We start from the raw sequence: 72,089 nt of genomic DNA on the forward strand, positions 1-72,089 counted from the left end.
ATGTAATCAAGAATGTTTTGTCTTGCCCTAGAGATAGAATATGTAACCAAGAAGAAGCTGAGTGAGAAGAGAAGAGAAGAGAAGAGAAGAGAAGATATGCTTCTCTCAGGCTCTAGGGAGCAAGCTTCCCAGACTGGATAGACAGATTTGCACTAGCAGGGCTCAAGCTTTTATGTTACAGATAATAGCACATTTCAGGCTGTGGCTTGGGCTCTCGAGCCTAGGTGGGCAGGTGGGGTTGAGAGTCCAAGGTAAGGCATGAGCCACAACATTCACACTACTAGTTTGAGCCCGCTAGCCTGAGTCCGTCTATCTTTGCTAGGAGGCCTGCTAGCGAGAGTCTGTTCACCAGCTGAAGTGTAGACTTACCCTAGCAGACCAGTCTAACCAAAGGCTTTGCTATGTAGGCTTTAAGTTTGGAAGCTGAACCAGGGTTCTGAGGCGAAGACCCTATGAACTGTTCATTGTAATTACTCCTTCCCTGAAGCCTTCTTAAAAGAGGATGCACTATTTTGTTATGTGACTTAGCTTTTCCTTTCCTTGGGGCGTTTAAGTGAATCTATTGTCACCCCAAGCAGAGGAAATTAAGGTGTCTGCAGGGTTTGGCTGCACCTTTACAAGGTTCCATCATGTATTTATGCATAAAGCTTATATGTGTGAACTCAACTCAAACAAGGCTTATAAGTTTTCAAAATTGGCATCACAGCAAACTGCTTCTGGTTTGTCTATCTCCATATTAAGACTTTCAAAAAAGGGGTTTTAAGTTTTAAAAATGTGTTTGGGATTGTGTGACACATTCTGTTACCCCAGTGCAAACTTCTATGGGGTTGCATTGATGTAACTGAGAAACATTATTTTAAGAAAGAAGAGATCTGATTCAGAGCCCCTGAATACAATGAGAGCCTTCAGTGGGCTTTGCATCAGGGCTATAAGAATAATAACTTTCCCCACATTCAATAGGGAGCATAGCAAGCATACCCAACCTTTGCATGTTCTAGGAAACTCCTGCAGCAATCCAGGATGCCCGTGGCTGGGGCGACTCTGCCAGTTATACATAAGAGGTTGGAAAGTTTCATCAGCTAAAGCACGATGGAGCATTCTCTAGTCCCTTCTTGCTTCCCTGCATCCCTTCCCTAAAAAGCATTTGCCACTTTTGAAATTAACAACTCACACCATTGTGTAGCAATGTATTGGTTGGGTTGGCTGAGAGAGCACCCTGACACTTAAAGTACATGTCCTTTAATTTAAATCAGAATCATTTTTATTTCTATTCAGTAGCTATATATTTGTCATGAAAGTAATGACTATTTAAAAATATAATTCTAGGACAAAACACTAATTTGTAAGATGGCTAGGATTTTTCTATAAAACAGTTTTCTTAAAAATAAAATCACATAGGCTCATGTCTTGGGCTTTTATTTGTAATCATATTTGTCTATAAAAAGGTTCCACTGTAATAAATTATTACAAATGATGTCATCTCCCCTAATGATGTATATTTCTTGGTTTGTGGAGCACTCATCTCTTCTACAGAGAACTAGGGTTGGAAATCATAAAGAGCCCTCCTCCCTCCCACCCCATAAAGAGTGGAATGTACTAGTGAAATTGTGGCAGGTGTGCTTGAGTGAAAGCTGTTCCTGATTACTTCAATCAGATGTTTAAGGGAATATGTACAAAAGTCAGTGATATTAAGTAACTGTCAGGCAGGTACAGTAAAACTGTTTTTCCTAGTAATTGCATGTGAAAGAATTAGAACCATAAAACCCATGGAGATTGGTATTTTTGTGCTCCACAATGCAGTAATTCAGTAAACTAAAAATTGAAACCTGACATTTGTTGACTTTTAAGATTACTAGTAGTCAGCTACAGGGGCAAAAACAACATATAATGTTTTCCTATCTGATTTATGTTCCTAATCCCTATAAAATATCAAATTGAAAGTGGCAAAGAGCAAATCTCCTGTGCCTGAATGTAACAAGGGAAGCTTTGCCATGTGACCTGCAAACCCTTGCAGAACATCATTTTTGCTGACAGAGTAGTGATGCTGTTTAGATGCTGGTAAATCTGAACACACCAAATGAATTTTGGTGACATTTACTACCCAGATCCCTGCTTTTCCTATTGCTATCACAAGCATATTTGTGCACATACCAATTCCTCATTCTAAATTAAACACATCAATTTATACTTCTTGCAGGTGTGGTGTTGGAGAATGACATCTGTGCAGCCACCCTGAGACTGAGTCCCTCAAAGATGTCTGCAATATAGTTTGTGATTTGACACTTGCTCATAAAATATTGTATATGGTGTGCTTGGCTAGCATAAGAAGGAATAATATAAATCACACACCGCTAGCCTATGAATTTCTTCTTTTTTTCTTTTGTTTTTAATTGTCCAAGGCAAACAGATTCATTGTTTCAGCTCTGACAAGTTAGTTCACCTCTGAAATGTGAACCTGGATTGCCAGCAATGTTAAGTGACATCAGTCAGAGAACTAATTCAGGTTCTTTAGTTTTTACAACCTGTTAGATGTTACTGCATTATGGGGGGAGGAAAAGATGAGTTCACCCAACAAAGCTGTCTCTCTTAGTCTTGCCTTCTGTGACAAAATGCCAGGAGTCTAGTGCTGACCCGGCATGCTGGTCACTAAGGTACTTGCTATTTGTACCTCTGGAGTGGACTTAATTGGGAGAAGGGGGCTCAAACACTTAATTAGGTAGGAGGCTGACAAGCTAATGAGACCAATCGACCCATCATCTGGGAACAGTTAAAAGACAGGAAGGAAGTGCAAGGGAAAAAGGCTGGTAGACATCAGGAGATGTAGGATGCGGAAATCTTTCCCTGTCCCTTCCCAGAGAGTGGGCTAAGGGGGGGAAGTTGATACCACTTGTTATTTGCTGTACTGATGAACTGGTGGGGAGGATCTACTAAACAACACCCTGGCACTTATAAACCTGCAAAGCATCTAGCCTATTTGTGGTGATCCACGGAGCACAGTATGTATCCCTGTCACATCTTCCTGCTTTGTCTCTGTCTGTCCGTCTTCACCTCTACACAAAATATCAAGTTTTCTGTTGAACTTTTCTGTACTGTTAGCACTGACCTATTTTATTTTATTTTATTTTGGATGGGGAATGTCTTTTCAAACCAAAGTGTGTGCTAAAAAGTGTCAAACTATAAAATACTGTCCAAAAATGGGGTGTGGGAGGGGAAGAAAATGATGGTTTCTGGTTTTCTAATGAAAAATCTCTATACATTTTGTTTTTTTAAGTAAAGCAGCTAAAAATATAATTAATTCAATCAAAAAACCCATTTATCCTTTAAAAAAATTAGATTGACATTTTTCCTATCAGCCCCACTACTTGCCTTTTATTTTAAGTCTGCTGTGATGGCTATTTCAAACACAAAATCTCCAACTCTGAATATTTTCCAGTCAGGTGCTCAAAGGAGAGAATTCTATCATTTCCTTAAGAGCTACACACCCCCATTCTTTGAAACCTCCATTTCTGTACTTGCAGTTGCTGTTATGCATACTTTACAGTTCTGCTTTCAGCTAAGAAATGTACGATATCAATAAAGTTGTCTGGCTAATTCTATCACATTTCCTGTGAATGGGTGACTCAGTGGGACTGTGCCTCTCTGGCGGCTCCCCCTTAGACAAATGTTACCTTTGGTTTGCTACCTTTGCATCCATCATGATGGATGCAATCTGAATAAAGCACTTAATGCTCAATGCATTTGCTCTGTGGTCTGGGTACTTATTTTAGTGCCATCACTGCTTGTGGGTGGGTAGGTCAGTGTGAGGGAGTCCCTCCATCCCTTCCTTAAACAAAATGAATATAATCTTTTGACACTTTTTTTTTTGTTGGACCCAGTTGCTGCCCTGCATTGTTAACAGATCTGCTGCCAATAGATATGCTTGCTCTGTACATCTTAAGGATGCCTTATCTTTGTGTTGCATTGCCTCTGGAGGTGTCTCTGCTATGATCTATTGAGATAGTTCTTGCCAAGTATGGTGCTTGGTGGTGGTGGTTCATTGTTGTGTGCTAACTATAGCAATCATGTGTTCCAAACTGTTGACATTATTCCTAGTAGGGATGGGGTTAGCAAGTTATGGCGTTGGTTGGAATGGTAACCCCCATGTGAAAGCCTATGGGCTCAGCAGGCCAGCAAAAATCAGAACAGAGGGATGTGGTTGACAGAGAAGAAATAAGCAGCACAGGACTTGTTAAGAAGGTTCTGGTACTACATAGAGCAGGGTTACCAAAAAGTCACTCATACAATTATTGGAAAAAGAGAAACAGAAAATGCTGAATGTGACTGCATCTGTGACTGCATGTAGAGCTTGTAGGGGAGAAACTGTCTAATATAGTGCCTGGGGAGAGGGTCCTACTGCCATTGACAATGAGATCAATAGCATTAATGCAGAATCTAGTTTGTGATACCAGGAATCAGTCTTGTCCTGGAAAAAAACAAGTGGGAGACATAATATTTTCTGTCACTTAGGCCAAAGAGATACATCTGGGCAGATGTTCTTATAAAATAAACTAGTCTTACTACTGTGATCTTTATGCTAAACACATGAAGTTTTCTTCACTTTAAAATGTTCATAGTTGTTGAGCAGTGGTGGCTCCCACTGCAGACACTGGGAGCTGTGTGTGCTCGGCACGTCTGACAATCAATTCTATAGAAATCAGCATTCACCATAACCTTCCAGCCTTCAGAACAAGCATTGCAATAGACTGAGGACAGTGTAAATGCATGATGCCTGTAATACAACCTGCTACGATGATTATATTGCCTGTTGGAACATGACTAATCCACATGCAATCATAGAAATGTAGGGCAGGAAGGGACTTCAAGAAGTCGTGTAGTCCATTCCCTGCTGAGGCAGAATCAGGTATAGGTGGGTCATACCTGACAGATGTTTGTCTAACCTGTTCTTAGAAACCTCCAGTGACAGTGATTCTACACCTTCCCTTGGAAGCCTATTCCAGTACTTAACTATCCTTATGATTAAAGTTTTATTTTCTAATATCTAACTTAAATCTCCCTTGCTGCAGATTAAGTCCATTACTTCTTGGCCTATGTTTAGTGGACCTAGAGAATAACTGATCACTGTCCTTCTTATAACAGCATTCTACATATTTGTAGACTGTTACCAGGTCCCCCTGCAGCTCTCTTTTTCTTAGGACTAAACAGGGTGACCAGATGTCCCCATTTTATAGGGACAGTCCCAATATTTAGGGCTTTTTCTTATATAGGCGCCTATTTCCTCCCCCACTCCCTGTCCTGACTTTTCACCCTTTTTATCGGTTTACCCTAGGACTAAACATGCTTGGTTTTCTTAGCCTTTCCTCATAGGTCAGGTTTTTAAAACTTTTTATCATTTTTGATGCTCTCCTTTGGACTATCTCCAATTTGTTCACATCTCTAAGTGTGGCGCTGAAAACTGGACACAGTACTCCACAGACCTCACCAGTGCTGAGTAGACGAAACAATTACCTCCTGTATCTTCTATGTAGCACTTCTGTTGATACAACCCAGAATATTAGCCTTTTTCACAATTGCATCATGTAGGCTCAAATTCAATGTATGATTCACTATAAGCCCCAGATCTTTGTCTGCAGTATTACTGCCTAGCCAGTGTTCTTGAACCTGGGACCAATATGGCTACTAGAAAGACAAGGTGGGTGAGGCACTGTCTTTTATTGGATCAACTTCTGTTGGTGAGAGAGACAAGTTTTCCAGTTTACACAGAGCTTCTTCAGGTATAAGCACATATTTTCTTAACTGTGACTAGTCACTGTCACTCTTCTTCCTGGGATAGCCGTTGCACAAATGAACTAATTGCCTCCAACTTCTTTTTACAGAAACCAATGACCGAGATAAGGAGCTAAAAATGTCACATGAAAAGCCATGCCCCTGAGTTCCCCTCAGGAGACTCTAATGTGCACCAGGGATTCAGATCCGCGCCAGAATCCAGTGTTTCCACATGACATTTTCATAAGCAAATTAGGGAAATGGGGTCTAGCTTAAATTACTGTTAAGAGAGTGCAAAACTGGTTGAAGAAACAAACTACTTGTTGAGTCATCAAAAGTTAATTGGGAAAGTAAGAGGACATATGTAATGAGGTCCCACAAGGGTCTGTAGTTAGTCAAAACTTAGATTAATGACACCATGGTGTGGTGTGGTGTGGATGATAGCATGCTAGGAGGGATTGCAAGCACTTTGGAGGCCAGGATTAGCATTCAAAATTATTTTGATAATTTTGAGAATTGGTCTGAAATCAACTGTTAAGAAAATCTGTGCTTTTAGCTTCCTCTTGTGCCTACAGCAGAGAACTGTGTGAGCACATGGACCTTCCTGTAGTACAGTTGGGCTCTTACACACTAATATAAGTGTGTGGAGGGGGAAATCTGTCCAAGCTTGATGGTTTAACTTTTGAATTGTTAAGTTACCTGTCTACAAGTGTATTTTCTGAACTGATGTCCACAGCAGGAAGCATTTTCCTGAGCGATCCTGAATGGTATCAGAATATACACAGCATCTGGCTTTTGAAAGATTTAATTACACACATACTCATGTCCAAGGAATTGTTGATCAGATTCTCGACTTGCATCCCTCTTACACAGAGGTAACGTGACTGAGTTCAGTGGGGTTGCAATTGATATTTCTACTAATGTAAGTCAGCATAAACAGACCCACAATCATCTGATTCATTGAACAGGGATAACTAAAATATACATGATGTAAAGGATTAAACCGCTTTTCTCCTACCCTCTACCTCTGCCCTTTGTGGTACTCAGCCTAACTCTCCATTCTGCCTCAATAATTTGTACCAGTCTGTGCATCTCTGATTGTGTCCCCTCCATGGAAAGTCAGGTTGTATGAAAGCCTGCATATGGAATCTTGACAGATTAATTCACACTATCTGCCTTGAGACCTGAAGAAGAGCTCTGGAAAGCTCAAAAGCTTGTTCTTTCAACCAACAGAAGTTGGCCTGATAAAAGATACTACCTCACCTATCTTGTGTCTCTTGAGATAATAGCATTTCTATTTTTCATATAGTTTTGTCTTGATTTTAGAACAAAGATACATAATTTGTTGTATGTTAAGGACAAGAAGCAGGCCCCTGACTTGTGGTGGTGGTGTGGGGGAGGAATGGGGAATTACTTTGTTTAAAAAATTAATTTGTGTCAAGCTGTCATAACTATAAAGGGAAGGGTAACAGCTGTCCTGTGTACAGTACTATAAAATCCCTCCGGGCCAGAGACTCCAAAATCCTTTTCCCTGTAAAGGGTTAAGAAGCTCAGGTAACCTGGCTGGCATCTGACCTAAAGGACCAATAAGGGGACAAGATACTTTCAAATCTTGGGGGGGAGGGAGGGAGGGAAGGCTTTTGTTTGTGCTCTTTGTTTTGGGTTTTGTCTGGTCCCTCTCAGTCCCGAGAGCGAACGACATCAATCCAGGTTCTCCACGTCTTTCTAAATACGTCTCTCCTATTTCAAACTTGTAAGTAAATAGCCAGGCAAGGCGTGTTAGTTTTCCTTTGTTTTCTCAACTTGTAAATGTAACTTTTACTAGAGTGTTTATCTTTGCTGTACTTTGAACCTAAGACTAGAGGGGAGTCCTCTGAGCTCTTTAAGTTTGATTAACCTTACAGGGTAATCAAACTTAATTTCCATACTGATTTTACAGAGATGATTTTTACCTTTTTCTTTAATTAAAAGCCTTCTTTTTAAGAACCTGATTGATTTCTCCTTGTTTTAGATCCAAGGGGTTTGGATCTGTATTCACCAGGAAATTGGTGAAGGGGTCTCAAGGCTACCCAGGGAAGGGAATTCGCTTTGGGAGTGGTGGCAGCGGACCAGACCGAAGCTGGTAGTTAAGCTTAGAAGTTTTCATGCAGGCCCCCCATATTTGTACCCTAAAGTTCAAAGTGGGGATACAGCCCTCACACAAGCATTTTAGAAATCTTTCCCAAAAATATAAGAGCTGTTAAGAGATTTCACTGTATTTACAATTCAAATGAACATCAGTAAAATTGTCAGCTAAATTCTGATTTCAGGATCTTTATCCTTAGTGCTGTTGCATGAAACAGAAAGCACACAGCATGACTTTTCAGAAACCAAGTTGACTCTGGGGTGCCTACAGTTTACAGAAATATTGTCTTGATTTTATAAGCTGAGCCTATTTTATATGGTACTCACTGGGGGGGAGAATAAATATGGAATAATAAATGTCATTTTACCAGTCTACTTTCAGAACCATCATTGTACCCTCTGGGATCTGAATGTAGGTTTTTGGCTCAATATGGGTATATACTTTATTTTAAAAAACAAAGGTTCCTGAAAATACCCTTTTTGAATTATCAGATTAATTTATTTTGACTATGTTCCCTTTATGTTACTTTTTCATGAACATTCTAGCACATTCTTTAATCAGCAGGAATGTCCTCAGAAATGTTAAGTGAATTGTAAGTCCAATATTGGAGTATTACTGGAAAGCATACATGTGTGGTTTTTTGTTTTTGTTTTTTTTGTTTTGTTTTTTTTTTTTTTACACCAAAAAAAACCCAAAAACAGGTTCTGAGAGAGGCTTGGTGAACAGACGTGATGTTTCTAGGACCGATGTATCCTAACTAATCACAAACCTGCCCATATACAATCAAAGAACCAAAAATTATTTGTAGAATTTCTTTATAAATAATTACTAATAATGAATAAATAGGGGGGGAAACTATTGTCAAAGGAGAATTCATGAATGGAAAGTGAAAATCGCTGAATAACTTATTGCAGATTGCACTGCTCTACAGCCAAAATGCTTCTGAAATAAATGTAGTCAAACTTTACTAATTCTGGGTCAGTGAGAATGAAAATGATGCTTTGGCTCTAGTTTTCAAGATATGCTATTGGGTCAGTATATACAACCCTTGACTTGAGAATGGCGGAGGATAAGTGAGTTATAGAGGGAAGGGATCTCAATTTAAACCAGAAATGACTAAAATACATCTTTGATTGGATCTATGAATAAATCTGACTGGGTTTGGACAGTACTTGCTTTTTAGGCAAAACAATGAATGATGCAATCTGAAGCTGGTATTGCATCATACATGATATGAATTGCATCATGTTCATCCTAGAAGTCATGGATGATGCAATCATAACGAAGCTTACATCACTCTGCTGAACAAATTGCCCTATATCCGCTCTAGAATTCATACAGTGTTATGCTCTCTTATTTGTCAGTGTTTGATTTTGCAAAGGGACACATTTCTGTTTAGCCAAAATGAGCAGAGATGCCTCGTACTTGTGAGAACAGTGCAGATAACTTCTGCTGTGTTTGTGGTGAGGTGACTTTTTTGCATCACAAAAGCGCAGTATAACCACTATGGTTAAGAAAGCCTATCACCTTTATTTTGGCTGCAAAATTGGAGATCAGGACAAGAGGTGGGCCCCACACATATTCTGCAACACTTGTGCAACGAATCTTCGCCCGCCAGTGGCTGAACAGGAAAAGGAAATCTATGCCTTTTGCAGTGCCAATGGTTTGGAGAGAGCCAACAGATCATACCAGCAATTGTTACTTCTGCATGGTGCCTCCAGTTGGGAAAGGTGTGTCAAAGAAGAAAAAGTGGACTGTGCATTATCCAAACATTCCATCAGCTATACGCCCAGTACCCCACGGAGAAGGACTGCCGGTTCCTGATGCACCAGAATCATTCTCACTTGAGTCAGACGAGGAAGAGGATGAAACTTCTGGTCCTGAACCATCAATGTCACAGGACCCACATTTTCTCCCATCCTCCTCCTCTGAACCACACCTCATAACACAAGGTGAACTGAATGACCTTGTCAGGGATTTGGAACTACCAAAGAGTAAGGCAGAGCTGTTGGGCTCCAGACTACAGCAGTGGAATCTCCTGGCAGGTGATGTTAAGGTTTCCATGTTCCATGACCGTCAAAAGGATCTTGTCCCATTCTTCTTCATGGAAGGTGATCTTGTAGCCTGCAACAACATCGATGGTGTGATGGCAGCCCTCACCATCGTTCACGATCCAGATGAGTGGAGACTGTTCAGTGATTCATTGAAGAAGAGTCTGAAAGCTGTTTTACTGCATAATTTCAATGTTTTGCCATCAATTCCAGTTGGTCATGCAGTCCATACGAAGGAAACCTATGACAACATGAAACAACTTTTGAGGTGCATAAACTATGACCAACATCAGTGGCAGCATTGTGGCGATTTGAAGATTGTTGCTCTCTTGCTTGGTCTGCAGACTGGATTCACAAAGTACTGCTGTTTTTCTGTGAATGGGATAGTCGTGCAAGAGATTCTCACTACATCAAGAAAGATTGGCCACTCTGACAGTCATTGGAGCCTGGGAGGGAAAAGTGTTCACCACTTGTTGAATCAAGGAAGATTTTTGTTACCACCCTTACACATCAAGCTGGGTGTGATGAAGAACTTTGTCAAGGCCATGGACAAAACACAAGCAGCTTTCAAGTACCTCCGTGGAAAATTTCCAAGGTTAAGTGAAGCTAAGATAAAGGAAGGTGTCTTTGTTGGTCCTCAGATTCGTGAACTTCTTTGAGATGATGCATTTGACCATGCACTGCGTGGCAAGGGAAAGACGGCATGGAAAGCCTTCCAGTTAGTGGCAATAAATTTTCTCCGAACCAACAAGGCAGACAACTACAGGTTGTTGGTGGAAAACCTCCTCAAGTCATACAAAAGCCTTGGTTGCAACATGTCACTAAAGATACCTTTTTTGCACTCTCATCTAGATTTTTTTTTTTCCCCACCTAACTGCAGAGCAGTGAGCGACGAGCACGGCGAGCGATTTCACCAGGACATTGCAACAATGGAGAAACACTATCCGGACAAATGGAGCCCATCAATGCTTGCAGACTATTGCTGGACAGTGACAAGAGATGCTCCATTTAATGAATACAAGAGACAAGCCAAGAAGCGCCGAGTAGACACTGAATAGGACTAAACTATGTACATAATAGTTTTTTGCCTTTTGTTTCATAATAAATTTTATTTATATAACCCTTTTGCTAATTTTTAAAGTGTTACATAAACAGGACAGGTGAAATATTATCATGGAAAGCAACCATAAACACGTGAAAAGACCTAGGTTTACAATTTATGATTAAAACTCTATCTACACAATATACATAGACATAAAATGTAAAAACATAAATATCTTAAACAGTAGCCAATCAGTTGTTTTAGTTGTCATATTTGAATTCAGCACATCAAAATACATAATAAATAGCACATTTTATCTCTGAAGCAGACAACTTCTCAAATTGTAGACTAGTGTCATTAAACAGCTCTGCCTATGACTTTCTGACTGTAAGAAATACAGTATAAAGTCAGGTCAAACTGCTCAGAACTATATATTTTTGTGTATATGTAAAGTGACCCCTAAACCTGAATACCCCAACTATTTTAGGCATATTACATAACACTCCAAACCATCATTCTATGATGGTGGTTACTAATATGGGCTGTGACTTTACAGATTGTCAAGACATTTTGGATAGTTGTTTTACATACTTTGAAAGAAAACAAATAATTTTATCTTACTATTTCACCATGCCATTATTATTCTTGATATTGCTCGGAAACAATGTCCATGCTTCAGGTGCAAATGTTCAGGTTATGAATTTATGGGATTGGCAAACCTTCACCTTTGTATTGGATCTCCTTTTTGTTTGTTTGTTTTGTTTTTTTCTCTTAAAAATAATTTGGCCTCAGTTACCTGGATGTCAGTAGGAGTTACACCCAAGAAATAGAATGTAGAACTACACCCACTACTGTTTAGTATATGGATCAATAGTTGTCATGTCTAAAATGTGTGAAATCCTGATAATGAATACTGTAACTGCTTTCAACTTTTTGTTGGAAATATTTTGTATGAGCATAGCAGCATTTATAGATTTGGGCAGGCCCTCATCTGATGTTAGATGGTGCAGTTCCAATGAAGGCAAGATCATCTGGGATCCTGTAGCTGCCCAAAAATCTGCTAAGAATTTGGGGAAATCCGTGGATTCTGAAGGCCACTCTCCTTTCAACTTATGTTGATGGGACACCTCCCTATGATGAAAGAAGAGCAAAAATACTTCATAAGAGACTAATCCACATACAGGGACATATTGCCCCCAAAAGAATATGGGGAAAATGTTTTTGAACTCCAATTCATTGACTGCATTTGCTATTCATTGCTAAGGAGATATTCTCTTCTTCCCCCCCCCCCCAACTTACTAAGGGATCATTTATCTTCTCTCTCCTTTGTTTGTTTGTCTCTACATCCAGCTTTGCTGTAAGAAATTATTCTGACACATGAGATGCTTTTTGGTTTTGAAAAGTTTTAAGCAAAAGATTTTAGAAAAATACTATACATGAAACACACTGAATCTGTTTCTCAAAGTGTTTAAAGCTACTTAGCTTCTGAACTATATTCGAAATGTCTATAGGAGACTTTTTTAGCAATTCCTTTTTTTTCAAAGTAGTAATAAAACAAACCCTTCCCACTCTCCTATTCAACTTTTCTAGTGAAAAGAATAACTTTTATAAATGAGCTATTGAACACAACTGAATAAACTCTCTCTTGTTCAAAAGCCTTGCTGTGTAGTCTTGTATTCTTCATTTTGAGAACACAAGGCAGCTGGAATAGAGAACACTCAGTGCCACTTACCTGAATTTAGCATATTTAATTTTGTGATTCAGTGACTTAGTGTGATGAAAACATAAATCCATTAGTTGGTACATTAGTGCCTGGTCTGACTTCTACCACCACTAACAATGCTACATACAGTAAGCAGGACTTTACAACCAGTAATTGCACTATAGGTGGGGGTGGTCCAGTCCACAAATTGTATTGGTGATACATGGTGGGCTTGGCATAGTTAGTGGGAGAGCATAGTTAGCCATTTGTGTATTTGCTGCTGCTGATGGATGGGGGGGGGGGGGGAGGGGGAGGGGGGAAATCCAGTATTGCTCAATTATGCATAAGTAAACTAGGGGATTTTTCAGGGTTCTGTGTTGTAGAGACATAGTGGACTTCATCCTCTGGATCCAGCTCCTTCCATAAGCACAAAATTCCAATTAAAAAAATCTGAATTTGTTTAATTTTCTTTGTGCTATCAAATGTCTATTTTGTAAAGCAGAAGGGATTAAATAGTCTGTATGGCTGTAGCTAACACCTCCAACTGATGGTGGTATGACACTATGGGATAGTGTACTGAAGCTGCAAGTTTCTTGGAACAAGGGGGGGGCGGTTGTATTACATTAGCACCTGGAGGCTCTAACTGAAATCTCAGTCTCATTGTGGTCAGTGATGCACATTCACATACAATTGTTTCTGCATTAGTTTACAATCTAAATAGATCAGACCTCTAGAAAATGTGGGGGGGGGGGGGGGGAAACAGGCACACAGAGGAAAAATTACCTGCTTAAGATCAAATGGCAGAGCTGGGAATAGAACCCAGGGCTCCAGACTCCTAGGTCAGGGCCCTAGCCATTAAATAATGCTGCCTCCCACCAGAAAGTTCTGTAATGCTAGAAGTAAGAGGTTGGGGGGGGGGAGGGGGAGGGCAGGAAGACACATTCCTGCGTTAGCACCTTCAAAAACAAAGTGTATTGGAAGTTATTATTTATGGTGGAGAGGTTGGAAGCCCAGTGGTCTAGTAAGTGTTAAGTCAAGCCCTGTGTTGTAGCTGGGAAGCAGGTGTGGGGCAGGTGGTCATGCCACTGTAGCCAGCACCTGAAGTTGGGTAAACCGCAAACATGGTAGGAACAAAGAGAAATTAGGATACTAGTTTTTCTTGCCATTTCCCTTTCTGGGGTCAGCAATTTTTATAGTCTTCTTCCAGAACTCATGATTGTATGCCTAGCTGTCATGCAAATTGTTCTCTCATGTCCACTGATGTCTGCCCTGTATCTTTGGGCTCACCCTTGGTCATCTTCCATCCATGATCATTAAAGGCCATCTTACAATATCCATCTTAGGCTCAGCTGGATATGTCCATATCAATGTAGAATAACCTCTCTCAACTTGTCTTTAATTGGAGCAACCTGCTTTATGCCTGTCACAACTTCATTTTGTTTTTTATAATGGAGTGTCCAACCATTTAACCATCAGCATCTTTACTGCATCATAGAGAGCATACTCATTTTTTCTTTTTGTGGCTGGCAAAGTCTCTCTTCTGTACATTAGGATGGGTTGAATTACAGTTTTATACACAATTTTATTAGCTTTTTTTTTCCTCACAGAGAACTGGGATCAGTTCCTGCCACTTGCACCAAACAGTTGTAATATGATGCTGGGCATCACTCAAGAGGGCAACCATTAATCCTAGGTATTTAAAATCTTTCACTCTTCTAAGCCTGTAATATCCTTTATTCCTCCTTCCTCAGTTATCCTAATCAGTCTTACTGTCATGGGTGGCCAGACCTAGTCAGAGACAGAATCTGCAGTGACGAGACAGGAGTCAAGAGTTCACTGGGTCAGGGAGGTCAGAATCAGGAACCAAACTGGAGATCTGATCCAGCCTGACTCTGGCTCCAGATACCATGGTATCCAGAGAAAGGAACAGGAAGCACATGGCACACAGCCCAGAGTAGGGTGATTCCCAGTTGTTCAGACTGCTTCCTGTTGATGGTTTAAGTAGAGCCAGCAGGCCACTCAGCTGCTTTGTGACTCCATCAATCAGACCTCAAGGGCAGAACCTCACACTAGGGCTTCACTTCATGATAAACAGTTGCCAGCATGCTGCCAGGTGAAGGTTTAGAGCATAGCTGCTTCCATGAATCTTGCAGGTCTGGGTTGAACACCCATGGGTCATGACATTACCCCATCCCCTAGGGGATCCCTTGAGGCTACATTGGTCCAGGTTTCTCTGGGTGGCTCCTATGGGAGATCTGAACCAGGAAAGGAGAATGAACATTTTTCTCTGGCTCCTAAGTGTGTTCCTTCAGGCCGTAACCTTCTCAATCAGTACCGTATGTTGCCCCACATGGTCTTGGAGTTGAGGACTTTATGCACATTGTATTCATCCTGACCCTGTACTTGCACTCGTGGCAGTGCTGTCTGGGCTTTTGTGGGAAATGTGTCCTCAGTGTCTAGAGTCCTTAGTGTCCTAAGGGATTGTGGGAGATGGAGGTTGAAGGTGACCAATTTGACTTCTTGCCAAATCCAGTATGGGGCAAGGAATTGATAGTCTCATTTCTGACAGGATCTGTCTGTGAAGGTGTTCTTTTGAAAGCTATACCTTTGTAATACAAAGTAGACAGGGGCCTGTTGTCTACACTTGTCTGCATGCCTTTTGTAGGGCTCCTTTTCAAGGTGTCCTTTTACCACATCTGTACTAAGTATGAGACAAATGGGTTAGGGGAGCATGTGGGTATTTGTGGGTGAAGTTGGGGATGGTACCCTCATTGATAAAGAAAAGACTGGGGCCTGTGGATGCATGATCTGCATTATTGTACAAGAACTTTGCATAGGGTGACAGTTATCCTGGTGGTGATTGATGTAGTACTGCAAGTATTGTTTTAGGATCTGGTTGATTCTCTGTTTGGCCATTCTACTGAGGATGGTAGGCAGAGGATAGGTGCGCTTGCACAGAGGGCCTCCTGCCAGAAGTAGGCAGTAACTGTGGCCCCTGGTCATTGGTGAGATCTGGGACGCCATGAAGGCAGACTGTATTGTTTATCTAGAGCTGAACGGTTTCCTTTGTGGAATGTAAATCTTCACAGGCAATGAAGTAAGCCATCTTAAAAAGTGATCTAACATTATCAGGGTGTTTGTAAAATCACTGTATTCTGGTAACTCCACCACAGAGTCCAAGGAAATGGCCTTTTAGGCCTGTGGTGGAATGTACAGTGGTTCGAGGAGACCACAAGGCTTCTGATGTAGCATCTTGGGGTGGGCACACAGATGGCAGGAAGCTACAAAGATCTCTATTGTACAGCACATTTGAGGACACCAGAAGAAATGGGACATTAATCGTTGTTTTAGATCACCTAAGTGTCCTTCCTTAGGGTGGAGTCATGGCACCATTGAAGAATCATCACTCTCAAGTCCTGTCAACATAGATGTGGTCCCTTATGAACATGATCTCCTGGGTGTCATGTGGTTCTCAAGTTAATAATGGCTAACTTGTGTGGAATTCCAGAGACAAAAGCAGAGTGAATGAGTGCAAGCAGGTCCTGGTGACAAGTGGCATTCAGAAAATTATGGGACTTGAGAATTTGTGCTGGTTCTGGACTGGGGCCTTGTGGGTCAGCCATATCTTCAGGAAAAGGCATCAGCCTTGCTGTTTCTAGTTCCAGGGTGGTAGATCTAGCTAAAGTTTGGATTGGGAGAAGAATAGACTTACCAGAGCTGTCATTGGTTTAGGGCCTTGGACTTGCCTGGTACTATAGGTTTGGATAATTGGTAAATGCTTGGACTGGATATTGGGTCCCTTTGCAGTATTGTCACCACTATTTGAAGGCAGTCTTAATTGCCAGGAGCTCCTTGACCAAGATCTAAGTTTTGTTCAGCAGGGGTAAGTTTCCTTGAGTAGCAAGTGATGGGGTGCAATATTTGTGTGGGTCCAAGCCTTTAGGATAGTACTGCCCCAATCATTGTACTAGAAGCTTATGTAGTGTCTGGATGGTCTAATACTGGAGCAGTGGTGGAGGCAAGCTTCAACTGCTTGAATGCATGTTGGGCCTCAGGCGACCCATGGCACCAGGTGTTTCCAGAGTAGGGCAGTGCAGGGCTTGGCTTGATTTGAATTTTTTTTCTAAAAATGAACCTCCAGTAGAAGTTTGCAAAGATTAAAAAATGCTTGTAGGTTATGCAAATTGTAAGTTGGAGTTGGAGGGGGGTGCCCAGTTGCGGACAGCCTGAACCTTGCACAGATGCATCTTGATCCTTTCCAGGGATAGGATGAAACCCAGTAACTAAGTTGAGGTCTGATCAAATGTGCACTTCTCAAGCTTGGCATAAAGATTATGTTGTAATCTCTCCAGAACTGTGCAGATCATTTGAGGAGATTAATATCACCTGAGTTTACCACCATGAACTGGTCTAGTAGGTCGTATAGAATATAGTTAATGAAGTGGTGGAATATTGCTAGGCCATTACTCAATCTGAATGACATAACCAAATATTCAGAGTGATCATAGTGGGTCTGAAAGGCGATCTTCCATTCATCCCCCTCTCAAATACAGATGAGATTTTAAGCTCCCTGGAGATCCAGTTTAGTGAATATGTGGGCAACTCCCCAGGCAGTCCAACAGCTCAGGGATCGGGGTAATGTTTCAAGATTATCTGATTTAGGCCTTAAAATCAACACAACGATGGAAGCTGCTGTCGTGTGTGGGGTTTTTTTTTTTCCTTTTAAGAAAAAGGACTGGTGTACTGCTGGTGAAGTTGACTTGTGTATGAGCCCCTAGGCCAGGTTCTCTTGGAGACACTCTTGCAGTGCCACCAGTTCAGACTAGCATTTGGGTGACTGCACAATGTCAATCTTTGCCTCTGGCTGAAATACTATGGGGCAGTTTTAGTCCCAATGTGCAGGGAGGCTTTCTGCAATCTTCTCAAAGATGTCAGTGTAGTTGCAGTACTTGAGGGACAGCTGGGGAGTTTCAGTTGGCAACTACACTTACTTGAGTCTTCTTTGGTCTGGGTACAATGTTTTCTGGTCTCTGACCATGCTGTAAGCAGAATTTTGACAAAGTGACCTTCTACTCTTGCCAATGAATGAAGGGGGTTATGAAGGGTGAGCTAGGAGATGCCAAGGATCAGAGGAAAATCCAGGGAATGGACCATGCCAATTTGTAGTATTTCACTGTGTCCCTGAATAACTGCCTCCAGAGGGATAGTCTCCTCCACAACTGAACCTAAAGACAGCAGGAAGCTGATAGTTACAATAATCTCAGGCATAGCATGGGAATCTGTAGAGCCTGAGCTGTAGCTGCATCCATTAAATCAGTGGTGGGCAACCTGCAGCCTGTGGGCCACATGTGGCCCATCAAGGTAATCCGCTGGCGGGCCGCCAGACAGTTGGTTTTATATTTGCATGGCTGCCCACAGCTCCCAATGCTGTGGTTCGCCATTCCCAGCCAATGGGAGGTGCGGGAAGTGTGCGGCCCACGGGCTGCAGGTTGCCCACCACTGCATTAAATTAACCGCTGCTTCCAAATCAACGAGAGCCTGTTGAAGGGGAACCCTGATGGTTTTCCTCCACGCATTGTCAGGAAGTCTATACACTAGGATACTAGCTAAACAAGTAGTAGCTTTTCCATAATAGCCTTCTATATTAGACTCTTCACATTTTGTCATCATATAGGAGAAAACTCAATGCAAAGACTCACTTATATACCTAACTTTTATATTGCTCAATTTTAACCCTCCCTCCCCACCTTCTATACCATTGTAACTTCTAAAAATATTACTGTGCAGTGTTAAAAATATATAGCACTGTCCTTCTCTTCTCCTTTTTATGAAAATATTTCATGAGTTATCAGGAATAATTTATAATGGCAGCATAATACTTTTCTCTATTTTTTTTGTTTTAAAGAGCATTTTTGTCACCCTGTGAAATTGCATGGACATTTTATCTAGTCACCAAGGTGAATTACTGTCCTTTCTAAGAGAACAGCTGCAGATTCAGATACGAAAAGGAATCTGCTGGAAACTCCAGCCTGGTTCATCTGAGCCCTTTAAGTATATTAATACAACTGTGATGCCGAGTTATTAGTGTAATTGTGTTCACTCTCTTATTATGGTGCTTGGGAGCCTGTCAGCATTTCAGCTATAAACTGTTCTTTTCAGGGGGTTATCAGGTGACTATTTAAAAAGCAAAAAGTGTTCAAACCAAGACAGAAAAGTCTGAGCTTAGCTTAGCTGTAAGTCAGTGGGGCAAAAATATTACTGGTTTCAGAGACCGTTTTGCACTCTTATGATTTAAAAGTATCTTTGGTTTCTACTGTAAATATTATGCATCTCAATTTCCATAAATTGAAGTAGCTGCTTAGAGCATATTATAAAACAAGAAAATCCCGGCAAACTGTTTACAACCACAGCCATTCTTCAGTAAAATTTTCATAAGGATTTGAGGTGAGCAGGTAATCTCTTTTGGGATATTGTAATGCATCTATCAGATGCAAAGCACTGTTTTCTCTCCGTACTTGGGTCCTTGTGTTGCTAGGGATGAGCTATTATGCTGGAAGCTGCCATTTTCAAATATCTATCTTTGTACATAAATTGATCCTTAGATAGAAAACTGCATCTGCATTAGAAGTGGGTGAAATACTTCGTCTGAAATATTTTCGCTGAAAATGCGGATTCAGGTTGACTGAAACATGTAGTGAATTTGTGTTGATATCTGTGAATCATTAATTTGAAACAAGAAAAACTTCATAAAAGGTGAAATGATTAGCTTGCATATTATGAAAACAAAATATATTGGTTCGTTTTGGGGGATGATGTGGGAGAGGAGCTAGATGATTCAGATGTCATTCACAAAACCAAAGAAGTACTTAGTATAGGGCTACTGAAATCAATGGAATTATTCCAGGGCTGAATTTGATTTGGTCTTATAACTTCCTCAAACATTGACATTAAATCTCCAACCAAAGAGCTAATCATGTTCTCGCAGAGGGAGAGGTTTGACACTAGATGACCAGACTCCAGCAAGTAACTAACACACTATTTCATCATAGCTAGTAATTGCCTTAAGTATGTAAATAGTCATTTTCAATCACTTGAATACACATTGCCAATATACAAAGTAAAAAACAGCATATGGAAATGAGTTGCTTACAATGGGCATAAGTCAGCTGTGACTTATATTGATTCACTTAAAGCTTTTTATGGTCAATAAACTAAAAATGACAGTGACAAAGATGATGATTATATAACTGTTTTATAATTTCAAACATAACTACAAATATATTAAGATCTCCCAAACACAACTGAGCCAAATGTACTCAAGAAAAAAATCTTTTTTTTTTTTTTTAATGAGAATTGCACCTTTACAGCTGAAATCAGATGGAAGTCCTAAGTGGTGTGTGTTCTTTTTTTTTTATTTTTTTTTTATTTTTTTTTAATGCTTGCCTTTATTATTTGTCACTGATTTCTCTGAGTACTGATTATAAAACATTGACTGCTTTATATAAGGCCAAATCAAGCCCAGAAAGGGCCTGAAAACCCTAAATAAAGTGCAACCTCCATAGTTTTGCTGTGAAGGGTATGATCAGGAAACAAGTCCATTAAGAGGATTTACATCTCCTGTCTGCCTGAGAGCAGAGCTTACTGTGAGCTCTGTGCCCCATACCATAAAATAGAGGTAGATCTGAAGGTTTATATTCAGTAAAAACAGTTTTGGTTTTTTTAACCATAATTTACCAAGTACTTTAAAAAAAAATCTTATTCACATTGGCCTTTGGAAACACACACCAGAGCTGACATGCCAACAGCAGAAAGTGATCACATTGTTATGTCATAAATTAAATCCCAAAGGCTAGGTTGAACATGTCTTTCCTTATGTCCACTTCCAGCAATTAGCACTGAGCAGCCAGGTGGATGTGCTCTTGGGACCTGATCCAGCTCCCATTGAAACCAATAGGAAAGGTTGGTTGGTTGGTTTGTAGGGCCTGATCCTGCAGTTGACAGTCACTGAGAGTGTGCCTGGGTACAGGATGCAATCACATGCAACTGACTGCAGGATCAAAGCTTACATTATATTTAGTCTGCCATTTTCTTGCCTATGCCTTCCATAATCTGTGAATTAATGCCAAATTGTTTTGTCCTGGGAAGTGGGTTGCTACATGGCTTTTGAGTCTGCCATGTGTCTGATCCGTTGTTTGTGAGCGGTCTGTTTTTATTTTAATGCATTTTACTGATTTTCATAGTAAAGTTTTCAGGTGCTTTTTTAATAGGTGCTATATAAATGTACTAAACAAAAAGCAACAGAGGGTCCTGTGGCACCTTTGAGACTAACAGAAGTACTGGGAGCATAAGCTTTTGTGGGTAAGAACCTCACTTCTTCAGATGCAAGAAGTGAGGTTCTTACCCACGAAAGCTTATGCTCCCAGTACTTCTGTTAGTCTCAAAGGTGCCACAGGACCCTCTGTTGCTTTTTACAGATTCAGACTAACACGGCTACCCCTCTGATACTAAACAAATAAAATGATGCAAGAATTATAATACCATAGAATGTCTACATGTGTGCTTAAAATATAAAGATTACTTTTAAATCCTATGGTGTCTGATGCTTAGCTTCTGAGCTACACCAATTTACAGCTGCAAAACATTTAGCCCTTTTTTTATTTTGGCTTCATCTTATTTTGGCTACACAAACATCAGTGTATGAAGATTTCATTTCAACTGCATTAATTTTCTTAGGCAAGAAAGTATAGCCATCCTCTTCTGACATGTCTGACTGTGCAGTTCTGCAAAGGATTTGCAGAGGCAGGTAGCCAATAACGTCATAATTGTATACTTAAGTACAGGATGCACTTCTAAAGCCATTGCATGAGGAAATGTGCTTGGCAAGCTGCTGAAACAGAAACATGTCATCCAAGTAACTTGCAGCTAGTGCTATTCAATACCACACTTGGTCAGTCATAATTCTGTACTTTCGTATCTTGACTTGAGTAGATCACCAAGAAAAGATTATTCTGCTTTTAACGGTTAATCTTTACAGTGTTCTACAGTAATACAATACATCTTATTCACACAGAAAAAATCTGTTACATTGGTGATGCAGACGTCTCTTCAGCCAAAAATAGAAAAGAAATGAAGATGGTAAGTCAGCCTTACCTCTGGTATTCAAGTTATTGGGTTCAGTTGTACCTAGTGACATCTAGGGAAAAGACTATTTTCCAGCAAGTGTTTCAGGCCCCAATAAATCAGTTAAGCAGGAGTTTAACTTTAAGTCCCTGTGTGCCTGTTCACATGCTTAAAGTTAAGCACTGTTTTTGTACTGGATCGGGGCCTCAGAATATTTTAATCTAGATTTCCTTGGCTTTGTACAGGATAAGATAGAATCTACTAGAAATTCAACCTTTCATCTTTCTTCTTTGTGTGTCTGTATATAAATTTCTATTGGTCAAAAAACTTCAAATTCTGAAATTTTTGATAGGATAACTTTTCAGTATGCAAATTTTCCAGTTTTTTTGACAAGTTATAATTTTCCCCTTGAAACACACAAATAATACAATATTAATCCTGTCTAGTGTTCTAAGTGCCAATATTGGGACCATAATTCTCCACTGGTGAAAGCTGTAATATAGATAGGGTGCTAAGTCAAAGTGGGAATGGATGAGACTGAGAAGTACCTACCTACATTACGACTTCCACAATTACTTCCCCTTGTGGAGCTATACTAATGGTAAGTGAAAGTCATAGAATCGTTGGAAGGGTCCTCAGGAGATATAGTCCAATCCCCTGCTTAAAGCAGGACCAACCCCCAATTAAATCATCCAAGAGACTTTTGTCCAATATCCCTAAATGGCCCCCTCAAGGATTGAGCTCACAACCCTGGGTTTAGCAGGCCAATGCTCAAACCACTGAGCTATCCCTCCCCATGCTCTAGTGAAGGCCTTAGAACGTGTGCTAAAATGAGTTAACGTCTACTTAGACTCCTTAGTATGTATGGACACAGATTATTTTGGATGGCCACAATGACTCCAAAGCAGCCACTACTGTACTCAAGGGCCACTTGGGGGCACCAATTCATGATTTGGATTGTATAAATACACTCGGATCCATTTATCCTGTTGGGTCAGGGCCTTCTTAGAGTCCTTGTTTCAAATTACTGAAACAGTAGGTTACAATAGCTCCAAAAGACCTTTTAAGACCACATGAATCAAGGAAAGTGCTGCTGTATTGCAAACACATAAAAAAACAAAACACACTTTTTTTTTTTTTTTTAAGAAAATTTAGCAGTAACTATTTTTCTGATTAACTGCCCCTCACAAACCCTGTTAGATAGGTATGATCAGCTAGGGGACTTAGGCTTTCTAAGCTTGACACTCCCTGGCCAAAGATCGGGTTATAAGTACTTGGCAGAGTGCATAGCTGCATTTATTTTGTTCAGTGTTTGATTATTTTAATTATTAGCTTTTACCTTGAAAAATGGCAAATTTGGTTTGTGTTTTCGTCTTTATGAATCAGTGCCTCACGACTATTGTCACAGGCATGATATAAACGAATACACTGAATCAGTTTTCATAATACCCAGGGGCATTCCACATGAGAGATTTGACTGTATAATATTGGAAATCCTCTTCCAAGGTTAAAATGTGTTTAAGAACAAATTAAATTGGTAACGGGGTTGGGGAGTAGGGAGAGACACAGAAACCAACTAACCATACACCCAGAGAACTTTAAAGCACCATTGGCCAGGGTGATTTTGCACACTAATGATTTCAAAGCAGTTGCACACATTTTTGTTGAATGCTTTTAAACATCTCTCTGTAAACTGGAGGCTGGGTATAATAGCTTTCACAGTCAAGTGAATTTCTATTGTGAAGTCATAATCTCCCTTTAAAAGGGGGGGGGGGGGGAAGTTAACCAGACTGGATTTCTGTGATCGTTTTCTGAAGCCATGAAAATGGTGCAGATAAAAGATATACTGTCTGCATTCCTGCTTTCGGTCCACTTCTTAAACATAGACTTTTTCTCCATTCACCAAGGAGTATAGTATTTAGAGATAATAGAAGGTGAACATTTGAGCTGAACCCCTACTTTAAGGTCTATGTCAGTTCAGATAAGCAAACCCTTGATTCTTTGAGTCCTTTACAGAATTTGAGTCCTCATTCGCTACTTATCTCTATTTCCTAGTCCCATAATAGATTCTCTAGCTCCAGTTTGTAGTCTTTGCAATGCTCATATGGCTGCCATCTTTATACCTCCTATACTAGTCAGGGGCTTCCTGACCCAGAATGCTTTACATGCCATTAACTGCAGAAGCTCTAGAGCACCCAAGTCTTTAATGCAATAATTAGCCAGGATCATCAGAGAGAGACTATAGATTTGAGATCTGGAAATAAGAATATTGTATGGACAACAAAGGACCTGTTGGGAATTTCTTAGATTTTGGTGCTTGAGCATATGTTTTACATATGAGATGTCTGAGGTTATATTAATTCACTACTGTTTGTATTTCTGTGGCACCCAAAGGCTCCAAATAGAATTAGGCACCCACTGTGCTTGGCACTGTGCAGACCTATATTGAGAGGATGCTTGCCCCGCACAGCTCCCAACAGGAGACCATTCCATATTTACTAAGATAAAATTGGTCCTTTTCACATTAGTAATACTTCATGCATGCAACATATATTAAAAATTACAAGTTGGTTATGGAACACCAGCCTTTTGAATTCCAGAGTGAAGGAGAATATGGTTGGAAAATGGAGCTAAAACTGGTTTGGCTGGGTGTTGGTGTGGCAGAAGTATATTAGAAAATAGGATGGAAGAAAAAGTTCAATTAAATTTGGAATAAGTGACCAGCTTTTTGTTTTGTTAGCGAGCATGGCATCAAGAACCTCTGAAACATTTGTGGTTAAATGACTTGCCATGGATTACACAAGATCTGTGTCAGAACTGAGATCTTCCAGTTCCATGTCATATCCACAAAATCATTCAGCCTCTTCTTTCATTCGGAGACCGCTATCCCCTGGAGTTATAAGGGTAACGCAGGCAAAGCTAAAGTACAGGTACTGCACAGCTTCAGCTGAAACAGTTAGAACATTAGATGTAGAAAACAAATGAACACACATCAAATATTGACAACTTCAGATATTCTTAACTTTAACAATGAACTGATTTTCTTCAGATCTGGCTTTAAAGGAGGGGAAGAAACCTGGCGTATTTGCAATGTGATCGCTCCTGCGGGTTCCAATCAGGATTGGGGTTCTGATGTGCTAGAGGCTGTCAGCTAGAGGCCTCTGCCTTATGGAACCTTCAGTCTCTCTACAAGTAACAGAGGATGAGCAATAGGGATACCATCTAGAATACAGTTCGAGCTGGTCAAAAAGCCTGATTTCGTTCACAGGCAATTCGGGGTGGGCGGGAGAAAAGAGAAAATCAGTTTGAGATATCAAAGAAGATTGGGACAAACTTTTTTTTTTTAATCCTTTCACAATTTCCTGTCTCTAATTTAACCTCCATTTAACAAGTTCACGGGTTGCATTACTAAATTCATGGCTTGGGTTGAACCCCATTGAAAGTATGGAGGTAATAGTCACCTTTCATTACTGACAAATATAAGAAACATTTCAGCTCCCTTATGGAACCAGATAGCTAAAACGATAACTGCCTCCACCCAAAACACAGACCTATGACTAGCACATTTGTGCAGAGGGATTTCACTGAGTATTGCTTGGTGGAGGTGTCTCTCTCTGTCTCTGTCTGAGAGAAAGGAAAAACTCAAAGCAGCAGAAAGCCAAGGACTTGGCCAGAACAAGCACTGGACACATGGCTCCAAGAAAAGCCTAAAGGGATATTTTTGGTATAAGTGGTATCTGGAAAGGGCCTTGGAACTGTAAGCAAATAAACTGTTACCTGCTCTTTGATTCCTGCTATGCTTAGGGAAACAGGACTTTGTACATTCTTTTTGGACCTCTCAGGACTTCACAAAAGAAATACCTAACTTCAACCTCAATTTCTTCTTGTAACTGAAATAATCTGCAAGACCCTGAATTTTGGCTAATTGCCAAAAAATGGTTATCAGTAACTTAATTACATCATGATTTTCTCGTATTCAAAACCTAGTAGTTAAAATATGTAGAGACACTTTCTTATTCCTACTGCAGGATTACAGTTTTACTTGATTTGAAGCTGAGCTCTGATTTGGACTTTTAGTCACGGGGGGGGGATAAGGTTGCTGGGAGAAAATGGCTCAATTAAATAGTGCTCCTTTTTAATGAAGGCTACATCTGCATGCCAATGATAAAAATAACTGACTCTGTCACTAATGATATAAGCCATTTTCTTAGACCTATGATGATGATCTACCAGAATCCAAATACTAGCCTTGGCATTTTTCATTGATCTTTGCATGTAGTATTTCAGAAGTCAATAAAACATGCAGATCAGGTCATTATAAAAGACTCAGTTCTATGAACAAAGGCCTCTGAACATGGAAAATAGGGATTTAACTGTGACTCTATTTGTGTGAAAACACATGACAGAGAGAAAAACATTCTTCAAAGTGCCTAGATACTTTTAGGAGGTAGCTTTATGACTCAGCCAAGGAAAGAGGGAGACCATTTTCTTTGGTCAACTATCTGTTAATGTTGTGAATCTTTAGACACCTGTTTTATAATAGGCACTGAAGCCACTTATGTAAATAAGTTTTGTATACAACTACACACAGTAAGAGCAGGATACTGGGGTCTCATCACCTCTATTCCACTTCTGACTCTGCCACTGATTGCTGAATTTGGGGAAGCCATTTACTGTGCCTCCGTTTACCCCATGTGAAATACAATATAACACGTATGCAATGTTGCTGTAGCCATGTTGGTCTCAGGATATTGGAGAGACAAGGTGGGTGAGGTAACAACTTTTATTGGACCAATTTCTGTTGGTGAGAGAGAGAAGCTTTCAAGCTTACACAGAAAGCTCACCCACCTTGTCTTTCTAATTTAACAACACTAATACTACTGATATCCCAGATATATTGTTGCTTAATTAAAGTTTGTAAGGCACTTGGAGATCTTTGGATGAAAGATACTGTATAAATATTTATTTATTTTTATTATTGCCAGGTGATGTGTGGTTTGTCTTACCACTGGCGAGGATATACACTAGAACCACAAATACTGTATATCAAGGAGAAACTGGAAAAATAAAGTGACTACTTTCCAAGCCAAATCTGTAACATTGCATTGAATTTTGCACACATTATACAGACACACATCTGCATATGCTTACCTTTCAGCAGGCTCGTAAAGAGGCTACCATGGAGAACAAGAGGCAGCTCCAAGAAATCCAAATGGGTTGTAGTGGTACAGCACCCTCTAAAACCCCACTACACTAGTCTGACTCAATGTTCAAATCAAAAGCCAAATTCAGCCATCGTGTAATTCAGTTGAAGTCTGCGGAGGTTACAATTTTGACCTGTTACAAATATGGGAGGGATAACTCCAGGATCTGCATAAAGAGAAGAGTCCCTAGACACAGATTTGCCCTTCCTGTAGAAAAGCGGTGTTCATGGACCATGCAAACGACCAGTTCCAAGTATCCATGTGGGGCGCCATAGCATAAGCACTCACATAAGAATCTGCAAATCTTGCCTAACACCTATCACTACAACTAACAAAAGAATATTTCTATGCCTGCAAACCAACGCAGTCAACAGACTGACTGTCCCCAAATGTCGATGCAGTTGTCAATGTCATTTAAAATGGTCCTCATCAGGGCCAGCACTGACAATAATATTGGCAAATGTTGAATGGTCTCAGGTGCTGGACAACACCTTATAGCACTGATTACAAATGCCAGGTGTTAGGCCTCCAGGAGAGAGGAACCAACAATAACTGCTCCTGGATACTTGGAATGAACTTAACCATTGAAGGACCACACAAGCAATAGGGCAGTTCCATTTTCATCAAACCTTATCTTGTCATCAACACAACATCTATGACTGATAATGACATCGAAATCCTGACTGTAGACATCAGTGGCATTTCCATCACAGCTGTCTGCAAACAACCTTGCAACCAATTAATGTTTGCTAGACCACATAACCTCTAATGTGACAAAACAGAGTGACTTTAATAGATACAGTGCCAAATGGGACTATAGTATAATGGGGGGGGGGGAAACGGGGAACTCGTTGAACCTTGGGCAGAGTTCATATCACTTGAGTTCAATTCATGAGTCTAAGAAGCTCCCCGGTCTTTTTTCTCCCCCAACAGCAGCTGATGGAAGCAGGGCTACGACCCCAATCTGTCACTTGTGTAACAAACATAGTTTGGCTCCAATTTCACATTTGCTCAATTCTATCCAGAGCAATGCTGTCCTAACACTTAGTACCATTCTGGTGCTGCTTTAATTTTAAGAAACCAGAATGGAAGAACTTTACAAACCACCTCAATGCCATTGTAAGAATGGTCATAAATTTCTGGTAGGGATTTGATCTATGTGTCAATGCAGTGTGCATTGTCTTGAAGAAATATATATATATTTCATGAGGCTGTACAACAAATTATGGGCCAGGACTAACACCCAAATTATTGGATGGGTATGGAAAATACCCGCTGAAGTTCAAAGCAGACTCATTCTCTGAGGCTGCTGTCAGTCAGCAAAGAACTAGTCTCTGCATTAAGGAAGGAAACACGGAAGTCATGGCAGAATCTTACTGAGAGCCTGGACGTGACCCAGAGCAATACAAAAGCATAGATCTGAAAACTTAGCAACAACGCAAAGAAGGTGGAGCAACGCTACAATATTACTGCAGACTTGGTCACACTCCAACTCTTAGAAAATGGCACGGAACTGAACAAACAACCAAGATTGTCTTGATGTGAAAACAGACCAGGAAATTTATAATTTTTGCAGACCGTATACAATGACCAAACTAGCCTATGGAATTAATGCCATCAAGAATGGCAAAGCCACTGGCCTAGGTGACATTCATGCTGAACAAATCAAACACTTTGGACCAGCAATAAATAACTTGTTACTCAAGGTGTTTAACAAATGCTCAGCCACACAAAGTACCAAGATCTGGCAATGACCAGGTGTTTTGGGACTCCTGAAATCGAGGAAGCACTCAGCAGAGCCAAAGAACTTCAGGTCTATAACACTACTTTGTCCTCTCTACAAACTGTACAAGCTTCTCATCCTAATCAGCCTATCACCGCTCATTGAAAAACATCTAATCCCAGATCAAGCACTTAATCCCAGGCAAATCATGCACTGGTCAAGTGATGAACATTGCTCAATGCACTGAAGATGGGTTTGAAAAGTGTATGGTAATAAATGCCATGTTTGTCATATGCTGCTGATAGATTAACAAAGTAAATCACTGCAGGCTCCTCACTAAAATATACAACATGATGAAAGATCGTCATCTCATATGACGGATACAATCTCTACTAGAGAACCAATTGTGATGCTGGCAGGCCAGATTCCAACTCTTGCCCAGGCTGCAGGCATTAGCTAAGAACTGACAAACTTATAGCTGGAGACCATAGCAGTTCACATGTATATTAGTTCTCCTCAAAATAGGTCTTTTAAGAATGTATTTTAGTGTTTAGACTCTGTTAAATGCTGGTAAATTGCTGTATGCATTATTCTAACTTTCAAGGTCTGTATTTTATGCTATACAAGATATGTAAGTATTTGCTCAGAATACTCAATGAGGACATCAAAATTCACATGGATGTTGCCAAATGCCTTCTTGTGAGTCTGGAGAGTCAAGCTGGAGATGTTTAAATAGCCTCCAAACAACAGTTGGCAGGTCAAAAGTCAATATGCAGAAGTCAGTCGATCCCAGTGACTCGGGGCACGACTTCACTACCCGCCGGATAGTGATCGAGCTATCGGGGATCGATTTATCGTGTCCAATGTAGACACGATAAAATCGATCCCCAATCATTCTGCTGTCGACTCCGGAACTCCACTGCAGCGAGAGGCGGAAGCGGAGTCGACGGGGGAGTGGCAGTGGTCGACTCGCCGCCATCCTCACAGCTAGGTAAGTCGACCTAAAATATGCAACTTTAGCTATGCTATTCACGTAGCTGAAGTTGTGTATCTTAGATTGACACCCCCCCCCCCATAGTGGAGACCTAGCCTCAGACACGTGTGACTGCAGTGAAACACAGATCATGGAATATTAGTTGGTCTGCCAGTTCCTGGAGGAACTGTTCACCGGGACTACAGGCAAGGCCATATCATGTACTGAACACTGGGAAAACCTATGATTGTGGTGGATGGACTTGAGACAAAGCAGCAGCAGCCATGTGTAGAAAGGGACAGAGTAATATGTTTTGCTCTAGCTGGGGAGGGAAAAAAAACGACTACAACTCTGAATCTAATAAAAATGCCAATACATAAATATCCATTTGGGCTCACTGATGTTGAATCTGAGAAGATTTTTCTTTTGATGATTCACAAATCTACTTAACTTTTCTAAGCAAGCTGGAAAACAGAAGTGAATGATGAAGGAAAAAGCCAACAACATACACTCACAGTTAAATCCCAGATGCTACCCAATTTCCTTTTTGCACTGATCTTTGTTCATATAGCTCAGTGCTTTATAACAAGCTAAGCTGTGTATTTTACTGATTTCTGAAATATAGAACATCAGTGAAAAAGCCAAAGCTACTGTAATAGTTGGTAAGTCACTGTGGACTTGAGCTCCGAACTGGAATAAATGTATAGAGAGAGTTGGCAATACATCTCTGAGTTTGGCAGGATTATCCAGGGCAGTGTGAGGAGCGCACACATTTCCTTCTGCTCAAATTGAATGGAACTAGTATGGTGTAGTATTCTCCTATTTTTATGGGTAAGTTTTTGGGGGAGCTCTTTGAAGGGGCAGCTGGGCAGCTAGTTCAGTGGGAGTTGGGGACTTAATTCACATTTGTACCTTTTGAAAATCTCCCTGTTGATTGTTTGTGCAGTAACAAAAAACAACTCCAGATTCTGGGAAAGGAATTATAATATTTGTTTACTTTTATCCTCCTGCAACTGTTATCTTGTGGGTTTATTTCTATTTAAATATCCTTTTGTTTAAGTACTCAATACTAATTAATTACTCCATCTATTGCATTTAATTTCTCAATAGATTCTGCCTGGCCCTTTTATGGATGCATAGGGTTAGGGAGGAAAGCACAGAAGATAATTGATCCCATCCCTTCCATAGGCATGGCCTAAGAAGTGGAAAACTACCATATCTGGACTCAAGGGAAATGTAGGCAGTGCTCTCTCTTTAGTCTGGGGGAGCACACAGTGTGCCAAGGGCTTGATGCTCAGGAAGTAACATGTGCATGAGGGAGCAGAGACATAGCATCTGTTTCCCCAAGCTGGAGATGGAGCAATCTGCACTTCCTAATGGAGTGTAACAGAATGTTTCCCCATATTTGTCCTGGGGCTGGGCAGCTCAACACTATCCCTTATTCTGTTCTAGAAGTGACCAACAGTATCTAGTGTACAGCTACTGCACAGCTGCTGTAAACTATCAATATATCTACACAAACGTTCAAAAACATTTTGAATAGGGTCTTTTAGAAGATGTATTTATTGTAACCCTAGTCTCTCAGCCTAGGAGTTGTTTGATAAATATTATGCTGATTTACTGACCTCTACCACTGAATAAGAGTAAGCTCCAATGCAAGCTCTTCTCTAATGTATTTTCACTACCAGTACTTTGTTGTGGTCCCTCACTTTATACAAGCAACCCCGGCCAGAACATACCCTTTAGTTGTTTTATAAGAGGTTTCTTTGCAAGGGGTCTTCTATGGTACATAGACTGAAATGTCACAATTTTCAGTTCTGGAAACAAACCCAGAAGTTTTAGAAGGTAGGTAAGTATGACCCCGATCTAGCCAATGGGGATACTAAAGTTTTAAGGTAAAGTGACCCTGACCAAGATCTCAGAGGAAGAACTAGTTTGTGTCAAAGCATGGATTACAACACAGAAGCTCCTGGCTCTGCATAGTCCAATACTCCGTGTTGTTCCTCATGGGCCTTTAAGGATCTCTTCCTTATGAGCAAGAGCTGCAGTGTCTTTTATTCAGCGGGGAGGGGGGTGTTCCAGTTGCAGGTGTACAAGGAAACTGGTGCCAGCCCTAACACCATTACTAACAGTCTGGGCAGTTACCCCCCCCCCCATGCAACTGGTCTTGCCCACTAATATGGAGGGATCCACACCATGGATTTTACAGAGGTTTTCCCCTAATGTTAAGGGGGGGAGGGGAGAAATCACTTACTTGTATCCTTTCAAATGGAGGGGATAGTCAAAATTCAACGCTATTTCACTTTCTAGACTATAATGAATAGGGCTGGAAAATTGCTTTGTGTAAAAACATGAAACTAGCCTTGATACTTAGTGTCCCCAAAATGGGGTAAGAGGATGTCATCCTCAAAGCCTGACTCTGAAAGAAATGCAACCCTCTAGCTCAGCACCATAGTGCTACTTGTGTGTCCTTGTCATGTTGGTCACCTATTTAATTTCAGACTTTGCATCAAAAGCTACTTCAACAACACAACCTTGTTATTTCCATTTAACATTTTTTTGTGTGTGCACTATACTTGGCCAAACTCCATATCCTACCTGTCTTGCTTCCCATACCCTACGTAATGAACAAGGAAAACCTCAGAAGCAAGAGGTGGCCATTTAACTGCGCCTGCTCTGCAGAAGCTGCAGGTGGTTCTGATTCATTGCTGAAATCCAAGCAAAGAACTACCAGGGTGGCTGCTGCTTTTGGGGCTCTGCTCAGTGATGTGGTGCCATGAAAGAGAGCCTCCTGATGAATAACAAAGGCCCCAGTCTGCACTTAAGTACACACATAACTTCAAGCACAGGAGTAGTCCCCTTACAAGTAAGAAAATGGGTAGGGCCCTGAACTAGCAAAGCACTTAATTAGGGATAAGCATTCATCTGGAAAAAGGAAGAACTGGACTGAAATCGTTCCCAAAACTAAGTCCAAATCTAAACATTTGTAAGGTTCCAGGAAGTTTCCCTGACCAGCACCACAACCACCCTATTTCCATCTACTTATGCTACTGTCCAATAGGCCTTACCAACACCATTTCTATTCTATGGTCTGTGGGAAAATGTTTGGGCCCATTGCTTTTGTACATCAGAGAGCAGGCCCAGCAGCTCTAGCAGTTTCTTACTTTGTGAACATTGGTACAGACTCATAAGGATCTGATTCTCCTTTCACTAACACAAATGTATGTGACACTGCACCCCATATTCTTCATTAAAATGTTATGATATAAATATGGCATAACTAAAATATGTTTTATGCAGGTGGGTCATGTAAGGTAACATTAAAAAGGTTATAATTTGCTAAATGTAATTATCTGATTTGTATGCATGTATCATGTCTACATCTAAAGTTAAAAATATTAACTATGCAACGCTTACAAATGTTTGTGTGTACTTAAAAAAATGCCCACCAAACAGTAGGCAATCATCCTAAATAGGCCATTTTAAAAAAAAAAAATCTTCCAAATCAGGAATAACTCTATGGCTGTCAATATTGTTAAATAGATTTTACACTTATGTTGGTAAGATCGGAATCAGGCCCTTAATCTTTCATTCCTGAAGTCTGTGGTGCAAAATTTGAAATGTTAATAATCCTCTCCTCTGAAGGGTTTGTTGTCCCCATTAGGGACAAAGCCATGAAGATCTAGCTTCCTATTACACATTCAAACGGGGGTGGGGATGGGGACAAACAGGAAAATGCAATGCTTTCTACAACAAGGTCATGTTAATATTATTTTTGGCATTTTCACTTCTTTGAATTTCTAGATTTTTTTTTTCTCACTATTTTATGAACAGGTTTTTCTATTTTATTTCCTGCTGCTCTTTTGTTTTCTCCTCCAAAAGAATCAACCTTATTCTGTTAACCACTGAAATATTATAAATTAAACATAGCTGGATTAGATCAGTGCTTGAATGCAGAGCTTCTACAAATGTCACAGATAGTCAGGCAGTGAATCAGAGGGTGGCATTCTTTTCCCTGAGTCAATACTAATTCCAAGCTGAGCAAGCTTTCACATGCTACACGTTTAAGAATAATAATTGGCACAAATTCTCATATGCATGATTATAATTTGCAGTAAACTTTCCAATTTAATTTTTTTTCTGTAAGTATTGCTTGTATTTCTAACACAGAGGCCATGATGTTTACTCCAGTGATGTTATTTTTTTCACCTCGCTAACTGACTTGAAAAGTGTGCTCCTGCAGTATATTGTGGACTTGTTCACACTGGAATCTGTGCCTGCAACATGCAAAGAGATATCAAAGGAAAACTGTATTTGAGATACAATCTGAGCTGGAGAGGAAGGATACGGCACTTTTAAAAAAGTTTATTTTAGATCTTTAAGTCAGGAAGTTGAAAAAAAAAATTATCAGTCTCAGTCATCTCAAGTACATGAAACAGCAACAAGTTCAATTGGCAGGTTTATTTTTAGCCTTCAACCAAAGGTGCAAAAAGTCTGTAAAAGGTGACAGTTGGAGAGAGCTTTTAACGTCCAATGTCAAACTAAAATAATTTTAAGGTTGAGGCAGAAGATAATATTATTATAAAGAAAAAATCTCTTGGGGTAGACAGGCCTTTTCTCATGCTGGATATGTTCTCAGAAGTGAATGAGTTTGTGAAGATTAACAAAATATTAGTTCAGCCATGGCTGGAGTTGTTTCAGAATGAAAGGTGTTCGTGGTTCTTTTCCCCCCTAGTTGGGGAAGTAAAAAGTCATGAAAGCAGAATTTTCTAGGACCACCTATTGATGGAAATGCAGAACTGAAAATTATCCTTGCTACATAGTTCCAAAATATGCTATGTTAGAATAATAATTTGTTCTAATGATTACCAGGTAAGACTATATATAACTATTGCATTTTAGCTCTCAGGATCATATTGGAGTAGTCATAGCGAACATTTAGGAACATAGCGGATCAGACGTGTGGTACATCTAGTCCAATATCCTTTCTCTGACAGTACTCAGAGGAAGAGGCAGGACAGTTTTCTATAAGACAGTTAGAGAAAAGCCTCCGCCAGGCAGTGGCGCTGGAACATTTTTAGTAGTGGGGGTGCTGAAAGCCACCCCCCTTACCATTCTCCCTGCCCCCTCACCCCAGCTGAGGCTGGGAGCAGGGCTGCATCTCGGGGAGCGGGGAACCTGGATAGGCTGAGGCCACAGTGGGGGGTGGGCATAGGGCCCTGGGAGTGGAGGCTTGGGAGCATGGGCTGGGGCCAGGCATGGGGCTGGTGGCTGAGACCCGAGCCCCAGGTGAGGGGTTGGGGAGCGGCATGCGGGCAGAGGGCCAGGAGTGGGGCATAGGCATGGGAAGCACCTCCAGGTTTTATGTATGGAGCCAGCGGCTGGGGATCAGGGCACGGGGCCGGCCCCTGGGACCTGAGCTGGGGAGTGGAGCCTTGGGTGCGGGGCCAGCAGCCCTGCATAAAGCCTGAGGGTGCTGCAGCAGCCCCTGCACCACTACTTCCCACATCTATGCTGCCAGGGAAAGTTTAGCTGAGCTGCTGCTGTACTGTGCTACTCAGTAAAGTAGTACAGAAGTAAAGAAGAAATTTGATTTCATTCTCTTCTGGGGAAAGTCTGAAAAGATTGTGCCCTACTGTGGTTTACAATAAACAAAGGCCATCTTCAGGCCTGCTCCTGTAACTTTTACCCACCTCCATAGGTTTTACCCAGGAGCATAGTCTTGCTAATATCGGTGGGCCCACTCTTGCAAGGTGCTGAGCATTGCTTGAGCATGCCGAATGCCCCTTGTCATGCCCTCTGGAGTAGTTCATGACCTCCAGTGCCAACCTTGGGGCAAATGTCAAAAAGAAGGGCAGACAGCTCACACTGGGGGTATTTCTAGAAGTAGATTTCACCAACCCAGTAATACAATGATCCAGGCATTCACATTTAACAGTCTTAGCATGGAATTACACATCATTCCCTTGGGCACTTTAGTCTATGTTGCCACACAGGCTTAGTGATAGTTGATTGCTATTCACCAAAGATTCAGGTTTCTTCCAGTCCCAAGAGACCAGTCAATTATCCCAGGTCAGTTTGTATCTCAGATCTCACACGAAAGACAACGCTTATAGCCAACCCTATAGTTAACTAAAGGTTTATTAACTAGGAAAAAGAAGTTAGAGAATTAGTTACACGTTAAAGTAGGCAAACATGTACACAAATGAGTTACAGACTCTGATTTTGAAAGGTGACACAGTTGAGGTAATCGGTCAGCACTGAATGTCTTTTAGGGCTAAGCCAGGTTGACCCTGGGGAATCTCTGCTTCTGTGAGAGTTCAAACAGCAGAGAGAGAGAGAATTTTGTTGTGTCCCTGTTTTATCCCCTTCTTCTAGCTGATGGGACAGGCTTTCTTGGCTATTAACCAACGTTGTATCTAACTGTATTAATTAGGCTTTGTATTGCCCACTTAGTTCTGATAGTCCTTTTTCATGGGCAGTGGACCATTCCTCCTGACTGGGTTCACAGATTCAGAGCAAGCATTTTTACAGTTATAAAGCAAAACTTGTATATCACCATATAGCATAGGATACAGACATAACAAGTGAAACAAATGTATGCAGCAACATCCAAGCATTCCACAGTGTCTAAACACAAGACACGTTCTTATAAGTCTAATACCTATCTTGAACAATATTAACATATAGGTGAGCTGGTCTGGCTTCCAGGTATGAATTTGTCAGTGCTCAGCTGATGCCTATAGCCTTGGGAAGAGCTGACGTGTGGTCTTCCAGCATCACACTGTTATTCCAAGAAAATTAAAACCAGCGGGATCTTATTAAAGGGTATAAGGCACTATGCTGCATTTATTGTGAATACAGGAAGAATCATAGTAAACAATCAGTTATAGCTATAATATTCCATTCAATTTCACATTCATTCACACATTCATTCATACACACACAGGTTCTTAAAGGTTGTTGTCATGGTTACAACGGTGGCTCCAGGCACCTGCGCACCAAGCACGTGCCTGGCGGCAAGCCGCGGGGGGCAGCCTGCCGGTTGCCGTGAGGGCGGCAGTCAGGCTGCCTTCAGCGGCTTGCCTGTGGGAGATCCGCCGGTCCCTCGGCTTCGGTGGCATTTAGACGGCGGGTACGTCAAAGCCGCGGGACTGGCGGACCTCCCACAGGCATGCTGCCGAATCCGTGGGACCGGGGACCTCCCGCAGGCATGCCGCCGAAGGCAGCCTTAGGACAGCAAAAAAGCTAGAGCTGCCCCTGCATAGTTACCAGCCTTAGAGTTCTCATGCCAAGTCACTGGTTATATGGGCTGGACACGAGGATGGAGTGGGGCCTTGTCAGATGCGCATCTGATGCTCCTGGAAGTTGGTTGCAGAATGAGACCCAAAGTTCTCAGTCTTCAGGGCCTATTTTTATAAGGATTTGTCCTCATTCAAGTCTATAGGGTTTGCTTCATCATGCTGTTCTCACGTTTGACGTGATGGTCAATCACGCAGATGGCACAGCAATGACGGCTACTTGTTATCTTGTTTTTCAGCCCCCCTGTCCTTGGGGCAGTTGTGGGTGGATTCTGGTTTGCCCACGGGGTTATACGGTTATCTCCATCCTGCACGTTCTTCGGCCAAATGGTCCTGGGTAGTTGTTTTTCTTATTCTAAGGCTGGCACTTCAACCTTTATCACCCATCAAGCATCCATCCGCAATCATACTCTATTTCACTTAACATATTTCCTATCACATCTACATTTTATTACCTATTTATTCTTTAACATAACCATTCTAAAATCATTGGGGCATGACAGACTTCAATAAGCCCATTCATACCACTTGTTAAAATGAGAAGAAAACAAACAAGATAAGAGTAGGAGTGTGTGTGTGTGGGGGGGCGGGGTAGCAGTTGTCCTAATGTTATCTTATCACTTTTAGAACAGACTCTCTGTCTCAGGATGTTCTCCTGTAATTAATACAGACCTTGTAAACTAGCAGGCCTGCTTCAATTAGCACAAACTCAGCATGCTGCGAGAACAGGCTGAGAGACATATTTCTTTCTAATAATACAAGCCAAATCCGGGGTCTGTACTGGGCCATACTTTCCCCTCATTTTTCCAGTAACAGCATAAAATATATTAATCATTATTTTAATCCAGCAACGCCCTCTACTCCAAGTGTTGAGGATGTTCAGCGCCTTATTGGATTAGGCTTTTCCTAAGAAGAAGCACCTTAGAGGAAGGATGGGCTGCGCTGTGGGACCCTCAGGTTCAGTACCTGTTCTACCACAAACATCCTGTGTAATCCTGAACAAGTCACATTCTCTCTCTGTGCCTGAGTTTCCTAGCTGTAAAATGAGGGTAATAGCAATGTGCAGTAACAGGCATGTGTGAGGATAAATACATTAATGATTGTGAGGCACTCAGGTAGTCTTGTGATGGGATCCTTATAAGTACTGTAGATGGGTCCAGTTGGACTACTTTTGTAAGCTATCTGAACTGCATTTGGAATCCAACCTGGATCCCTTTGAGTTCAATGAAAGCAGGACTGAGACCTTGGCTACTAGCAACTTAACTGAGGACTTGAATCTGCACGGTGGTCAGCACTTCCCCTGCGGAGGGTCTCCGGCAAAATGCAAAGCAGCCTTGAGGTTGTAGTAGTACTTGTGAAGAAGATCTGCAGATATGATAATAGGATTTCTTGCCCTTGGATGCTCTGCACTAAGTTCAGCTACTTGGGTGTGATTTGGAATGGGAGGCAGATTCAGATCTAAGAAAATGTTTGCACACTTTGTTACATTTCAAATAAGCAATGAATAGGCATGTGTAAAAAGGACAATCCTGTTTCTAGAGGGGATATTTGTCTAACTAAATGGCACTGTTAGGTGTACTGCAGTGCACAGGGAAAGAAATGAATAGGACCCAATTCCTCTCCCATGTGCCAAACCTGAGTAAAAGGGCGAGGTGTAAGGTTATCTTACAGATACCCCTTTTTCACAGCTATAAATCATCACCATACAAAAGAGCAGGAGTTCCTGGTGGATCTGTGTAGTCATGCTCCACCAGCCACCCACTCCCACATCCTGCTCCAGTCCTGCCATCAAAGCACTCATTTGTGCTGCTGAAGATGGCATCCAGTGGAGCACAGCTATGTGCCATCCAAGCTGCACCCCCCTTGCCTGCGCTCTGCACATCCAACACCCGCTTTGCCAGGTGTACAGCCGTGATTCTGCTGTTTACCTGCCCTTAAATGACGTTGGGGAGAAGAGGAAGTGCTATTTGGCCCAATGTGCAGAAGTCCTGCAGGATGTCTCCCTACTAATGAGACTTGACCCATATGTAATAAAGATCAATTTCTGCATTTATCTTGAGCTTGATGGGTGAAGTAACCACATTTCCATTTTCCATCATAGCAAATGATAAGCCAACATTTCATCAATCTTCAAGGGCTCCTTCATAACATGTTAGAACAATGGAAATCCTCTGAGCAATTCAGTTTTCTATTAGTTGAGCAGGTCTGAAGACACAAATGCTCTATTAATCTATTTCCAACTTAATAAAGCATTAACAAACATAGCCCTTTTTGAAACTGAAAACACCTAAAACTGGAACCTCAGTCTAAACAAATGCCAATACCACTGAGTACAGGCACCTACCTATCTGTTTTCTGTAAAGATCAGGCCAAAATATATATTTTTTATTTTTTTATCTTCATACTCTAGCAAAATGTTACCTTGAGAGAGAGAGAGAGAGAGAGGGAGAGAGAGAGAGAGAGAGAGAGAGAGAGAGTAGGAATCCAAATCTGAGTGTCTTCTTATTTTCTTATGTTCTCAAAATTCAAAGTGTGTGATGTTTTTGTTGTGTAATAGTAAAATAATTTTGCCAGATTAAATTTCAGGTTCTGCAAGTGCAAAAAGCCCTTGGAGAATTGATCTGTTTTGCTTTGCCTCAAAGGAATTTTATGACGCACACAAAAAAGTTAACATACTTTCATCAATTTCTGTCTTGTTTCTTGGAACAGCTGTTTCTGAAAAAAAAAATCAGTGGAATCCACATGAAATGTTTTGCTTTTTGGGTTCAGCCAATACAAGAGGGAGTTAGCCCTGCCAATCTACAGAAGTCTTGCCTAGGAGGGTATGTACTTTACAAAAATAGCATCTCTGCCATTAACTTTTAGAAAAATTAAAGTGGGAAATTGTGAGATGCAAGGGAATTTGAGCCTTTTGTTCCAAGAACTCTGCAGGAGGAAAATATGTTTTTCTCCAAAGCAAAACTAATGCATTTCCTTGAGCATTTGCTCTTTTAATGTATTTTTTAGTAAACATGAGGGGGAAAACTTCCAGTTGCTCCAGTGAAGGGCCCAGTTGTTGAGCCCTGGAGGGGCTGAATACTCTTGACCCCCAATGGTGTTAATAGAAGTTTGAATGTACTCAATGTGAATGGCCTCAAAACATCTAGCTTACTATCCCCAATTGTAAGCCAAGAGCAGAAACCTTCCTTCCACTAGAAAAATTAAAATATTACCTCCTAATACCCCCCCACTCCACCCCCAAGAAACACAAAACAAAACACCAAGAAAAGTGTAAATCTTTGGGTAGAAATGATTCTCCATGTGAGCTAGATGGGATGGGATGGAATCAGTGGAACTAGCACAGGGTGATGTAGCATACTTCTACCTTCCCTCAAGTGGGAGGGAGCAGTTTTGGATCTGACCTTGGTTCGTAGAAGCCTGGCTCATTGAGGCTGCTGAAATTATGTACTCTATCGGTGCATCTTCCAACAGCTGTGGCCATTCCCCTTCCTATCGCAGTGCCATACATTTTGTGGATTGTGCTGTCTGTCCCCCTGTGGGCTCCAGGAGTAAGGGATGATGTGGCCCCACTCTTCCCCTGGGAGGCTTTATATCAATCACTCTGAATCTTGTCTGATGAGTGGACACCCTACTGACACATTGGACACAGCTATTGGACCTAGTTCTCTCCATTGACTTGAGTGGCATTACAGAAGCAGAGAATGTGACCCATGGAATGCTGAAACAGGAGTATGTGGAAAATCGTGGCTAATGATGGCAACCGCGGTTCAATACTGGCAACGTGAAATATTCAAAAGTAAGATTAAATAAGACCTGTAGCCTGCTGTCTTGCTGTTTGTGCTGCAGGGCACCCTCCTGTGTAGAGAGATCCTTCTTCCTGTAGGCACAGTAATTCAACACATTGCTCTCTAATTTAAATAATGTCAAAAAGATTAAGTGCTACCAAAACCTATGGAGATAATTAATGCATAGTTGTTAGTGTGTCTGACTATACTTACTTCTCTGTCATTTTAAACTAGTTTTAACAGTGCACAATTTGACTTTCATTTAAGCTTTTCTGTGTTTGAACTATTAATAGTTCTGCTGTGTTGATGGTGGAATGAGTAAACAAATGTAGGACTATCAAAGAAATACTAAAATGGGTTAACCAGTACAATCACAATAAGAATCCCTTTGCCTGTTCCTCAAATCAGTGTTTTCAGGTTAAGGATAGTTGCGTTAAGGATCCTTCAAGTGCTCCCTAGACATCAGAGTTCTTACAGAAATGAAGAGATGTTTCTCACACCTTCGTCTAGGAGCTCAAAATTCTTCAATCCATTCTGGAAAACCAGTTCCAGTTCACCCTTTATTAACAAAGGAGATAAGGCTTTTATGGAAGAGTTACTGGGTCTAGCTACACAAGAATGAGGGAATGGGCCATCCAGTCACTTTTATATTATTACAGTTCACACTAATGTTTCCAGTAGTAGCCACAAAGGTGCTGTATGAGCTATGATTCCAGGAAGCCTGAGGCACATTGTGAAGAGGGCTACTTCCATATGTTCTGGTTTCCATGGGATTTGCATAGTCCCCAAGATGTGGAATCCTTTCCTTATGTTTGAACCTTGGGGCCTCCAATCCTTTTCTTTAGCTGGGAGCAAACTCTGTAGTTTGATTTTGCTGAATTTTCTCATATCAGAAGTTCCCATCCCCATTCTCCCTCCTCCCCAGAGGAAGGGAGGATTTAGCTCTCTGAAAAGTGCTTGGGTTCAGGAAGACAGAAGGCAAAATATTACAGAACATGTTTGTAATCACCCTAAAAGCATTAGGAGTTAGCAAAGTCAGCCAAAACTGAATCAGCATTACAGTGAATCAGGAAAATACCCAAGGCATTGACTGTATTTTAAATTTACATGTCATACAGTTTGAGGGTCCATCTAATCTGCTTCCTCCCTCTTTGCAGTAGCCAATACTTTATATAAATAAATCTTTCAGTTCCTAGTTTGAATTTTGCACCTGGGCTACCTTTTTATTGTATTAGTAATAATAATAACAATAGTAAAACAGATTTTGGGACTAACACATTTTATTTTAAATATATGTTTAACCCTTAAATGACGTCACTGAGAGAACTTCTTGCATTCAAGCTTAGTGATTTTGTTCCAGTTGTTGTGAAAACATATCTGCAGTTCCTGAACATTTTTAAGCAGACCCTCATTGTTTCATACTGGAAGTACTATATGTGCTTGTCTGCAGCTTGTTTTCATTTGCTTAGAAGTAACCTGTTAATGAAACAGCTTCCAGCCTTGATCATCCTCCAAGGTACTACACTATTGCTGCTGTATCTGGCCAATGAAAACTCGTTCTGAACTCTTGAGGCAAGAAACCACCATGGCAGTTTGAGACCTCACTTTGTCTTTTTACTAAATCTCCTGGATACAGAAATAGCTGTAGGTAGGTGATTTACATTGAATGTGGATGTTAAAATGAAGATGCTCTCTCTTTTTGATAAAAAGTTTTGGTAGCTTCTGCATCTGTTGCTAAGTTGACCAGATAGCAAGGGTGAAAAATCGGGATGGAGTGATAGGGTAATAGGCACCTACATAAGACAAAGCCCCAAATATTGGGACTGTCCCTATAACTTCGGGACTTCTGGTCACCCTAATTGTTGCATCTCTTTAATTGCACTGCTCTACAGCCAAAATGCTTCTGAAATAAATGTATTCAAACTTTACTAATTCTGGGTCACTGAGAACGAAAATGATGCTTAAAATTGTTGATTGGCTCTAGTTTTCAAGATATGCTATTGGGTCAGTATATACGACCCTGCACTTGGGAATGGAGGAGGATAAGTGAGTTATAAAGGGAAGGGATCTCAATTTAAACCAGAAATGACTAAAATACATCTTTGACTGCTCTCTTATTTGTCAGTGTTTGATTTTGCAAAGGGACACATTTCTGTTTAGCCAAAGTGAGCAGTGATGCCTCGTACTTGTGAGAACAGTGCAGATAAGTTCTGCTATGTTTGTGGTGAAGTGACTTTTGCATCACAAAAGCGCAGTATAACCACTATGGTTAAGAAAGCCTATTACCTTTATTTTGGCTGCAAAATTGGAGATCAGGACAACAGGTGGGCCCCACACATATGCTGCAACACTTGTGCAACAAATCTTCCCAGTGGCTGAACAGGAAAAGGAAATCTATGCCTTTTGCAGTGCCAATGATTTGGAGAGAGCCAACAGATCATACCAGCAATTGTTACTTCTGCATGGTGCCTCCAGTTGGGAAAGGTGTGTCAAAGAAGAAAAAGTGGACTGTGCATTATCCAAACATTCCATCAGCTATACGCCCAGTAGCCCACGGAGAAGGACTGCCGGTTCCTGATGCACCAGAATCATTCTCACTTGAGTCAGACAAGGAAGAGGATGAAACTTCTGGTCCTGAACAATCAATGTCACAGGATCCACATTTTCTCCCATCCTCCTCCTCTGAACAACACCTCATAATACAAGGTGAACTGAATGACCGGCCTGGTCCACACTAACCCCCCACTTCAAACTAAGGTACGCAACTTCAGCTACGTTAATAACGTAGCTGAAGTCGAAGTACCTTAGTTCGAACTTACCGCGGGTCCAGACGCAGCAGGCAGGCTCCCCCGTCGATACCGCGTACTCCTTTCGCCGAGCTGGAGTACCGGCGTCGACGGCGAGCACTTCCGGGATCGATCCGGGATCGATTTATCGCGTCTAGACAAGACGTGATAAATCGATCCCAGAAGATTGATTGCTTACCACCGGACCCGGAGGTAAGTATAGACCTACTGACCTTGTCAGGGATTTGGAACTACCCAAGAGTAAGGCAGAGCTGTTTGGCTCCAGACTACAGCAGTGGAATCTCCTGGCAGGTGATGTTAGGGTTTCCATGTTCCGTGACCGTCAAAAGGATCTTGTCCCATTCTTCTTCATGGAAGGTGATCTTGTAACCTGCAACAACATCGATGGTGTGATGGCAGCCCTCAACATCATTCACGATCCAGATGAGTGGAGACTGTTCATTGATTCATCTAAGACAAGTCTGAAAGCTGTTTTACTGCATAATGTCAATGTTTTGCCATCAATTCCAGTTGGTCATGCAGTCCATATGAAGGAAACCTGTGACAACATGAAACAACTTTTGAGGTGCATAAACTATGACCAACATCAGTGGTAGCTTTGTGGTGATTTGAAGGTTGTTGCTCTCTTGTTTGGTCTGCAGACTGGATACACAAAGTACTGCTGTTTTCTCTGCGAATGGGATAGTCGTGCAAGAGATTCCCACTACATCAAGAAAGATTGGCCACTCCGACAGTCATTGGAGCCTGGGAGGAAAAGTGTTCAGCATCCACCACTTGTTGAATCAAGGAAGATTTTGTTACCACCCTTACACATCAAGCTGGGTCTGATGAAGAACTTTGTCAAGGCCATTGACAAAACACAAGCAGCTTTCAAGTACCTCCGTGGAAAATTTCCAAGGTTAAGTGAAGCTAAGATAAAGGATGATCCTTTTGTTGATCCTCAGATTCGTGAACTTCTTCGAGATGATGCATTTGACCATGCACTGCTTGGCAAGGAAAAGACGGTATGGAAAGCCTTCCATAGAATATCATAGAATATCAGGGTTGGAAGGGACCTCAGGAGGTCATCTAGTCCAACCCCCTGCTCAAAGCAGGACCAATTCCCAACTAAAACATCCCAGCCAGGGCTTTGTCAGGCTGGGCCTTAAAAATCTCCAAGGAAGGAGACTCCACCACCTCCCTAGATAACGCATTCCAGTGCTTCACCACCCTCCTAGTGAAATAGTGTTTCCTAATATCCAACCTGGACCTCCCCCACTGCAACTTGAGACCATTGCTCCTTGTTCTGTCATCTGCTACCACTGAGAACAGCCGAGCTCCATCCTCTTTGGAACCCCCCTTCATGTAGTTGAAGGCTGCTATCAAATCCCCCCTCATTCTTCTCTTCTGGAGACTAAACAATCCCAGTTCCCTCAGCCTCTCCTCATAAGTCATGTGCTCCAGACCCGTAATCATTTTTGTTGCCCTCCGCTGGACTCTTTCCAATTTTTCCACATCATTCTTGTAGTGTGGGGCCCAAAACTGGACACAGTATTCCAGATGAGGCCTCACCAATGTCGAATAAAGGGGAACAATCACGTTCCTCGATCTGCTGGCAATGCCCCTACTTATACAGCCCAAAATGCCGTTAGCCTTCTTGGCAACAAGAGCACACTGTTGACTCATATCCAGCTTCTCGTTCACTGTGACCCCTACGTCCTTTTCTGCAGAACTGCTACCTAGCCATTCGGTCCCTAGTCTGTAGCAGTGCATGGGATTCTTCCGTCCTAAGTGCAGGACTCTGCACTTGTCCTTGTTGAACCTCATCAGGTTTTTTTTGGCCCAATCCTCTAATTTGTCTAGGTCCCTCTGTATCCGATCCCTACCCTCTAGTGTATCTACCATGCCTCCCAGTTTAGTGTCATCTGCAAACTTGCTGAGAGTGCAGTCCACACCATCCTCCAGATCATTAATAAAGATATTAAACTAAACCGGCCCCAGGACCGACCCTTTGGGCACTCCGCTTGAAACCGGCTGCCAACTAGACATGGAGCTATTGATCACTACCCATTGAGCCCTAAGATCTAGCCAGATTTCAATCCACCTTACAGTCCATTCATCCAGCCCATACTTCTTTAACTTGGCGGCAAGAATACTGTGGGAGACTGTATCAAAAGCTTTGCTAAAGTCAAGGAATCCACTGCTTTCCCTTCATCCACAGAACCAGTTATCTCATCATAGAAGGCAATTAGGTTAGTCAGGCACAACTTCCCCTTGGTGAATCCATGCTGACTGTTCCTGATCACTTTCCTCTCCTATAAGTGTTTAATAATTGATTCCTTGAGGACCTGCTCCATGATTTTTCCAGGGACTGAGGTGAGGCTGACTGGCCTGTAGTTCCCCGGATCCTCCTTCTTCCCTTTTTTAAAGATGGGCACTACATTAGCCTTTTTCCAGTCATCTGGGACCTCCACCGATCGCCATGAGTTTTCAAAAATAATGGCTAATGGCTCTGCAATCTCATCCGCTAACTCCTTTAGCACCCTCGGATGCAGCGCATCCGGCCCCATGGACTTGTGCACGTCCAGTTTTTCTAAATAGTCCCAAACCACTTCTTTCTCCACAGAGGGCGGGTCACCTTCTCCCCATATTGTGCTGTCCAGTGCAGCAGTCTGGGAGCTGACCTTGTTTGTGAAGACAGAGGCAAAAAAAGCATTGAGTACATTAGCTTTTTCCACATCCTCAGTCACTAGGTTGCCTACCTCATTCTGTAAGGGGCCCACACTTTCCTTGACTTTCTTCTTGTTACTAACATACCTGAAGAAACCCTTCTTGTTACTCTTAACATCTCTTGCTAGCTGCAACTCCAAGTGTGATTTGGCCTTCCTGATTTCACTCCTGCATGCCTGAGCAATATTTTTATACTCCTCCCTGGTCATTTGCCCAATCTTCCACTTCTTGTAAGCTTCTTTTTTGCGTTTAAGATCAGTAAGGATTTCACTGTTTAGCCAAACTGGTCGCCTGCCATATTTACTATTCTTTCTACACATCAGGATGGTTTGTTCCTGCAACCGCAATAAGGATTGTTTAAAATACAGCCAGCTCTCCTGGACCCCTTTGCCCCTCATGTTATTCTCCCAGGGGATCCTGCCCATCTGTTCCCTGAGGGAGTCAAAGTCTGCTTTTCTGAAGTCCAGGGTTCGTATTCTGCTGCTCTCCTTTCTTCCTTGTGTCAGGATCCTGAACTCAACCATCTCATGGTCACTGCCTCCCAGGTTCCCATCCACTTTTGCTTCCCCTACTAATTCTTCCCTATTTGTGAGCAGCAGGTCAAGAAAAGCTCTGCCCCTAGTTGGTTCCTCCAGCACTTGCACCAGGAAATTGTCCCCTACACTTTCCAAAAACTTCCCGGATTGTCTGTGCACCGCTGTTAGTTCCAGTTAGTGGCAATAAATTGTCTCGGAAACAACAAGGCAGACAACTACAGGTTGTTGGTGGAAAACTTCCTCAAGGCATACAAAAGCCTTGGTTGCAACATGTCTCTAAAGATACATTTTTTGCACGCTCATCTAGATTTTTTCCCACCAAACTGCGGAGCAGTGAGCGATGAGCACGGCGAGCGATTTCACCAGGACATTGCAACAATGGAGAAACACTATCAGGGCAAATGGAGCCCATCAATGCTTGCAGACTATTGCTGGACAGTGACAAGAGATGCTCCATTTAATGAATACAAGAGACAAGCCAAGAAGCGCCGAGTAGACACTGAATAGGACTAAACTATGTACATAATAGTTTTTTGCCTTTTGTTTCATAATAAATTTTATTTATATAACCCTTTTGCTGATTTTAAAGTGTTACATAAACAGGACATGTGAAATATTATCATGTAAAGCAATCATAAACACATGAAAAGACCTAGGTTTACAATTTATGATTAAAACTCTACTATCTACACAATATACATAGACATAAAATGTAAAAACTTAAATATGTTAGAAACAGTAGCCAATCAGTTGTTTTAATTGTCATATTTGAATTCAGCACATCAAAATACATAATAAATAGCACATTTTATCTCTGAAGCAGACGACTTCTCAAAAATTGTAGACCAGTGTTGTCTGTTGCTTAACAGCTTTCACTTTCTCTGCAACTGTTGCTTATGTCTTTCCCTCCTTTCTAATACTTTCCTCTGAAATATCTTTTTTCCTAATGCCCCAACTTCTGGCTCTTGTTTATATTTGTGTAATTCTGACTTCAATGGCTGTTCCTTTTCGTTTAAGTGAAGCAGAATTACTACTGTTTTCCTTGTACATGGGCATTTTGGTTTGGTTGAATCAGGATTTCAAAGATTGTCTTTCTGTGTATGTGCAAATGCTGAACTCATATCTTACAAACAAGAGATTTTGATCTGGGAAAAGTGTTAGCAGATGTCACTCCTGCCACCCTGGTTTTACAGCTCATGAGAAAAAGCAGGCCAACAGCAATAGAAAAATACATGTTTAATGGTAATTACAAAATGGGCAGTCTGGAAGATCTTAGAATAAGTCAATACAATGTTAGAATTTTTTATTGCATTGCTTCACTTATTTTTCTAGTGACATTACTTTTTAGTTAGAAAGTATGACAAGTTTAACTATATCCTTCATACCTATGGTGATGGACAGGCTGCCAGTTTTGTCATAGTGTTCCATTACCAGGCTTTCTTTTGTCCACATTTTTCCTTTGGGGAAACATTTTTTCCCTAAGGCCTTGGCTACACTTACCCGGTAGTTCGGCGGCGAGCGATCGAACTTCTGGGTTCGACTTATCGCGTCTAGTCTGGACGCGATAAGTCGAACCCGGAAGTGCTCGCCGTCGACTGCGGTACTCCAGCTCGGCGAGAGGAGTACCGCGGAGTCGACGGGGGAGCCTGCCTGCTGAGTGTGGACCAAGGTAAGTTCGAACTAAGGTACTTCGAACTTCAGCTACGTTATTCACGTAGCTGAAGTTGCGTACCTTAGTTCGAATTAGGGGGGTAGTGTAGACCTGGCCTAACTTTTTTCTCTAAGGTCTGGTCTATACTACCCGCCTGAATCGGCGGGTAGAAATCGACCTCTCGGGGATCGATTTATCGCGTCCCATCGGGACGCGACAATCGATCCCCGAATCGGCGCTCTAACTCCACCAGCGGAGGTGGTAGTAAGCGCCGCCGACAAAAAGCCGCAGAAGTCGATTTTGCTGCCGTCCTCACAACGGGGTAAGTCGGCTGCAACACGTCGAATTCAGCTACGCTATTCACGTAGCTGAATTTGCGTATCTTAAATCGACTCCCCGCTGTAGTGTAGATGTACCCTTAGGTTAACTCAGGGTGAAGTGACATTGTCTGAAAAATATGATTGGGGTAAAGAGAGCAAGGATGACTCCATAGCCCAGTGGTTAGGGCACTCACCTAGTGGCAGTGGCGGGGGGTGGGGCGGGAAGGGGAGACAACCTGCTCCAATACATATTTAATTATTTATACAAAGAGGATCAGCTTCAATGATAGAGATCCAACCCATAATACCCTATAGCTAGGTGGTAAGGGTACTCACATGGGTGGGGTGAGACCTAAGCGCAAGTCCCTGATCGAGAGTGGGGATTCAAATCTGGGTCTCCCACACAGGAGCAGCGCTAGGGTTTTTGCCGCCCTACGTGGCAGCGCTCCTCCTCAGAGCATTCGGCGGCAGGGGTCCTTCCACTCCACATCTTCGGGGCGCTTCGGCGGTGAGTCCCGGAGCGAGTGAAGGACCCGCTGCCGAAGCGCCCCAAAGATGCAGAGCGAAAGGACCCCCGCCGCCGAATTGCTGCCGAGGACGTCAAAATGCTGCCCCCCAAATCCTGCCGCCCTAGGCTACTGCCTAGGGTCGCCTAGTGGAAGCGCCGGCCCTGCTCCCACATCACAGATGAGTTCCCTAACCACTAGGTTAGTGGGTACAAGTGAGGGCGGTACTACTACCATCCTCCTTTGGCTGTGTTTTGTGAATCTAGCCCTTCATTTCCTTTGCTTTCACTAAAAATATCCAAAGCACAATATTTTGTTTCAGGTCGAATTAAGTCTCAAGCAACCTTAATTTTTTTTTCCTGACTACTTTGATAGGCCAAAATGTCTAAAACCTTTCAGTTTGATAGGAAGTGTGATTTGTTTGTTTTTGTGTTTGTATTAGCTCAGAAAAACAATTGGTGAAGCAAAAATATAGCTATTTGCCCAATTCTAGTAGGGATGTCCCTGCCACACCTCTGCTCTGGGAATCATGATGAGGAAAATTGAATGGCAGAACAGTCCCTACATTGTCTCTACAAATTGCCCTTTGACCAGCAGATTCCTCAGATGTAGAAAGAAGAAATTTGGAAGCTCTTTGAAGGTGAAACCGAATCAAGTTGGCTTAGGGTTTGCATGCCAGAGTGACACAAAGCTGCCATAGCAGGGCCAAAAATCTATCCCTGTACCTTAAAGTTAAGTCATATTTTTGTGTGTGAATTATACTAAGAAAGGTACAGTGGTCTGTGAACTCTCATTGACTGTAACGATTAGGTTACCTATTGCCATAAGACAAAATTCTGCTGTCAGATGCACAAATTAATCTCTCATTAAAGTCAATGGGACCTGAGTAGGCAGATATGAAAACATTATGGCCCAGATTCATAAAGGTATTTAGGCACCAAACTCCCACTGAAACCATTGGGAGTTAGGTACCTAAATACCTTTTGGAAATTTGGGCCTCTATATTGTTATTGTTTAGGAACAAAAGAACAATATATTGTATCAGATTCTGCCACTGGCTATGTGTCTATTTATTGACTTCAACTGGAATTACATTCATGTAACTAAGGGCTGAATTTAGTCCATACTGTGTTAAATTAACTCCCTTGACACTTTATGCTAACCCCAATGTCTCTCCCTGTATTCACGCCCCGCTTTGATCGTGACACTTTCCTATAAAGGGAAAAACAAAATAAACCTATAATGCTCAGTCAAGTACTAAATTCAGAATCTCCTTTTGTAAGTTTATGAGCCATGCAGGAAGAGGAAGTAAATTGTCCCTAATTGTATCTTATTAAACTTCATGATTGAAACAGAGGACACTTTACAAACATGCCTGTTTTCTATATCCATTATCTATTTAAAAATGTTTTTTCTTTGCTATAGAAATATGAATTTATTGCATTTATATGGCTGAATTTTGTTTGGTTGTGTTTTTTTGTTTTTTTTTAAACTTGATTTTTGACCATGCGAAATGGTTTGGATCAAATTCGTCCAGTTGGAAAACCTTCTAAAAAATTCAGATTTTATTTCATAAAGTTTTGAACACAAAATACTACTGTCCCAAAAATAGAAACATAAAAGGGAAGTAAAGTTTCAGTCTTATATTTACGTTTTTGTATATGCTGTAATAAAAGCCCTTTGCTTGGATATTAATAAAGTTCAGGCTTCATTTTCAACAAGCTCCTTTCTATATTGGCATTAGGGGATCAAAAAGCCACTGGGGCTTGCCCTGCTTTGATATTTCATAGAACAGTAATGCCTTTACTTGTACAAATAGGTCCATTGACTTCAATGGGACTGTTCAAAGGAGTAAAAATTGCTCATGTGACAGCATTTGCTGTTTCAGGCCTTATATATTTTTGGCCTAAGGCAGATCATAGGCGATATGTAGGGGAAGCCTGTGGGATCAAGTGTTCCCCTCCCAGATTTCTGCTTGGCCTGCTAGGTGTGGAGGGAAAGGGGCTTTGTCCTTCTCCCGCCATGCCAGCACGCCAGCACGCTCAGCCCCTACCCCTAGCAGCCAAGCCCGGGTGGTGAGCGGAGAGACCAGCCACTTCTCATGCTGGCCGCTCCAGGTCGCTTCTCTGTGCAGCATGGCAGCTGCCTGTGAGAGCCTGGCTGGGGAAGCAGCAGGGGTGGTGGGCCACTCCCACCCACGCCTTGCTGCTGGGGACAGGGGCGGAGTGAGCTAGAGTCCCCACTCCCCCTGAGCACATTTCCAATTTGCTTGACCCCTGTCCACGGCAGCCAGGCCCAGGCGGGGAGTGGGTCACCACCACCATCTCTCCAGCCTGGCTCTCTCTCAGACAGCCACTACACTGAACAGAGCAGTGACCCGGAGCAGCCCGCTTCATCCGGCATGAGAAGTGGCTCCCTCCCGCTCCCCACTCAGGCCTGCCTGTCAAGGACAGGGGCCAAACATGCAGGGGGCGGAAGCACAGCAGGAGAAGGACAGAGCCGCCTACTCTACATGTAACTCTGGTGGGAGAGGGAGAGCATGGTGGCTCCAGGTTGGGTGCAGGACAGGGGGTTCACTGAGGAGAGGAGACACATGGGGTGATCATGTGTCCTCCCCTTTAGATCATACTTCCCCCCTCCCCTTTATCAGGAGGCACTATGTTATGTGAGAGATCACTAGTGTTATGTTAGTGTTCTTATGTTATGTGAAAGATCACTAGTCATCTATGGGGCAGGTAGTTCATTTTGTCTTTCTAGTTGTTTGCTAACATTGTTGGTTTGAATTTTAAAGAGAACAGTATAATGTGAAAGATAAAATCATTGATTTTTCTAATCTGCTGGTACTAAACTTGTTGACATTTTGAAAGAGCACAGAGCTTCATGCATATTTGATTGCTGCAGTTGAACAGTGGGATACACTCGGGATGTGTGAGATTTTATTTCACCTCCATGTTGGCAAATGATCCCTTTGTGCTAAACTGGTGGCTTAGAAAGTGGCCCGCTCCCTGAGTATATAAACAGGAAATAGCTTTGTGTAAGGGGATATGCAAAACATCATTTGCTTTTTATTGATATTTCTCTTTCTTTGGTATCTTTCACGAAAGTTAATTCCTTTTGTTTCTTCGATTGATGGTTAAAATTAGTCTTACTGTTGTGATTAGCAATGCAACTCCATTAAATGCCCATGGTACTAACCTTCATTTTAATGAAGTATTTATTTCTAAAGAAATAGGCAGTAAGCTGTTAAAAGTAGAGTCTGGAATTCATATTTTAGAATGATTGGAGATAGGGGTCAAAAACAATATGCTGAATTGCCAATATTCAGCCATATTCACTACGTCTGGGTCTTACATATTTTTAAATATTAACTTTATTCTTGATTCTTAGAGACAATCTTTGTAGACAGATTAATTATTCCCTTCATGTTGATTATCTTTAAATGTAAAGTTTTCTTACATTTTAAGGTCTTCAGAGCAAAAATCTTGTCTTCACATGTTTATACAGAGTCTAGCACAATAGGGTCCTGACCCTTTTAACACTTTTGTAATACAATCATTAAATAAAAATGAGGTGTGAATCATGTGTGGATGGCAAAGCTCTGCCCAACTTGTAAGAATATCAAACTTATCCACAAAGAGGTCTCCAACAATCCTTGTTGAAGATTCAGTATTCAGAAGAATTGAAAGCACATTTTGTGAGGGTCAGGTGGACAACAGCATGTGTACTGCCTTCCCAGACCCAAGACATGAGATGTGACTGTAAAACTGGAAGGGCTTCTGAAGTCAATGGGCAAGGATCCATTGTTGATGTTTCATATTGGCACTAATGATGTTGCATCATGGGATATTTCTGGAAGATAATAGATGACTTCAGGGAATTTAGAAGTGTGCTGAAGAAAAATGTGCAGGCAATCTTCTCTGAGATCATTCCTGTCTCACAAGTGAAGGAAGACAGAAGATTCTGAAAGTGAGCTGCTGGCTGAGTAAGTGGTGTACGTTGGGGGATTTTGGTTTTGTGGAGCATTGGTCTATCTTCTTTGGGGAGAACTGTATAGTTTGCATTGCCTCAACCTCTGCAGAAGATGGACCAGTCTCCTCAGGGACAGGCTGGCTGGAGAAGTCAGGAGGGGGTTAAATGCATAGAGAAAGGGGAAGGTTAAAAAAGAGGGAAGATATGAGTACTCAGCACAAAATATAGATGTTGAGAACAAAATTAATCAAGAAACCAAAGGACATGAAGAAAATAAATTCTTGAATTGTGTATACACCAGTCCTAGGAACCCGGGTAACAAACAAACAAAATTGGAATTGTTTATTTATCAGCATAAATTCAATTTGACTGGTATTACTGAAACCTGGTGGGATGAAACACATGAATCAAATATTAAAATCAATTATTATAACTAGGTCTGTTAAGCAATTAAAAATTAAGCGCAATTAATTGTGCGATTAAAAAAATTAAGTGCTCTGTTTAACAATAATAGAATACTATTTATTTAAATATTTTTGAATGTTTTCTACATTTTCAAATACATTGATTTCAATTACAACACAGAATACAAAGTGCACAGTGTTCACCAGGGCTGGCCTTACCATGAGGCGAACTGAGGCCGCCGCCTCAGGTGCCAGACTGTGGGGGGGACGCCACTAGGACCCAGAGTGTATAAAATTGTCTGCTGCTGGTACATATATATTCTCCCTGCTCTAGATGCACAGAGATGGTGGAATACCATGCTGGAGGAAGGAGGGCACAAGAGACATAACAGGCAGGCAGGAGAAAAGGTGAGAGGGAATAACAGAAAGCAGCAGGAACTGCAGGAAGAGAGAGGAGGAGGAGCCTCTTAGGTACCTCTCTAGCACCCCCAGGAGCCTGGACTGATTAACACCACCTTCTCAGGGAGCTTCCTGTTTCCTGCTGCTTCCCTAAACCCACTTGAGGAGAACAGTCAACCGAAGTAGTAGGAGCCAGTTAGGCCCTTAAGACGCTGATATCGTCCCTCACTCATGCCCTGCTACCAGCCTGTTTATTTGTCCCCTTCAATTGAGTGTTGAGAGCCATTATAGCTGGCACATGAGTGAAAGAAGAAAACACACCTCTGGGGCAGCATTCAAAAAAAGCAAGCAAGCAAAGGAAGCTTTTCTATTTAAGCAGGAAGGAGCTCTGCTGATATACATAGACACAAATGTTCATGGTGAGCCTTCTGGCCCCAGTGAGGATGTGAGTGGTGAGGAGATGCCTCATCCCAATTAGTCAGAGTGCAGGTGACCTGGCAGCTACTGCAGCATCCATATCTCCATCTCAAATGGATGTAACCATGCACATTCCTGAAGAAAAGTGTAGATGAGAGAAGAGTGTGGTGGAGGTGCAAGAAACAGCTGCTGCTGAGTTTAGTTTCTTAAGTCTAGATGATCCAGGAGTATGACAGGGACTGTTCATGGGAGAACAGTGGCAGAGAGAAATGGAATCACCAGAAACATACATACCTTGAAATTTCTGTGTGGCTTAGTATTGTGACATGACAGACTCTTTGAAATAAATGTTATAGCAAGAGACTCCAAGGTGTTGACCTTGATATATCTGGAGCAATGGAACAACTGGACAAAGCAAAGTCATACCTACAGTCTTACCGGTTAGATGAGGGATTTCAAAACGTTCTGAAGAGTGCACAGAAGTTGACAGAGGAACTTCACACTGAAGCTATTTTCCTACCCATTCAAGAATACAAGAGTCACCGAAGAAGACATTTTGATTACGATGGGATAATCCCATAAGAGACCCCAAACAACAATTCAAAGTTGAATTCTTTAACCAGGTGCTAGATTGTGCAATACAGTCAGTTGAAGAATGTTTCATGCTGCTCAAGGAACACAGCAGTATATTTGGGATGTTGTATGATATTCCAAAACTCCACTATACCTGAAGAAGACCTACACCAGCAGGGCACTAGAGACAGTGTGGACACATGATGACATGAGCGATATTGATGCGAGTGATTTAGGTGATGAACTGAAAGCCCTTTCAAGATATATTTCAGCAGGATCAACTCCAAAGGCTGTTCTGGAATACATGTGCACAAATAAGATGACCCCCTCTTTCCAAATGCTTTTGTTGCTCTGCGCATACTTCTAACACTTCCTGTAACAGTTGCCAGTGGAGAAGTTAATAAAAACACATCTATGCTCTACAATGACACAGGAGAGGCTGGTCGGCCTTGCAACCATCTCAATAGAGCATGAGCTGGCCCAGACTGTGGACCTTCAGGAAGCTGTTCAAATCTTTGCAACGAAGAAGGCACGGAAAGCACCACTTTGATTATTCAAACAGATAAAAATGCCAGTGTTTACTATGCAGACAAGAAAAGTTAACTTTCCCAAACACCTGACCAGCAAATGTAAGTGTTACTTGGATCTCCTTTACTGGGGTAGGTAGCAGAGCAGAGCAGTACCATGAGAGCAGTAGAACAGAAAGAAGGCAGAATTGAGACCTTTCAAAATTTTGGCCCAAGCGAGGGGGCATGGGGGTGTAATTTGAGCTCCCGGCCTCAGGTGCCAAAATGTTGTGGCCCGGTCCTGGTGTTCACTTTATATTTTTTTTATTACAAATATTTCCACTGTAAAAAAAAAAAAAAAAAAGAAAAAAAGTATTTTTCAATGTATCTAATACAAATACTATAGTGCAATCTCTTTATCATGAAAATTGAACTTACAAATGTAGAATTATGTACCAAAAATAAATAAATAAATAAAACAATGTAAAACTTTAGAGCCTACAGGTCCACTCAGTCCTACTACTTCTTCAGCCAATCGCTCAGACAAATAAGTTTGTTTAAATTTGCAGGAGATATTGCTGCCCGCTTCTTATTTACAGTGTCACCTTAAAGTGAGAACAGGCATTCACATGGCACTGTTGTAGCCAGCGTTGCAAGATATTTACATTCCAGATGCGCTAAAAATTCATATGTCCCTTCATGTTTCAACCACCATTCCAGAGGACATGTGTCCATGCTGGTGATGGATTCTGCTCGATAACGATCCAGAGCAGTGTGGACCAACGCATGTTCATTTTCATCATCTGAGTCAGATGCCATCAGTGGAAGGTTCCTTTTCTCTTTTGCTGGTTCAGGTTCTGTAGCTTCCACATCAGAATGTTGCTCTTTTAAGACTTCTGAAATCATGCTCCACAACTTGTCCCTCTCAGATTTTTGATGGCACTTCAGATTCTTAAATCTTGGGTTGAGTGCTGTAGCTATCTTTAGAAATCTCACATTGATACCTTCTTTGCATTTTGTCAAATCTGCAGTGAAAATGTTCTTAAATAGAACAACATGTGTTGGGTCGTTATCTGAGACTGCCATAATATGAAATATAAATGCAGGTAAAACAGAGCAGGAGACATACAATTCTCCCCTGAGGAGTTGAGTCACAAATTTAATTAACACATTTATTTTTTAAACGAGCATTATCAGCATGGAAGCATGTCCTCTGGAACGATGGCCGAAGCATGAAGAGACATATGAATCTTTAGCGCATCTAGCAAGTAAATATATTGTGACGCCAGTTACAACAGTGCCATGCAAACACCCATTCTCATTTTCAGTTGACGTTGTAAATAAGAAGCAGACAGCATTATCTCCCGTAAATGTAAACAAACTTGTTTGTCTTAGCAATTGGCTGAACAATAAATAGGACTGAGTGGACTTGTAGGTTCTAAAGTTTTACATTGTTTTGTTTTGGAGTGCAGTTATGTAACAAAAATCTACACGTGTAAGTTACACTTTCACGATAGAGACTGCATGACAGTACTTGTATTAAGTTAATTGAAAAATACTATTTCTTTTGTTTATCATTTTTACAGTGCAAATATTTGTAATAAAAATATAAAGTGAGCAATATAGACTTTGTATTCTGTATTGTAAATTGAAATAAAATATTTGAAAATGTAGAAAAACATCCAAAATATTTAATAGATTTCAATTGGTATTCTATTGTTTAACAGTGCGATTAAAACTGTGAATAATTGAAATTAATCGTGATTTAAAAAATTAATTGTTTTAGTTAATCGTGTGAGTTAATTGCAATTAATTGACAGCCCTAGTTATAACTATTTAGGAAGGATCGAGTGGACAAAAAAGAGAGGGGGATTAGCATGTTATGTCAAAAATGACATTACCTGTTTTCAAGTCACTTATAACTTGGAAGAAAATAATTTTGAATGCTTATGGATCAATGTTCTAACAGATAACGCACATAATGAGGTATTAGATGGTGTTTGCTACAGACCACAAAATCACACTAGGGAACAGGATATGCACCTTATGTATCTATCCTCCTTATGCATCTATCAATCATATGTAGGGGGGAAAAAGCTGTGTGATAATGGGGGACTCCAATCAGAGTGACATATGCCAGTACTAATATTCTTTGTATTTCTAAACTTTATAGCTGACAATTCCCTAATGCAAAAAGAGTTTCAGCCACTATGGGAGGTATTCTGTATTAGCATCATGACAGATAAAGAGGAATTGATCACATAACTGAAAATTGGTAGTTTAGGTACCAGTGATCATGTCTTCATCGCATTTATAATGAGAACACAGAATAAAGTCCAGACTAGTTATTTTAGATAGATAGATAGATTAGATACTTTATGCTTTAATAGATCCGATTTCACAAAGCTGAAAACAATTACAAGGCAAATCATCTGGGAGGAAGAATATAATTAGAAAAACATGAATGATAATTGGGATTCATTTAAGAACACCTTAATAGATGCCCCCAAAGCCACAATCCCACAACTGAGGAAGAAGGTCATACTGGTTAAAACCTGATTCAGAGGGGAAGTGAAGCCAGCTCTAAAAATGATATATGTAAAACAAATGGAAGAAAGGGGAAGTTAAAAGCAGTGAATATAAATCAGAAGTTAGAAATAGTGGAAAATGTATAAGGGAAGTAAAGGGACACAAGGAAAAAAATCTATGAACAGCAGAGTTAAGGACAATAAAAAGGAATTTTTAAATATAACATATTAGGAACAAAAAGAATCCTGACAACAGAAATAGTCTACTACTAGAAAGAAATGATAAAATAATCAATAATAAAGCAGAAAAGACAGAAATGTTCAATATGTATTTCTGTTCTGTATGTGGGGTGAAATAACAGATTATATAGTCTCATCATACTGTGATGATAACACTCTTTCCATTCCACTAGTATCTCAGAAGGGTGTTAAACAGAACTACTAAATTTAGACATTTAAAAAAAAAAATTACTAGGCCCAGATAACTTGCATCCAAGAGTTCTTAAAAGAGCTGGCTGAGGAGCTTACTGTACTGTTACTGTTGACTTTCAATAAGTTTTGGAGCACTGGGGAAGTTCGAGAAGACTGAAGAAAGGTAATGTTGTAACAATTTTTAAAAAGAGTAAATGGGATGACCTGGTTAATGACAGGCCTATGAGCCTGACGTCGATTCTGGTCAACATAATGGAATGTCTGGTATGGGACTAAATTAATAAAGAATTAAGGTGGGGGAGGAGGGGATTAATTTGATTAATACAAATTAATGTAGGTTTATGGAAAGAAGTTCCTATCAAACTAACTTATCTCTTTTTTTTTTAAATGAGATTACAAGTTTGGTTGATAAAGGTAATAATGTTGACATACTATACGTAGACTTCTGTAAGTATTTGATTTGGTACCGCACAACATTTTGATTAAAAAAATTGAAAGATACAACATGGTGCACATTAAATGGATTAAAGGATGGCTGATAGGACACAACATGTAATTATAAATAGGGAATCATCATAAAGTGGGTGTTTTTTTACTGAGTTCTTCAGGGTCCGGCTCTTAGCCATACACTCTTTAACATTTTTATCAATGACCTAAATCACTGTTAAAGTTTGCTCATGATATTTTGCTCATCAAAATTAAAGGAGTGATAAATAATGATACAGAGCAACCTGGAACACTTGGTAAGTGGGTACAGGCAAACAATATGTGTTTTATTGCAGCTAAATGTAAATGTATGCATCTAGGAACAAAGAATGTAGGCCAAGTTGTGCAATGTTTTGCAGAAATGAGAGAGACTCTTTATCCTAATACAATGAAGCCTTAAGGAAGTGCACCCAAAAGTGGAAGGAAACCCAAGCTTCATCTGTCCATATGTGCTTCCTGGAAGAATGAATGTGTCAAAGGTAAGGGCCCCAGCCCTCATCTTGTCATAGTCCCTGTTAGTTGCTGCCAGGTATACCATGGCTGAGGCAAGCACAAAAGGTACTCCAGATATTAAGGGCAATAGTAACTGAACAGCTAAAACACATACAGACAGGTGCTTTCCTCAGCCATAGTACACATGGAAGTAACACGGTGCACACTCACTGCTGCGGTGCCTCCTGTTCGTCAGTCTGGGAATTTGCTCAGTCCAGCCGCGGAGGGCCTTCTGCTGGCTGGTATCTCCCTACCGGCACCTGCTTCCTCGTCAATCTCCACCACTGTACTTCAGGCACTTCCAGCCCACAGTGCCCCTTCTCCTGGGTACTGCCTCACAGCAGCGCCCCCACATTCTGGGTCTCCCCTCCCAGGGGAACCCCTTCCCCCATGCCTATCTTGCCTCAGTGGCTACTGCCAGTCATCATCTAGCCCCCTTTCTCTGGGGCAAACTGCAGTCTGTAATGGCCACTCATCATTGGCAAGGGGGTTGGACCTGCTGCCCTTCTAGCCCCAACTGTCTCCCTGCAGCCCCAGTACCTCCTTAGGCTGCCAGGCCTGAGCTCCCCAGCTCAGGCTGCCCCTTCCCCAACACTGCTCTGTCAAAGGTACCCTGTCTCTCCCAGGACTGGAGTGAGACTCTTTTGGCTCCTTACTCACAGCCCTCTTATCAGGGCCAGCTGTGCCCTGATTGAGCTGGCCACACCTGTGGCCAGCTACTCAGCCGCTCTCACTCCTTTTATCCCTGGAATGGGGTAACTGTCCCGCTACGGGAAGCCATGAGACACCGTCACTACAATGTAGACTTGTCATGCCTATCTAAGCACTGACAGGAATAGAACCCAGGATTCCCGATCTCCGACATTCTACCTTTTTCTAGCAAAGCTTTATACATCCATTGGCAAAAGTGTGTGTCGAGTATCCCTCTATTATATGTCTACACAGGGATAAAAACTGTGTGGCCTGAGTCAGCTGACTTGGACTCATGGGGCTAAAAATTGCTGTGTAGACGTCTGGGCTGTAGGACCCTTCACCTTCACAGGGTCCCAGAGCTCGGACGCTAGCCTGAGCCTGAACATCTATACAGTAATTTTTCAGCCCCCATAACCTGAGCCCCGTGAGCCCGAGTCAGCTGACCCAGGCCAGCTGTGGGCTTTTTATCCCCACGTAGACATGCCCTAATGGCTGTTCCACATAGAGGGTAACAATAACTTCTCTAGTTAGTCTGGTAGGTCTGTATGAAGGATTTGAAGGTTCAGGATTCAAACAACGCTGATGACTTATATAGGGAGGACTTACCATTCTACATGATGTTTTTTTTTTCTTCTTCTTTTAAAAATCTGCTTTGCTTACTTTACAAAATGAGAAAATAACTTTTTAATGAGGGTTTATAGTTAAGAATGATTGCAATCTGTTGATTACAGCACAACATGCCCCCAAACTCTATATTCATTGTCTCGGTCATTTCTGACTCATTTTGATAGCTTATCTCTCACACTGGCAGGTTTAAAGGTTGAGAGATGTGGTTACATCCCAGTCCAGCCCTGCCTCAGTGCATGAGTTTTCAGAATAAAAGTGCCTCATAGAATCATGAAGAAAGACGTACTTATTCTCAAATCCATGTATAATACTAGGCATACAATTTTCTATCATACTTTTGTAAACAGCTTGATTTTGTTTCAAAGTGAGTGCAGAATCCTTTAACATCACTACACACCACAAGATACTGTCTAGTTAAAGCTGAATTAACACTGTCACCTGCCATTTATATAACAATAATCTTTCTGGACCACTTTTAGTTAAGCTGCTCAAATAAGAAATGTTTTTATCAACTCTATTTCATTCTTTCTAGTATAGCAGAGATTAAATCTCTATTCTTGACTGTAATAGAGGGGTTCTAATAATTCTGTGATTGTTTGTGTTCAAACTTTAAAGCTGTGGCTTATCAGTATAGAAATGGTGGAAAGTCTATAGCTATTGTAACAGTTGCTACTTGAGCAGGTGAATGCTGACCCCCGCCAAGCAACTGGGGTAGGAAACAAAAACTAATCTCCCTTAAAAGCAATCCTGAATATTGCACCCTTATTGCAGTCATAGATAAAGAGACAGCTCTAAAATCCTAACTGCGTCTAACTAATAAAAATACATACTGAAAGTTATGGAAGGTTGATGGTGCCACCTCTGATTGCTGAGCATGTGTGAGTTTTCCCAAGCGTGTATGATACATAATGGCCTTCCATAATGCTCTCCTGGATATTTCATGGGGGTCAAACAATGTCAGAGCTAAAATTCCTATCCACCTGTCATTAGACTCCCAGAGCCCCCAGGTTAAGTGTCCAACATTTGCAGAAGCAGATGCAGGAAAATCAAGTTTGAACATGTTCTTGACAAAAAACAACAACTCTGTATATAAAGAAAATAATGTAAAAAATACTACTTTACATTTATATTGCAGTGGTCATCTGAGAATCTTAAATCACTATCCGAACTCTAATTTAAGCCTCATGACACCTCTGTGTAGCAATGAGCTATCAATATGCTGAGTAAACTGTGATTTCTTTTAAAAAACAGACCATCACATTATATCATTCCGTATGTGTCTGATATTAGAGTAACACTTAAGAAAAAACATCTTATGTCACTTCATCTATTAGAAATTGACAAGGTATCTACTTAATGTGATTAATGATATATTATCCACATACTCAGGTCACAACTGATGGAAATTCATTAATTTCTCATGTCTACAAATATGGCCACAGTATAGCATGAATATTATTTGGCCTTCTGCATTATTTCAGGAAAATACTTTTTAAATAGAATTTAGTTCTGAATCCCATGCAGTTGATGAATAGTTATAGAATATTGGGAGGGAGACACACAATGCGATCTAAAAGGTAAATATTTATTTCAGGCAGCCAGAACCATTACTACTTTCCAGATTGCAAAGTAAGGATGGCACCAAACTGGTAAGTTTGGAATTTCATCTATTTCAGACAAGATCAGTGTCTTTTATATAGATTTTCTAAGTACCATTCTCCCAAGGGTAGGATTAATTAAACATTATACCTAAGGCCTCTATACCTACACAAACAGAAGAACATAGATACTTTTTTATGATAACACAGCACAACTCAGCATTTTCCAGCTTGACTTACAACTGTGGATCCAGTTAGCAAACCGCATATCTCATATAGCCTCCAAAACATTGCCTATTGATAACCTCAGATTTATTTTACCACTACTCAAAGCCAAAAGGAATTGGAAACTTCATTTTTTGTTTTGTTTTGTTTGTTTTCCCCTTATATCTGACTTGAGTGATTTCTGGGGTTGATTTCCAGGGTGCTACATTTTGATCTCATAATGAGTTATACATTTTCGTAACACATGTAAAATGTAATAAAGTATATAGCTGGGAATGAGAACTTGCTGAAATAATGATACAAAATGTTATGCTTTTTGGCTGAGGATTCCAAAGTGTTTTACAACTATTAAATAATTCTTTCACTTGGTAATTATCTCTTTAAAATGCTTATTTACAAGACTTAAAAGTCCTCCCCTCAGTGATGAGTAGAGCACTTTCCTGACTCAGAGGGAGGCCTTAAGACATCAGTTTCTTCAAAATTTAAGTTTTTGTTACAAAGTAGTGGCTGACATCCTGTACCCCTGGGAAATAAATGTGAGTTTTGTCAGTGACTTCAGTGGGGCCAGGATTTCACCCACCATTTCTAAGTTTTACAATATAATGTTCCAAATCAAGATGAATGTTAACCTTATTCAGGATTGCCTTTCTGAGTCTGCAGGCAGAAAGCACTAGTGCTTTTGCTGCTTTTTAAATCGTTGGCAAGTTTCAGGAGCAGGCAAACTGACAAGATTACACTAGGGAGGAGTATAAGAGAACCCCCTGCCACCACCTGGCATTTGAAGTAGTGGGAGGACAGAATTCTGGAATCCACCTATCTTGAACAGCAAAAGGATCTTATGTGGACGATGCAGAGAAAGAGAAAGCTTTTCTTTTCTTCCAGTAGCTAGGTCCAGGAACAACACCCAGGTAAGAATTCCAGCATCTTCCCTTTGCCTTGCAGCTGGTTGGGTCATCGTCATCTTTCACATCAGCTTCTTTCTTAAAGATTTCAAGAAAATATTTCAAGATCTGCTTTCAAGCTAAATTGTACCCTTTAGGCACAGTCCCATAGTAAGTGATGTTGTGGAGGTGCCCCATCTAAAAGAGACATCGAGAAGCAGTCTGCCTCAGGATGCTTGGAGCTTATGAGCATGAAGAAGCTTTGTGCTCACTACTACTCCCTGTGAGTAGAAGCAACTGCACTGGCCAATCTGTAAGGGGATATAGAGCTATATATTGGCATCCCCACAACTTAGTTTGGGGGTACGTGCTCTCCCCGGAGTGCAGGACATGTAATTCCACCTAGAGATGGCTCTGCAGAGGCTGTGTAACATTCCTTAAACCAGACTTTCTCCATGTAAGGGTAAGGCTCCTTAGGTCCCCAGTAATTAAATGAGACATAGTATGTAGATATTTTTATGTCCTGCACAAGAATTTGTATTTGGTTAGTCAGAAGTCAGTGCAAAGGAAGAATCAGTAACAGAAATATTACTAAAGTAAGTTATGAACAAAGCCACCTGTCATTAGCTTAAAGTTTGCAACTCTATTGTTATATATGAGAGTGACAAGGTAAGTGAGGTAATATCTTTTATGGGACCAACTTCTGTTGAGGGAAGGGACAAGCTTTCGAACTTCACTGAGCTTTTCCTCATGTCCTCACTTCCACAGGGGCAGTGACCTGAAGAAGAGCTCTATGAAGCTTGAAAGTTTGTCCCTTCCCCCAACAGAAGTTGGTCCAATAAAAAGATATTACCTCATCTACATGTTCTCTCTCATATCCTGGGACCAACACGGCTACAGCAACACACACACACACACACACACACACACACACACACACATATAAAATCTTTAAATTTGACTTGTGCTTATATTTACTGGGTAGTTCTGGTCAGAAAATTGATTTTTTTCCACAGGAACAAAAATAATGAAAATAAATTTGCTTTCATTTTCATCAATTATTGTTCTGAATTTCTTTTGGGGGTTGGGAGGCCATAAAAAATGAAAACTTAAAAATTATTTTTGTCATTTGTCAACCAACTCTCCCAAATTTTCATTGTCAAACAAAACAGTTTAAAACCGTGTTTCAGTTTTTTAATGAAAACTTGAATATTTTTGTCAGAAAGAGACATCTCTTGGAAAAATGTCCATTTTGTTGAAAAAGTCATTTTTCACTGAAAAAAAAAATCTGGTCAAAAATGTTCTGTCTGCTCTATTCCTGGGCCAAATTAGGCCCTTTATACCACTGGATCTGCACTGGTGTGATAGATGTCAGAATTTGGCCCTTATTCCATCTAAAATAAAATAAAAATATTAGAATCTCTCTCCATTGCTGGAACACTCCTGTCTGCCCAGGTAGAATAGAATAATGGTTTAAAAGTGTACTATATCATTTCATAACAATTAGAGCAGGCACTGAAAATGATTATAAATATAACATTTGTGCATGTCTAAAATTAAAAAAAATACTTAGAACTATTATTTATGAATGGCAGTAGACAACTCTTATGATAGCAAAGTTTTCCTTTGGTGACTCACTAATCTGACTTTAGCATAGAAAGCAAATCACTGAAAACCAACAGTAATTAATATTTCATCATTCTAGTATCCCTTATCATTATTAAAATATTTTATCATGTTAGCCTGTCTTCAGTTTCCCATCAAAGGTTTACCTTTCAGATGAAGAGGACTAATTAGTTCAAATGCTAATACATTATAGATATGAGGATTTCTGAGCCTGCATACTTCTAAAGATCTAGACTTGAAAATACATGTTTCAGATGCTTTATGTACACTCTTCCCTTCCATCCTCTTCCCCAGAAAAACATGAGTATAGCAGAGTGAGAACACTGAATATTAATTAAGGTTGGGGGAAGGCTCAAGAATTATGAACCCAAACTAGTGAATTTAGGATATGGAAGATCAATATATGAAAATCTTAGAATTCCCTTAACAATTCTAAAGTATTGGCTACATGAACTTAAATAGCAGGGGCATAGACAACTTTTTTTATATGAAGGGCTAGAACAAAACACTAATGGCTGTTGAATATCACTTTAATGAACAGTTTGTATCATGACTAAATTTGTCCATTTTTAATAAAATGAGATAAATGAGCTTCTGTTTCAAACTCAGTCTTTTCTTTATTTATAAATGCAATCCCTATTTTGAGGGGTGGGAAGGAGAAAGGGGGCTAAAGTCCACTACCTCAATTACCCAATACGTTTTCTTATGAATAGTCTGTAACGTCTTCAAATGCATTTAAACTAGAAATAGGCCTAAACTGGGATTTTGTTGTTGTTTTTAAGTAACCAATAAATGACAAGACATGAGGAACATATGAGTTTTGGAATCTAACGTAGGTATTCCTAGCTCAACTGAGAATGGATTAGAGATTCAGCATGTGAACACTAACCAAACAAAAAGCAGAGAAGACAAAAATGTCATATACAGAGGTTGTATGCAGTGGTGTTGTTGCTGTGTTGGTACTAAGATATTAGAGAGACAAGGTGGATGAGGTAATATATTTTATTGGACCAGCTTCTGTTGGTCTTCTCTGTACTTTTCCCCATCATAATATATCTTTTTTTAGATAGGGTGACCAGAATTTCAGCAAGGTATGGGAATACTATGGATTTCTGTAGTGTCATTAAGATGTTTACTGTCTTATTATCTACCCCATCCTAATGATTCCTAACATTCTGTTAGCTTTTTTGACTGCCACTGCACATTGAGAAGATATTTTCAGAGAACTATCCACAATGACCCCAAGATCTGTTCCTTGAGTGGTAACAATTAATTTAGACCCCATCGTTTTGCATGTATAGTTGAGATTATAGTTGAATTGTGCGTTTATACACATTGAATTTCCATTTTGTTGCACAGTCACCCAGTTTTGTGAGATTTCTTCGTAACTCTTCACAGTCAGCTTTGGACTTTACTATCTTGAGTAATTTTGTATCATCTGCAAAATTTGTCATCTCACTGTTTACCCCTTTTTCCAGATCATTTATGAATATGTCGAACAGCAATGTACAGTCCCAGTACAGATTGTTGGGAGACCCCCACTATTTATCTCACTCTACTGTGAAAATTGACTGTTTATTCATACTCTTTGTTTCCTATCTTTCAACCAGTTACTGGATCCATGGGAGAATCTTCCCTCATGTTGCTTGTTCTCACCTCCTCTCCGCAGCGGAGAAACACATACAGTGGAGTGTCTTGTTTTAGTAGTCTTGTGGTGGTGGGTTTGTTTTTTTGGCAGTGGAGGGTATTTGTTGTACTTTAGAGGGGAGCTATTTGTCAGATATTATGCTGTGAGGCAGCTATTCAATATTTTTTTCAAAGCTCTCCAGTCTCTGTCCCTTGGGGGGACTTCTTATTTTATACCACTGCCACTACAACTGTAGATATAAGATTGCTAGAAGTCGTAATAATCTCAAAAGCAGGTAGACATTTCCTGAAAAGTCCTGACATTTCTTCTTAATGGATGAAGCATTTTGTCTTATTCCTAATGATATTAAAAAGAAACAACATGTTCCTAAAGAGTGATGACCACAGAATATCCCAGTTCTATAAGGAAACCTTAAAATATGAAGGATTTAGGGCCAGCTCCTCAGCTAGTGAAACTTCAATCAACTTATCTGAAGATCTTGCCCTAATCTGAATGATGTTTCACAACTCTCCTTATAAAATGAAATAAGATCTCTCTTAGCAGCTGATTATTTCACAGCCAACAATATTGGACAGTATCAAAGGCAGTAGCCAGCTCATTTAAATGTTTAACAGCTAAGTGAATTGGACAAGGGTCTGTGACTGCAGGCTCAGAAACCGTATGCATTTATAATGAACAGATTTAATCAGAAATGAAGCAAGTAAGTTGTGGAAAAGAGGAAAAAGTTTTGACAAATATTAATGAGTTAGAACTCTTGGTGATGACTGATGAACTAACATTAACAAAGTCACTGGTCAGGATCATTGCATGCCCTAGTGTTGATCTGAATTTGGAAATATCCACAGTCTCTTCCCACCCACCCCCACCCCACTTTCAGTTAACTACATTACCACAATCCTAACAGTTTCAAATGCTGTTGCTTTTTGGACAGCTTATTTCTCAGTTGTCTACAGAAGATCCTTTACAAATTTACCCTAGGACCAAGTTACTGGATAAGGTACTGTGCCCCACTTTGTAGTGGGATGAATTTCTCCCTCTCTGAAGTAGCAAAGGACATGTGATGCTGGCCATTTCATGAAACAGTATCCCCAAATACCCTAGGTATTGTTGTAATTGTCCCTCTTATTGCTCTTATTATCCATAATTCACCTCAAAAGCCCCATGTTTTGAACTATTCCGCACTGTTAAAATCTACTGGGGTACCCAGCAGAGAGGAGCCAACCAAGAAGGCACGGAAAGCACCACTTTCATTATTCAAACCGATAAAAATGCTAGTGTTTACTATGCAGACAAGAAAAGTTACATTTGCTGTCAGGCATTTGAAAATTAAGTGTTACTTAAAATTTTTGAACAAGGCATTTTAAGTTGTTAGTTCTCCTTTATTGGAGTAGGTAGCAGAGCAGTACCATGAAAATAGAACAGGAAGAAGGCAGAATTGAGACCTTTCAAAGTTTTGACCCAAGTGAGGGGGCATGGGGCCATCATTTGAGCTCCCCGCCTCAGGTGCCAAAATATTGTGGGCTGGCCCTAGAAGCCCCCCATACCTGTTGATAGTGGGGGGCGGGGGGAACAGGACAGTGGCTTCAGCAGCTGTTACTGATAATGCTCAGTCCATATGAGCATGCTCAGTGAAAGCCAAGCAGCAAATGGGGGGGGGTGGGGGAAGAGGTTGTGATCCTGCATGTCCCTCCCTCTTGTCACCTCTGGTTTCCAGAATTGTTACAGGGTTGCTGCTGCTAAGCTATGTATGCTAAGCCTGACATGCCAGCTTGTCTACCCTGCCAGCAAACTTCTTCAGGACTCTGCCAGTCCAAACCTTGCCTAGCAGGTAACTATCAGTGGTCTACCACCCCGCCATTCCCAAGTTCCTCAGAGATGTCTCTATGCAGTGTCCCACTTAACACTTACAGATGTTATTATGTTTGCTGCTACCTTAAAGAGACAATACCCAACAGCTTATTACCTTAACAGGGATTAATTGAATTGATTAATAAACTTGTTTTACTTTTACTATAAAACAAAAAGTCATAGGTTTAAGTGATACCAAGTACAAGGAATAAAGACAGAAAGTGTTACAAGCAAACAAAAGTAAAAATACGATTCAAAAACTAAAACTTAATTTCAGTTCTGTTCAGCAGTTACAGTCTTTGCCTAAGCAAGTTTCTCATCTATATTCAGTTCCCAGAGATTTCACCCCACTTGGCTTAAGGACCCAATATTCTATGATTTCAAGAGCTCTGACACCTTTAGTCCCTTAAGTGATGGATGTCAACATGGCATTTTCTCTCTTTTTATATCTTCCCAAAGTTCATTGACCCTGCTTCAAGAGGCAAGAAGCCCTCCTGGCAGCTCAGATTGCTGTGTCCTCCAAGGGAGCTGATGCCATGTTAAGTTTTTCAGTCTCCTTCCTCCTCCCACCCCGCAATGTGATACTTAAGAGACTATCTCCCCCACTTGCTAGGCTGATGGTTTTGTTTACCTTTTATGTTAATGTACCTTCTTTGCCTCTGCCTGACGACCGGGCTGACTGGACATATGTGCCCCACAATGTGTTACCTGGGCCACATGTTGAGAACCACAGCGGCCCCTCCAACACCCCACAGGCCCCTATGCTCAGTGCCCCAGCCCTCGCCCAGAAACCCTTCCACAGAGTGGGGCCAAAAGCAGACCCTGCAGCAGGACTGGGTAGTAGGGCAGCCCCGGATACTGCCACGCCAGGCAGTGTGGCCCCAGCTGCCCTGGACCCCACCACACAGTGCAGGGAAGAGCAGGGCAGCCCCAGATCCTGCTGTGCTGGGCACGAAGGACAGGGCAGTCCTGGTGGCCCCAGACTCCACCGCACTGGGCAAGGCAGCCCCACACTGCACCATGCCGCATCGGGCATCAGGGAAGCTGGAACCCCAGACCCTGCCAGCGGGCCAGCCTGGCAGCCTGGACCCCGCCATGCGGGCCCTGCAGCCTTAACACACAGCTAGACTGCAACTGTATGGTAATTGGGCTGCATGTGGCCTGCAGGCTGAGAAACACTGCCCTATAGATCACTTGTGTATGCACAGGAAAATGAATGTTAACTTCGAAGTGTTGGGTCAGTTTGTGCGCAACAAGGAAGAATCCTCAGTCACATGCTGTGCTCAAAACACTTGACAGCCCGCTTCAGTTATAATAGTGAAACCTCGGTCCTAAACCTGCATCTTTAGTCTGCTGAACTTTAAACAGGGAAAGTTTAAGCAGTGGGACTGAGATCTTCCAAGTAGTTATTTGGAATATTCTGAAAAATGCATGGAAAGACCAACAGACTCTACATCTAAGCTACCTTTGGATTCTAACCTTTTGGGATGATTCCAGAGAGACTTAGCCAGCAGGCTCATCCATCACTGCTACAAATCTAATATAAGGATCTTGCAAGCATTTGTAATGTATAGAATCTTTTAACCATTCAATAACTCTCTTTCTTTTCTTTTACTAATAAATCTTTAGATAGTTTACTAAGGATTGGCTGACAGCGTAATATTTGGGTAAGATCTGAGATACATATTGACCTGGGGGAAAGCGTCTGATCCTTTGGGATTAGTAGAACCTCACATACTGTGAATTGGATTTTCAGTAACCTCTCACTATATTAGATCTGTTTGTCTGGATGGGAGCCAAGGCCTGGAATGCCTAAACGGGACTGTGTTTGGCTTCTTCTTAACCAGTGTGGTAATACAGAAGCTCCTTTGAACTGGTCTGATGACTCCAACATATATAATAAACCACCAGTGTTGACGGATTGCCTGTCCTGTTTCTTGAAGTCTGCTGTGAATGTGGCATTCTCAGTGTGGCCCATCCTAGGCACTAGTCACACCTGATTTTCAAGTGATTTACTTAGAGTTTGTCAAAATATTTCTGACTGAATATTTTTTCCATTGAAATGCTGATTCAACTAAATTGAAATATTTTTCAAGTCCATATAGATTTTGTCAACAGTTTCTATGGCAAATCATCAAAACATCTTGTCTTAAGGTAGAAATGTTTAGTTAAGATTTTTATGATGTTTGACATAGTTGAAATAATAATGTCAAAACAAAATGTTTCAGTAAGGTTGAAATTATACATTTTGTAATATTTTATTTCATGAAAAATTCCAAGAGGTCAAGGTTTCATGCTGATTTAAGATGAAATGATATTTTGAAATCTTGGAATTTCCTATGGGACAGAAATTCTGGTTTTTGGCCAGTTCTACTTTGACCGCTTACAGCTCCCTTTGACTTCAATAGGAGCTGAGGGAGCTCAGAACTTCCGAAAACGATACCCCAGAAGCTCTGCTCCTCCCAGCCCACACCTTTCCTTCCCACTAAGGCCCCAGTGTAGCAAAGAACACAAGCACATGCTTAACTTTAGGCTTGCGTGTGAGACGTTCACTGCAAACATGGCTTATACAAATGCTCAAAGACTTAGACTAAGAAGCTTGTTTAAAATGTTGTTCGCTTGGAAAGTCACAATATGGTCCTGATTCAGCAAATATGTCCATACATCCTACTGACTTGAGTGGGATTTAAAGTTAAGCATATGTTTAAGTGATTTGCTGAACTGGGACCTGTATAATATACCAGAAACTCAAACAACAAAATTAAGTATCTAATTCTCCATTTCATTATGTTCAGTATTACATCAGTGAAACTCCATTGACATATATGAAAACACACAGGCATAAAACTGGTTCAAAGGAATTGTGAATGAAACCTCATTCAAAATTGTATTCAGAATACTATTTGAATGACTACTGGGCATATCACTGTGTTTCAGTGAATATACTTTATGCATTTAAAGGGCAGATCATTAAAATCTCTCTCATTACTTGAGGATTTGAATGGCCTTTCAGGCTGGGGGGGGGGGGAGAATGAATCCAGTTTTGCCAAATGAAAACCTAATCTATGTTGCTTAAAAAAAAAAAATGCCAAGCAAGACCAAGAATAGTTTTGCCACTGGGTACCTCATTTCTGTTCATGGATGTGGATAAAACAATTAACTTGTTTTTAGTAGAACAGGATGCATTCAGGGGGAAAGGAAGAAGCACTGATGCACTAGTGTGCTGGTATGGAGGCAATCACCCTGATGGGGAATAAAAAAAATTCCCAGTCCATTCTGTGAATTATACAGACTTGCTGATGGTCACCTTTTCCCACTCAGTAGGAGGAGCTGGTCATTGAAAAGAATTTAAAAAAGGGAAGCAACACTACATTGCACCAGGGAAAGACAATGAGATGGAAGTTACTGATGCTTGAAAG

At 41.0% G+C, this 72,089-nt stretch overlaps 1 long non-coding RNA gene across 1 annotated transcript; it reads left to right on the plus strand.

The window, feature by feature from the left end:
- The first annotated feature begins 1,696 nt into the window (after positions 1–1,696).
- On the plus strand, positions 1,697–27,829 carry LOC135981676 (uncharacterized). Its single transcript, XR_010598815.1, has 3 exons — positions 1,697–2,996; positions 21,754–21,818; positions 26,789–27,829. It is a non-coding gene; the product is annotated as an uncharacterized LOC135981676 (long non-coding RNA).
- The last annotated feature ends 44,260 nt before the right edge of the window (positions 27,830–72,089 follow it).

Source organism: Chrysemys picta, chromosome 2 (assembly GCF_011386835.1).
Source record: "Chrysemys picta bellii isolate R12L10 chromosome 2, ASM1138683v2, whole genome shotgun sequence".
Taxonomy (NCBI): Eukaryota; Metazoa; Chordata; order Testudines; family Emydidae; genus Chrysemys; species Chrysemys picta.